The following is a 72,089-nucleotide window of genomic DNA, read 5'->3' on the forward strand; positions in this document are numbered from 1 at the left end:
CAGAGCTTTCCAAATATTTCAAGTTGGTGACACACTTTTTAGACATATTTCATTTCACAACACAGTAATTCTGTTTGTTTGTTGTTGTTGTTGTTGTGTGTGTGTGTGTGTGTGTTTTTTTAGCAAACTTCAGGTCAAACCATCTCCTTATAAGAGATATTACATAAATTGTAGTAATGAAGTGTATCCAGATACAACATATCTCATGAAAACCTTTCATTTATATATTTTTAAAAATTATAATTTTAGGATAATAACTTACAGTCCCAAGATTTTTGTCATTTTTCATTATGTTTACACGACACACCTGCATACTGTCAGGACACATAGTTTGGAAAGATCTGGCCTAGATGTTAAGGTTAGCTGGAGGAAAATCACCATAAAGAAGTGGCTTGACATAGTGACATATGTCCAGGTAGATTAACATTAGGACAGTGGCTTCTAAGCCACCACAGTGCTCAATTATCTTGCAAGAAAAGGTAGCATGTTCTCAAGTTGACAAACTTACACACTTATGCATGTGAACATTGGTCTCATGCTTTGTTTCCTGTAAAGAAGTTGAAGAACATAAGATTTTTTTTTGCAAAGTTTCACATCCACAGATAGCAGTTCATCACCTACTGTCACTCCAAAAAGTTTCTACCACAACACTGTGTGCCATTATGACACATATGAATGACACTTCGGCTCAAGGAAGTGATATACTGGGAGCTATTTTCTTGCTCCTAACCATTCCTGGGGCAATAGCCTAATAATGAGCATGCCAGCTACTGCAATTGCTACAACTTTTGAAGCAATAAGGAGGCTGTGCCAGTGTATTCATCTTCTGTAGATGCCTCCATGCAATTCAGTATTCAGCTCACTTTCCATCATTGCCTTGTTGATTTTGAAGCAAATGGCAGTAGGAAGTGCTTTGATGACTTTTGGTCTCACAGTTAAGTGTTCACCAAAGAACTGTATCAATTGCTGTACTTTTTCTGATCAGGTTGAATGCACTTCACCTCCTGTCAAGATAGTGTGAAGGAAATCTGTCAGTGAAGCAAGAATCATGCCTGAACTCTGGGGGCTGGACTGCCTGCCTGTCTTGCTCTATGATAATAGTTCATATTTGTAAAGCAACTTCAGTGAGAGTCTTTTTTGATGTTTTTAATGGCTTTCCTTTTTTTCCCCTTTTGTCTATCTGTGCGATGTAATGCCCCCTTCTCTTCACATTTCCTCACATTCAAATCTATGTGGATTCTGAAGGTTTAGGTTATCAGTTTAGAACTTCATCTCTTTTTTTTGGATGCTTGGATTTCTTTTGAAAATTGTTGTGTTCTGGGAAAGGTAAGAAAATGGGTAGACCCTCCTGAAGTCATGCACTCTGTATGCTGGTAAATATATAAAGAAAATGAGACATTAAATTCTGAAGAAAAAAAAGTTTCCTGAGGAAGACGTACCAGGTCAAGGAAGGAAGGATGACATTGAGGAAATCACATTTTCTTATCCTTACATGAAAACAACTTGAAAACCCCCTCTGAGCAAATATTGCCAAGAAAAATCCATGCTAGGGTCACCATAAATCAGAAATAGCTTGAAGGTGCATAACAACAACAAAGCCAAGCAGAAAGACCAGCAGTGTCTCACAAGACCAGCCTTGTCCTCACTTTGAACTTTTAATGTGAAAAATTGAAAAAAATTAAAGGGCAAACATGGTTTTTTTTGTAATCTTGTATGTTGGGGAGAGTTTTTTCATTCTCACATGTGAGAACAAAATAGTTGAATATATATATGTGTGTGTGTGTGTGTGTGTGTGTGTGTGTGTGTATGTATGTATATATATATATATATATATATATATATATATATATATATATATATACACTAGCTGTGCCCAGCCACGCGTTGCTGTGGCAAAGTGGTGGTGGTATTGGTTAAAAGTTGTTGTGGAATTTTTATTTGACGTTATTTGTATTTTAAAAATTAATTTTATTGTAACTTATCTTTTTTATTTATTATATTTTATTATTTTGTTGTATTATTTTTAGTTATTTTGTTATAGTATTTTATTGTATTTTTTAGTGTTTTTTATTATTTTTATTGTATTATTTGTATTTATTTTATTTTTTATTCTTTTATTAACACTGGGCTGAGTGGGTTGCTAGGAGACCAAGTGGGCGGAGCTTAGCCTGCTAAGTCGCAGCAATTGGATAAAAACAATTATTTCTCTCCCTCTAATTAGGACTTTATTTTTCTTTGCTTTTTGTTGTATCAACCTAGAGGCGTGGATGATGGGTTGTGTTGTCAAATTTCGAGGTTGGGGGGCTTGTAATTTTGTTGTTTTGTGGGTCGCCGTGATGCTATCACTCTTTTATATATATAGATATATATATGTCTAAACCAGTGCTCAGCACAAAAGTATTTCTGCTAGTAAATAAGTCTCGTCAGTGCAGTTGTCTTTTATAACTCGGTGCTTATTACATTTTATTACTCAACCATTTTTCTTCTTGTTCCCACTTTGCTTTGGTAGCTTCTAAGGATAAAGTATATGTAGTTCTGGTATGAGATTAGATATAAACATTTCTGTCCCATTTTGTTATGTATTTTTAAATGCGTATATGGCTCCATTATGGGGGAAGAAAAGTTCAACTCTCACAAATATGCATACCAGTTGCAAAACTATTATATTACTTTTATTTCTAAAATGCTTAACAAAGGTGAAAGCACTGAAAGCTTTTAAGACAGCCTATGCATAAATCTGCCATTCCCGTAACCCATTGCTACTCATTTCTTTTCTGTGTAACGGTATGGTGGTGAAATTAATGCCATTGGCTTGTCCCTGACATACATTAGTCATGTGTAATCGTTGTAACATTTTAGTCAAATTGTGACATCTAAACAATACAACAGGTCACAATGCATGCAATAACCTATAATGATAGTTGTATAAGCACTTATTTTCTGGTGCAGAGAGATCTGGCCTTTAATCATATTTTTGTTTTTTTTTCAGTACATTTACTTTAGTTTGGCTTTTTTGTAAACTACTTTCTCTGTGTTTGTGTGTGTCTGTAATGATTGTTTGGAATGTGGGAAGCTCTAAAAAGGTGCAATTATAGCTGGGAACACAGTTGTAAAATATCTGCAGATAACCTTCTCTTTCATGCTCCAAATCTCCTATCGACCAGTGATGATCCTCTGAAGAATATCAGCTGGAAAGCACTTAAGAATGAATGGTTGTAAAGGATTTACAATAGATCAGCTATAAGGAAACTTCTCATAACTGAATAGCTAGAGGTACAACACCGAACACTCATGCAAATTTTTGTTTGCTTGTTTACCCTTCAGAGTGAGAAAAGCAAATCTTGTAGGGGCAGCATTTAAAAGATAAAAAAGAACAGTAAACATGTAAAGCAAATTCTCCAAATGTCAGACAAGGAGCAGTGGTGCTCCAGCAGCCTTTTCATTTGTCTTCTGGAGAGCATTTTATTTTGTTTGTAAACTATGCTGTATATTATTTATAACATGGCTTAAAAGGCTAAGTAAAGGGTAAACAGCCAAGTACTGTGTTTCAGTGAATCTTACAAATGTGATAAATAAATGAATGAATAAAAAACAACTAAAACTAACTACAAGCACTGAAGAAAATCAGTAAACATGAAAATGGATACAAATACTGATATATGGCCATCTTGTCCACATTTCTCCTGTAGTAAAATCAAAATGATTGTACTTTTCCTGCATGACAGGAAGTTGGACCAAATGGCCCACCTGGTCTCTTCCAACTCGTATTATTCCATGATTCTGTGAAAATAATTCAAAATCCAAATCTTAACAAGATGTTTACATATCCTATCATGGTAACAGAAAAGACATATTGACTTAAGTCTAGTTGCTAATAACAACTGGGATAGATAGATCCATTGTATCTGTGAAATCTCCATAAACATTAACATACTACTAAGCAGTTGATTCAATAAGTCTACGTTTTGAATATTGTGTGGTTTCCTGGCTGTATGGCCATGTTCTAGCAACATTTTCTCCTGATGTTTCACCTGCATCCATGGCTGGCACCTTCAGAGGATCTTCATGAGTCTATGTTTGTTGGAACTACCCATTGGGGTTAGATTGTGATTGTTATGCTACATGGGCACAACATGTTCAGGTACTTATCTTGATATGTTCTTACCTGACATGTCCTTCCTCAGTGCCATACCTTCTTCTGACCAATATAACAGCAATATTGGTGCTTTGTTATTTTTCTTTTTCCGGCTTTCACCACTGGTATGATAAAGAATAACCAATGGCAAGATATCAATACACCTGCATTTCCCACAGTGCTAACAAAGCTTTAAAAGCTTCCTAGGACCAGCTGCTAGGAAGATTAAGGGCTGCTGATAGTAGAATTAGGTTATGAACATTGCTTAGTCAAATGTTCCACCACTATCCCACACGTATCGGTTACATCTACCACAATGTTCACATCACACGACAAGTGATCTGCTACTCCTCTTTGTGATCCCTGCCTTTCACTCAGGAACATTATGATTGGCTTTCTCAAAGGGTCAACCCACCTTCTAATTGTTGATAAACCTGTCATTCATCAGGACTTTCCATCTCTTCATTTTGAATGGTATTTCATATATATGTACAGGGGTAATATGTTCAATGTATGATACAATTGTATGTTACAATTGTATTGTACATTGTATTGTGCAATATTATGTACAATACAACACATTATATTATATGTATAGTGTCTAAATTCCTGAGCCATACATTGAGATTGTTGAAATTGTGGGAAATTGTAACTTTACCTTGACATTTGGAGAAATGGTTTTGTTCTTGAATACTTGCAAAAATAATTGATTCCCACTTTGGCTCTGTTAGCATTTTTTGTCCAAAATACTCATGATGAGTGGTTTTGGGAGCTTGAAGTTAATATATTTTTATTTACCCTGTTTATGTACTAATTTCTAAGAAAAAAACATGACTACTTCTCATTGATTTCCAATGAAGGGGAACACACTTCTATCATATTTTATTCTGTGCTCGTTTGAATTGCTTCAGGGCTTCATTTCTGGGCAGATTGTTAATAATGCCAGCAACTATTGGATAAGGAAGTAAGATAGCAATTTCCAGATTGTTAAATTTGGCAGTTGTTTTATCTATCTATGGATACAATGATTTTTAACCAAACTGTATATTATCTCCTAATTGTGTGCATACTAATCATTCCATCTTGACATTCAGCCATTGTAGTTATTACAGATGTATCAGTGAGCAAGGAATAATTATGCATGGCTCAATACTTCTAAAAAGATTTAAACAGTTGTATAAATTCAGAGTAGGCAATAAAATCAAATGCTGCAATGCTTCAGGCTAAGGCCATAAAATGGTTTATAATCTTCAGGCTTGCAAGAGAACCTATGTGGCTATGCATTTAGTATTTTTGACAGAACAGATTGCAAGTCTTTTAAGATAAGTTAGGAAAATCTAGAGCTACAGTGCAGTGGACATGTCTACATGCTTTAGAAGCTTTGTTCAGATATTCACTGAAAAGGTGTGCAAGGAAGACTCCATCAACTGTCTTTTGTTAAATTTCCTATTTTTCAACTTTACTTTGTCCCAATTCTCTATCATATTGCCATTTTTTCTTCAGTTTGCTCATACTTCTGATTTTGCTCTGAATCTACACAAGTGTTATAGTATTTTGTCTGATATTCCCTTTTTTGCAAGCATTTCTCACAATATAATGCTCTTTTTCATATTTTTCATCAATATATACATTGTTGTGCTTATCAGATTTTGTATGCACTTTAGTCTAAAGAGCTGTATCACAGAATTAAGAAAATTGTGAATATGAGAAGTAACTATTTTTAGTCCACACATTGATTTGGGGAGCCCAAATGATCAGGTTAGCATTGAAACATGAAATAAATCGATTTTTCAATCATTTCCAGACCCACAGTAAATGTAGCTGAGTTCCTAGAACTCAGATCTGAAAATGTCTGAAAATGTAGAACATGGATAATCAATTTCTAAAACCAGTTTGGGATCACATTTTTCTTTTCTTTTTTTTTCAGATAAAAAAGGTAGGCTTTATTGACCAAATCCCCACTGTCAGGAGAGGCCTAGACTTCAATGTGAATTTGGCGTGGGAAGGTTCACATAGCTCTTCATGGGTGGCAGGGGTCTGATCTTGCATCTTACCCACCCTCCTTTCCGATGCCACAGGCTACTGCTTGGTTGCTTTCCTAACCACTGATTCCAGCCCGCTTTTCCAAGGATTTGCTTGTTGTGGTCGATATTGGAAACTCGGCCCACTATAGCAATGCAAGTCTCCAACACCTGCATTTGAATTATCAAGAAAGGACAGAGAAAGTGATTCACTTCCAATATGATACGTGCCAGTCAGCTGATATAGCTCTGCTAGCTGGAGGAAAGCAGAAACACTGGATCATTGCAACAGAAAACATGGAAGTTGGTGACATCATCAAAATGTCAGGACACATAGGCAGGATGGCAGTCTTGGCTAAAGAAGGAAATGCATATCCTGTTGGAGCTCTGCCAACAGGGACTCTAATAAACAACTTGGAAAATCATCCTGGGAAAGGAGCACATTATATTTGAGAAACAGGGACTTATGGTATATTTTTAAGGAAAGTGAGTGGAACAGCCATCATACAGTAGCTTTCCAAGGGATCACATTTTTATGATGATCAAAGTAATGATTATTTGTTTGTGGGAAATCTGCGTGCAGCTTGCTGAACACTAAGTAGTAGTAATTGAATGTTTATATACAGTAGAAAGGTCATGATAAGTCATTTGGGGACAACTTGGTTGTCACCAAGTTAGCAACATCTAACTTACATATGATTTCTAGTTGCAAACGGAACAACAGGAAGCAAGAGGAAAATTACCCCCAGGAAGGGAAATTCACTACTATAAAAGTTGTCACAGGGAAAAGGTTTATCCACTGAAGCTATATCATCAATCCTTGTTTCCATAACAACCTAAAAGTTTCAAAATCCAATTGTCACAGGGACAGAAAGTGAGGTGAAATCATCTGAACAGGGGCACAGACAGGGAAAAAAATGTTGCAGGGGTGTTCACCCTTGCCTATGCTAACTAAAACAAATAAAAAGAATTATCTGGAGAACAAATCTACAGAGCCTATCTTGTTTGTAATGCAGGGACTGTCTGTACAACTTGGACCTGATTCCTATATCTTAGAGATGTGCATTTTTTCGTTAGACATTGTAAATCGTACCACATTCATTAAATTCATACTTACGACAAAACTTACTCAATACTTTTTTTGTCTTAATTTTGCAAATCTCGGAAGCCTCTCAAAGTCAGTTTCGTTTTCAGTGCAAGGAAGTAAAGCAAAGCCAAAAAGGCTGCCTTTCCTCTTTAAATTAATGACCTCTCACCATTAAGAGAGGGAAGCAGCAGAGAGAAAGCAGAGTTCGCTGGGAAAGAGACTGAGAAAGAACAGAATTCTGTAAAACATCATTTGGGAAGGGGATGAACCCTATGCCGTAGAATTCAAAAGGCCCTGCCCTAAACTACATTACCCAGAATTCTGCTCAGTATCAGAAGGCCCCAACCAGGATAAGGGAGAGATTTGTCCCTCCATAGCAGCAGCCAGCCAGAATTCCAATAAATTGTTGAATCTGCAAAGAGGAGGACTGATCGATACTTCTAGTAACTAAATCTCTATCCTAAATGGAAGTTCTATTGGTTAATATGAGAGACATTCAATGAGATAGCTGTTGTGGCTTCTTTTTAAAAAATGTTTTTGCCAAATCTTTAAAAGATTCCCTAAAATCAGTAGAAGTATTAATATTTCTGAAAGGTTTTTTTTTTGGGGGGGGGGGGGCTGTTATCCTGTATAGAAAATTCAAGGAGATAGTTCTTGTAGTTTCCTTTTAAAAATGTTGTTTATAAACACGTTGTAAATTCCCCAAAGATCTGTGGGTAAGTGAAACATTTTGAAACTTGACGGGTTAACAGAGGTAAATGTGTTCTACCATTGTAGCAAGTGTCTACACTTAACTTTTTTTTAAAAAAAAAAATGGAAGCATGTGAAACAAAACACACACACACACACACACACACATATCTTTTGTTGCATTTGCAATTTTTACTCCGTAATGTGCATCTTTCATGTGGAATCCCATTTTTGTGCTTAATGTAATGACAGTGTTGCGGTTGCACAGTGATTGGTATTATATAAAATATATGGCGAGATAAATTATAGCATTATGAAAATCCTATTAGCAAGCCCCTGTGTACTGCACATGCAGTCTTGACTTATTAATGTAGACTTCTGTAGATGAGGGACTGAAATCTGCTGTTCCTCCTGTGAAATAAAGTACAATGTTCCAATTAATGTGGATGTCTAACTACAAAATATAAAACTGAATGCATATACCACACAAAATACTTTCATACAATTGACTAGTTGGAAATGGATTGTCAGAAATCAATAGTATTTCAAAACAGATTATTAATCAATATATAGAGCATGTCATTTTGTGTGCTATATACATTATTATAGGCCAGGTTAGATTGGTAGTGCATAGATTTTTTTTTAAAGAAAAAACCCAAGCAGCAGTTTTTCTAAAGCATTGTCAGTAGATGGCAATGTGACTATTTTATGCAGCATTATCGTTCTTTATAGAGTATGATCACTCTAAACTTTTCCTTAAATTATACCATAATAAAATCAAACATTCCCAGAGGATCCATTATAAACTACTCTTTAAATAATTGATAGTTTCAACTGTAAACTGTAAACCAGGATCTCAAAAAGTGATCTTCAATGTTCTAATATTCCGTGGGTCAGAAAAAAAGACTTCCTTTTAAAGATGAACAATAGTAACTTATATTATTAATAACTGGAAATAGGGGAGAATATTTTATATGCCTACCATAAAGAAACACTAGACTGACAAATGCCATAGGTACTACCCTTGCTACTGCTAGAAAATAGAGACAGATTTTTGCTTAGTAGTTGCCCAATCCTAAAGTTCTTTTCTTCCCTTGAGAGAGTTGATTGCTCAGCACCCTATGTCTCAAAATCACTGCCTAATGGATTCTAATGTGAGTGAACTGATAGCTACAGCAATTACAGAACCAAGTGCATAAGGCTTTCTGGGAGAAAAAGAAGACAGTAATAGTGATAAAAGGTGGTAAGTGACCCCAGGCATTTGTTGCATGCAAAGACAGCTGCTACTATGAAAGCAGAAGTTGGCCATTTAGAATGTACTTCCCACTAGAATGTACTTCCCACTAGAGGCCAGCAATTTAGAGCTATTTTCTCAGTGACTGAATTTCAGGAATCTGAGAAGCCAAGGCAAAGGTGGATTGGAAAAATCAACTGTACCAAGGCACAAATTATTTTGCAAGCCACCCCTCTCACAGTGGTTGACCAGTCCATATTTCCTCTGATTAAATCCCCTTAAAAATGTTGGCTCTGCATGCTCTATAGCTGTGAAGAGCTACACCATATCTATCTGGCATAGCTTTCTGCTTCACTGGATTCAGCAGGATCCTGATCATTTGTTTCATCTTCACTTCGCTTTAGGTAGGCTGTAACAAAGGTTTTTTCTTCTCTGGCTTTAAACTTTATGTCCTGACTGGATTTTTAAAAAATCTGCTCTGTTTAACATTTTAAAAAATCTATATTGCCTTTGCAGCTAAAAAGTTATTAATAATTACACATAAAAGAAAAAGGAAAAGAATAGCAGTAACACCAACAACACAAAGCAGAACATATAACTCTTATATTACCAAAAGCTTTGGAGTTTAGGGACTGATCCAACAATTGGTGTGGGTTTAAAAGCTCCAGTATGTTATGTCCTCTGTAGCTTTCTTTCTCTTATTATAGTAGTTTTAAGAAATTATTTACGTGTTCTGATCTATTTTATTACATTTTTACTTTTTAATATTTTATTTGTTCAGTATGTTTTCTTTATTGGAATATAGTTATTTTGAATTATATTTCATCCTCCCGTCCCATATGAAATGTTCTTTCAGTCCTCAAATTTTTAGTATTAAGGAGAATGAGACAATGAAAATAGCTCAAACGTAGGACTCTTATATTTACTGTGTCTGCATTCCCTTGGTAACGTTCCCTGCCTTTTTTCTTTTGATGCCTCAACTGTATTTGCAAATGCTCAGCAGAAGCTTACAGTGTTAGCAATGTGGGAACTGAAATAAATGTTTACTAGGGTTGGGGGTTGTCCTCAATTTGCCCCCTCCCAAGTTTCACCCCATTCTTCATTACTGATGGCCCTATTTTGTTGGGATTCTTACAACTTGAGACCCTTATTTCAACTGAGGTGGACCTCAATTCAGGCTCAATTGCTGTTCCTCTTCAAGCTACCTGTTAGATCCCAGCCAGCCAGGGCACCAGAGCATGCAGTGTTTCAGGACTTGCACTTTGACACAGATAATGCTGAGGATTATACTGACATTTCACCCTCCACGGAGGGGTCTTTACAGCTGCAGGTGCCCGAAGATATTGGCTCTGGAGACTTACTAATTGGGGAAGATTCTTCTATTCCTCCCTCGCAGATAGAGCCAGATGTTGCTGAGAACCTGGGAACAGGGTTTTTAATTGTAGAGATTTTGTAACCAGAGAGAGAAGTGCAAAACAAGGTGTCTGCCAGAGCCAGAGACTGGCAAATAGATGGGATAATGGCTAGTGTTCTCATGGAAATGTTTTGGGAGTTTGTACTCCCTAAATTCTGAACAGTTCGGAATCTGTTAAAAGTGTTTCGCTCAGTAGATTTTCTTGCTTTGTCAGCGTTGCTTTCTTGAAGAGAGGTTTTCTTCGTCTCCAGCTCTTGTTTGTTTCCAAACCAAATTTTCCAGTTCCAGTCAGGCCGTGCTACGACTCTCGAGTAGACCTTGACTTTACTTCAGTTGTTTTCCTTGTTCCTGTTTCAAGTTTGCCTCAGTCTTGACAACCTTGCTGCCTTGATTGCTACGAAGTATTTCCAGTGGATTGAACTCTGTTTCTGCCAGCCTTGTTTCTCTGTTTCAACTCATGGACACTTTGATTTTTTTGGAGAGTTATCGAGTTCTCATTGTGGATTATAATATCGGACCTTTCCCTTTATCCATTTGGAACCACCATTGACTTTCTAAAAAGAACTATTCCTTACTCAGACTCTATACCTAACTTTCTTTGGATTTATAATTGCTTTAATAAAGATATAGTGTATTATATTGGCTCTTGTCTGGTTTTCGAGTGCTCGTGCTGCCTTGGGGTGCAACACTATCCCGCCGTCAATAAAAATGGACATTTAAAAGGAGAATAAAAAATGGTAAATGGTAAAACAACACGTTTTTCAAATATTGAGAACCTATGATAAGAGGAATCCTAAAGCCATGAGAATATTTATAGTTTGTAATTTATCTTGTATAAAATTTGCATGGGAATTGGAAATAGAATTAATTTCCAATTATAGCATTTTCTGTGCAGAAAAATCATACTATGTGCAACCCCCCCCCCCCCCGTTTTCTTCTTCCCCATCCCCAAAACCTCCACATGTGAATTCAGTTAAGAATATGTTCCAAATTATGGATATCCTTTGAAACCTGCATAATTTGCAAATAATTTCTCACAGCTGGAAGACAATTGCTGAAATTATTTGTTACTACTTTTAAAAAGAAATTTAGTGAATAATTCCATCTCTAACAAAATACAGCGGAGATTGTGGAGAGGCATTATTTCAATAATATAACAGTAGCCTTGAGATGAGACTACTTTCCAGGTCTGTTCTCATTCAAGGATTACTCACCTGGATCAGCAAGTATTTCATCCTCTCCAGATATACAACATTGTATGTGATTTCAGATGGTGCTAGATGTTGTGAAAAGAAGTTTTCATTTCAGTGCAAGGATAAATATTGATCGGGCATTGTGGCAGTAATGGCTAACAACAAGTATGCATAGACCATTTTCAAGTTTCAAGTGGATAGATCCAACTGGTAAAAATCACACTCCATTACCACTAATACATATCTGAAGAGATTGGGTGTATGTGGATCAGGCCTGACTAAAGATATCATGCATACCAAAATCACCTAAGGATAAATTTGTTTCTTTACCATGCAGATTTATTTGGGAAGATCAATCAGAATATTTGAAAATTAAGTGGCTGCTATTTGTCAATCTAGAAAAGTTTAGTTTTATATACTCTGGCAGAAAATAAGCTTACAGATAGGTTTATGGCTATTAACATTATTGCTGCTCTTGCTGTTCAAGTTAAATGAGTTAGACGATTATACAGTTTTAAGTTCTGATCATTGTTATTTTTGAAAACGTGTGTTAACTTAATTCTAAAATATTTGTTTTGTTTGCAAATAATTCATTTTATAAGGTATGTTGTGACCATTGACTGTGTTAAAATTTGACCAACTTAATAGGTGAAATCTCTGGAAATTTTCTCTTTTAATGTAATTTTCAATTCCTGTGGGATTAATATTAAAACATAACATTTACAGTGATGTTTTCCTTTTTTAGACACAGATTTCATTTCAAATATAGGCAATGCTACCTTTTTGCATTAATTTCAATAATTAATCTATCTGTCTATCTATTAACCTATTATCTATCTGAAGCAAAGTTTATTTTCTATTTGTTTCACTTTTTAGTTAAGATTTCTGTGTTTTTCTGTTTTTGAAACTGGGAGGTAGAAGAGATACAAAAAGAAGAAAAGCAAAGAAATAGATTCTGAAACCATATGCAAATCTGAATGTATTTTCTTTGATCTCACAGGGGAAAAAATCACTAGACTTCTGAAGGCTAAAAATGTCACAGATAGAATCAGCAGCCTTCTTAATGGTGAGAACGGCTTTCATCAGCTTCTTGATATACCAGTACTCTGACTTAAGGTCTTCCAGTTCTGAGTCTCAACTTTATAATTTACATATTTAGTCCAACAGATGTTTGATTCTGCCACTTCTTCAGTTCCCTTTTAGATCTTTGAATCTATCACTTAATGGGCAGAAAAGAGATATCTAACATCTAAAAAGGTTTCCGTAGAGGGGGAGTAGAAAAACATCCCTTTTTACTCACATTAGTCAGTGATATATACATGACGTAAATCTGTGCAAGTACAAACACTAACTCTGGGCTCCATATGGCTTCCATAGCACATAATGTATGCAGACAATGTCAAAATGATGAAATATATAGATCTCTATACAGTGAGCTATATATAGTGTACAGACTACAAATCTTTGGAAAATTGTAAAAATAATATCTGACAATAAATTAGTTTTCAGAGAGAGAATAATAAGAGATCTAGGCATGTACATAGAATTTTCACAGAGTTCTCTAACACATTTTTAAAATGACCTAGAATTATAGAATCATAGTGTTGGAAGAGACCTCATGGGCCTTCCAGTCCAACCCCATCAAGGAAAATCACATTTGAAGCAGCCTTAAAAACCCCAAAAGAAGGAGTCTCCACCACACTCCAGGGCAGAGAGTTCTGCTGCTGGACAGCTATCACAGTTAGGAAGTTCTTCCTAATGTTCAGGTGGAATCTCCTTTCTTGTAGTTTGGAGAGGCAAGATGTTGTTGGGTCAGGTTATAGATCAAGTCCCCTCACTTTTCTAATTGCCAGTACCCACCCAAGCAAGATGTATTGAATGGGTCCTGGGCATTCATTCTTCTTGAAGGGGTCATAGTACCATACGATGCAAGATAAAGTAAGATTTTTTGATACTTGAGGCAGAAAATTTCACAATTCTAAGATTCCCTGGTGATTTTTTAAAAACAGTAGGAAGAATACAAATATCTAGCAATATTCTGTAATTCATGAAATCCAAGACAATTTTCATAAGAAAGGACAGTATTATTGTTACTTTTGCTCATTAGAGTGCTTGAGAGGTAACTCATTACCATAACTCATTACTATGACATAAGTTGTTACATTTAATCAATTGTCTTTCTACCTATTTTCAAATTCCTTTTTATTGATAATAGAATGGCACAAAACTGAAAGATTCTGGCAAAATAACTTTCAAAAGTAAATAAAAACTGTTGCCCATTATATCAACAATACTAATACCAATAACAATTTATATCCTGTCATTTCCCCAGTTTGGTATTTATGTTGGCCTGCAATAGTTAAAAAAAACATCTTTTACACTTTGAAAAATACAGAGTTTAAAGTTATTAAAGTATAATGTTTATTAAACCGGTTAAAAACATATGCCATAAGAAACACCATGGTATAAGAAAAATAACAAATCATCTAGTTCATTCTACAGAAGCTATTCCACCTAAAATGAACACCTGTCAAAATATAAATGCCTTTGGCTGTTAATGGAAAGAGAGTAGGAAGGGTGCCACTATATCTTTTTTGGGAAGAGAGTTCCAGAGCTTGAGGGCAGCAATTGAAGAGGTCATGTCCGATGTTCCTACCAAGTGTATCTGTGAGGCTGATGGGACAGAGAGAAATTCATCCTCAGCATATCTCAAAACACATTCCTTGAAAGAGAATACAATCCTTCAAATAACCTAGACCTGTGCCAAGAAAGAATTTATAGGTCCAAAACCAGTGCTTTGAACCAGAAGCCAGTGGAGATATTAGACTGAGAGCAGGCCCGGTTCTTTATGAAGGCCCATGAAACCACCACTTCAGGTGCAGCCCTTGCTGGGCGCACTCAAAGTGGCGGTGGCGGTGGCAGTGGCGGTGACCATTAGGTTGCTTGCCGCGGAACAAGGAAGTATTTGGGATTCTCACGAGATTTTGCAAGATCTCACGAAATCTCGCGAGAATACCAAGTACTTCCTTGTTCCACGGCGAGTGACCCAATGGTCTCCACCGCCAGTAAGTTGGGGGGGGGGGGGCGGCCCTAGGTTTGCTTACATACTAAAAAAACCTAGGGCCGCTCCTGACTGAGAGAATTGCAAACTTCCTATAGCCAGCCCCAGTTAGTAATCTGCTACAGCTCTTTGGCCCAGTTGAAGCTTTAGAGCACTTTTTAAAGGCAGCCCCATGTGGAGAGCAATACTGATGCATGGGTCACCATGGCCAGATCTGACATTTCAAGGTACAAGTGCAGCTGGTGTGCAGACTTTAACTGTACAAAAATAATAAAGGAAACTTTTTGTTATCTCTTATATTATTTTTGAAATACAACTGCATTACATCCCTACTACACCCAAAAGAACTATTTACAGGTGATGATACCTTGTTCTCTCACACACATACAATTTATCTGAGTTGTATTTTAACTTTGGTATAGTATGATGATTAATCTGGACAAAATAGGGGAGGTCCAACAACTGGTAGCTGCTGTGACTCCTCCTGCCTCAGGAAGAATAATGTCTTGAACCAGAGCTGAATACAATGTTATGCTGTGCCCCCGGTGTACTGTTATCGTTTCCATTTAATTCCTGCAACCTCCTTTTCCTCCATGGGGCATTGTTGTTCAATCTAATTTTTCTCTTTTACTTGCACTCTTGTATTTTCTTTTTCCATTCACCTTCCCTTACTTGATCTTTGTCCATTTTCTTATGCATGGAATGTAAGACTAAAATTCTATCAAATAACAAACATCCACATGTTTGCAATAGAGCCTTTGTGCTAAATTAGCAGTTGATGTCAGAATGAAGGAGAAATTAGGCTTCTGAAAGAATTGTAGAGAGACACAATAGCACAATTCATACACATACATATACATTATTCCAGAATAGGCTTGTGCAATTCGGCTTGAGGCTGATCTGTTTTTGGTATCTGAATTTTGATGGGAACCCAGATCCGTTTTTGGGAGCTTCCCGAATGGAAATATCTGTTTTCAGCTAGGCAGTCGAAAGATTTGGGAAGATGCTGCCCATTGGTGGGAATGGAGAACTTACAACCTCCTGTTTTCTGGCATCCTTTCCTTTGTTCCTTTCAAGGGAGGCTGGGTTTGAGCAACGGGGTTAAGGCAGCACTCCTCCTGGTAACCTTTCCTATCTTCCATTCAAGGGAGTCTGGGTTTGAAGAATGGAGTTAAAGAAGCATCCTTCTTGGGACCCCTTTCTTTCTTCCATTCAAGGAAGTCTGTGTTTGAGCAACTGGATTAAAGAAGCAGTGTGTAAAACATGTCACATCATTCTTCTATTCTGATTGGCCCAACAGGCAGGGCTCACAGGGAAACCCAGTGCGAGCAGCACACGGCAACCACTCTATGAGCCACGTGGTGCTAAATAGGGGAGGAGGAGCTGTGATTGGCTGCCACATGGCCCTGTTCTGGACAAAAAACATGTCAGCTGAGTGCTTACCATTATGGCCATCTGAACAAGCTGAACAAGCTGGATTGGACGAAGGGAACCGACCAAACCAAATCCGTGCACAAGCCTATTCTAGGTTCCCTGTGTGTCTGTGGAAGGAAAGACTCAATAGAACTTTTTTCAATCACTCTCTCTGCTAAACCACAAATGGAAGCTTCAGTCTTGCATGCAGTCTTCAGACAAAATGTCCTGATCTGTTGGGGAGATGAGGTTCATCCAGTTTTTCTCTCATCCATCAACAACTGATTGCTGTCATCTCAGATTCTTTAATAAGCTTGTCATTGTCAGCCTCCTGGGTTGGGCTCAGGAATAGGTGTGTGTGATTCTCCTGCCAAAAGAGTAGAAATATGTATTTCATAGCACGATTCCCGACAAAATATAGGTGTATATTTTTGGGTGGGTTGGGGAGATTTAGTTCAAGATTCTGCACTGTCAGGCTTAACTATTACAATGGAGCTCTGCTGCTGTAGTTACATCTGACAAAGACACCTCCAACCCCCAACCCACACCTTTCAGATAGGTAGTGCCCCAACTACAGGCTATGGAGTGTGGCACTTGGTTGTGACATTTGCAGTACTCCCCATAACGTAGAGCATATTGAGAACAGGGAAATGCTGGACAGATCCCTCATGCTCTTGCTCCATTGCTTCTCTCAGCACATACCATGACTGGAAGAGAACTGCAGACATAAGTTTCCAGTGTTCTAAATCTGCAGTGGTTTAGAAATTGTTCAGTTAGGGTCTTTTCTGGCTGAAACAGTATGTTTTGGGGTCATGTTTGGTCATTAAGAACCATAACTGTAAATTTCAAAAGTTATGAGATTGTAAGTACGGGTTATGATCTCATAACTTCTGAAGGAGATGGTGGTCTTTATTTCTAATATCTTTGTCGAAGTGGGTGATTTCTGGAAAATAAAAAAAGATAATTCCATTTCATTCATTGCTGCATTTAACTTGTTAAATTTTCAAAGTAGTTTACCTTACTGCATAGTCTAAAGTAGTACCGCAAAGCATGAAAAGTAGCTTTAGCCGACTGAAATGCTATTGTCTTTCCTTATGAACACATGAATGTGAATTGTCATTTACTTTCATGATGGAAGTCAGAAAAATAAAAAGTATTGTAGCATAGCATGAAGCATATATTGGGAAAGTTTAAAATTGGTATTAGTGCATCAACAGTAAGTGGTTACAGAACAGTAATACATTAGTATATAAACATTCAGAGAAAATTATAAAATTGACTGCTTAATTTCTTAAATGACTAAATCAAACAAAATCCCTTAACATTTTTAAATCTTCAAGTCCCCTGGAAATTTCTTCAAAATTCTGATAAATTAAAACAATGAGAGATAATGTCCTACAAAAATAACATCATTGTTGTTTAAATTTTACATTTTTGGAAACTGGAACAAATTTGGGATGATTATTTTTAATGAATTAAAATAATATTTGCACATTGCTGGATAAGGTCATTTCACTGCAAACTTCTTGTGATATGTGTATTTGTGTATATGCTTAGAGAGTTTTGTTCCTCTTGACAAATGCATTAATGTAAATTATAATGTCAGTTTCTTAACTCTTAATTCAAACCTTTTGCAGAGTGTGTTAGACAAATGACTCTGGCTAAGAACCATATATTATTTGCAAGTGAGTATGGCATGGAAAATTTTAAAATAAGACAAAAGGTTTGGGATTAAATGTTCTATTTCAATGCTGGAAAAACAACATAAGAAGACAATATCGTTTTAATGGGTGTACTATATTCATGCAGCAATTTTAGATTTCTCTGAACATTGTGCTGAAAAACAGAAGTTATTCCTTGTGGTATCTTTAACTGCATTTTCTTGCTTTAGAAGTTTAAATCAGTCTTTTGTTGTCACTTTAATGCCTAAAAAGTTCTTTCTGTGGTAATGTATGTAGACAAAGATGTGATTTAAACTCAGTCTTGTCAACGTACCTGTTAAATGATGAGACGATACTTCGCTGTAGACCAATGTGAATGGAGAAAATATTTTATAATGGAAAGCAGAGCTGTTTTACAGGTTTCCTCTAGCCTCCACAAGTACAAAATCTTGTCAGTTCTCACCACTAATGCATTTTGTCAAGTCATAAGTGCTTTTTTATTTTTTAAAGAAACTCTGGTTATTGCTGTGAAAGACAGGCATTCTAACTTTCTGAAGAAAGCAGTAAAAATACAGATATTACCCTGGAGGAGTAAGATAGGTGTCCAAGTATCAAAGGAATCCCACGTTGAAAAAAAGAAACCATTTGAAAATATTTCAGTTTGAATATACATTTTACAAACCTTCAAGCTCTCAGCATAAAGTCATGTCAAATATTGCCTTCTCCCCTTTGCTTTCTCAGTTTTGATAAAGGGATCTTTCACCTGATCAAATGTAAGGAAATGACATGAAGTCGTTTATGTGAAAATCATATTTGCTATGTAAATTACTGTAATGCTAAAACGAAAAGCACATTTTCTGTTATGTTTGCATATACAGCGGTTACTCCTTGCATAATACTTGGAGATGGGTTTTCTGAATCTGACAGAGTATTAGGTAGAGGTAAAAGCTGCACCAATGGAATCAATATGAGAAAAAGCATGAATTTTCTTTGCGACTTTCAAAAAGACATGGAGGGAAAATCCTCAGCATTCTCTTTTGCAAGAGATTAAACTGTGTTTTAAATTACAGAAGATTCATGATGGAAAGAAGAGCACTTGGACTAAGTAGTTTGAAAAGTTTAGCCTCAGGCAATGAGCATTACTTTACCACCATCATCACAGCTCTCACAAAGCTTGAGCTTTCTAAATGCTGTGAAGGATTTTTAGTGGACTTCAAAAAACAACTGTGCATGTAGCCTAATCAACTCAAAGGTGAGTCTTACTCTCTCAATTTTCTTATGAACTTTGATGAATTTTGTGGCCTAGAAGAAGCATCTGACAGTTTAGATTTTTAATCTGTCTAAATATTCTGTTTTGCATTATTATTATATTATTGTTATATTGATACCCTGTTTTATCTCTCCTGAAGGGGGCTCAAAGTGGTTGATGGAGATTGACCTTTACAATTATGATTATTTCTTTGAAATATTTCTGTTAATTGAGAAATGTTTAGTTTCTGATCTGTTTTCATAAACCATTCGAAAACACAGAAACATTAGAGGATGTCCAATTGCAAGTATGCACAAAAGACTAGCTCAATAATGAACAATGTAAATGCATTATTAATTTTCAGGAAATACATCTGAGGAATACGTAATGAGATACACATAGTATCCATGACAGAACATTAATTAAGTATGTTAATTTTACTTCAAACACATTACCAAACATTGTATTTAATGCTGCTTGAACATAAAGTTCTCTCAGTGTTGGTCAGAAATCTAGGAGCAGGGTGGCTGATAGTTCAGTGACAGTGCAACAAAAGTATCATGGTGTCTTCTGCCCTTGGTGGTGCAGAGGGTTAAACCGCTGAGCTGCTGAACTTGCTGATCAAAAGGTCAGGGGTTTGAATCCAGGGAGTAGAGTGAGCTCCCGCTATTAGCCCCAGCTTCTGCCAACCTAGCAGTATGAAAATATGCAAATGTGAGTAGATCAATAGGTACTGCTCCGGTGGGAAGGTAACAGCACTCCATGCAGTCATGCTGGCCACATGACCTTGGAGGAGTCTACAGACAATGCCGGCTCTTCGGCTTAGAAATGGAGATGAGCACCAACCCCCAGAGTCGGACTCAACTAGACTTAATGTCAGGGGGAAACCCTTACCTTTACCTTCTGCGAAACCCAGTGGTCATTAATGGGTTAATCCTGATTTGAAAATTGAGACATAATCCTTTTTAGAAAAGAAATATGTAAATCATGTCATTTATATGCTAAATGAATTGATGGGACTAGATCAATTTTTTTCTGGCATTTTCAGTACAGTAGTTACTAGTTAGGGGTCCTCCTTTCCATAGTATCATGAACTACTTCAAGGCTGTTCAAGCAGCATTAAAGATGATAGACTAGTTAACAGTAGGGGAAGCCAAAGTGGTTATTAAAGAAGAGAAATGAATTTGCCGCAAAGAAGGAGATTGGAGGTCGACGATATCCCTTATCCCCTCCCCAATTTCCCTTACCCAATCACCCTTAGTGTTAGATATATAGAATAGAGTAGAGTAGACCTTTAGAGTAGAGCTATCCTTTCCTACTTTTCTATCCCTACAGATCCCCCCCCCCCAACTTTTTAATGTATCACTTTTGGATATATGTTTCACAGTAAAAATTTAAATTAAAAAAAAATGATGGACTTATGTATGAGATAGAGTTCCACAACACAGGTAGCTTTTTGACATTTCAACTAAACCCAGAGAGGAATTCTCAACTCAGTGACATGGAAGCTATCAGATGCCTTTTGTGCTGTATAGTCTACACAGCAGTGCTTCTAGTGTTACTTTATCCTACATAGCATATTATCCTAAATATTCTGAAGGCACCAGATCCTGTTCAATCTTGGGAGCTAAGTGTGGCAGCTCTAATTAGTATTTGGATGAGACACCACCAGGTGCTGTAGACCAGCACATAGGACACTTTTGCCCCAGTTGAGCCATGGTGCTCCATGATGCCCATTAGACGACGCAGGCTCATAACCGATGGGGCTCCATGGCTCAACCAGGGTGAAAACATCCTACATTGCTAGGCTGGCAACATGGGAGCCTCCCCGTGTTCCATTAGGAACTACAAGGCTAGTGTGGAAGGAAGCCATGAGGTGACGCTTCACCACATGTGATGGGGAAACATAGCTGTTAGGCTTGATCGATCCATGAAAAATTTGATTCTAAACTCGTTTCAAAACTAGAGGGGGCAGTTTTTCGTTTTTGTTGCTAATAACGAATTTTGCCCCCAAAATTTTCGAAATTAACGAAAATTCGTTATTTTCGAAATTAATTCGTTAATGGCGGACGCGCATGCGCGGTGGCCCAAAAACAGCCCGAAGGGGGGGGGACTTAGGGGGCTCTCCCGCCCTCATTTTTTGAGTGATCTTCTTCAAACTTGGTACAGTGGTAGAACACATTTAACACTGATAGCTCACCAAAATGTGGAACGTTTCCCTTATCCTCTGATTTTTGGCAAATTTTCATAGCTTTTATAATGAACCATTTTTTAATAATTGCAGAAATCTGTTCCTGGTTTGAAAGTCTTATTTCCTGTTAAATTGGGTTGTCTTTACTGTGAAAGTCATTGCTCTACTTTAGAAACTTTGTTTTTGTGGCTGAAACTTTGTTAAATTGGTGTAGTCCCTGCATGTGTGTGTGTGTAAAGGTATCCCTTGACGTTAAGTTCAGTCATGTCTGACTCTGGGGGTTGTGCTCACCTCCATTTCTAACCCCAAGAGCCAGTGTTGTCCATAGACACCTCCAAGGTCATGTGGTCGGCATGACTACATGGAGTGCCATTACCTTCCCGCCACAGCGGTACCTATTCATCTACTCACATTGGCATGTTTTCAAGCTGCTAGGTTGGCAGAAGCTGGAGCTAACAGCGGGCGCTCACTCTGCTCCCGGGATTTGAACCTGGGACCTTTCAGTCTGCAAGTTCAGCAGCTCAATGGTCTTTGCCTTGGCTGCCTTCCAGATCAGGCTTATAACCAGCCTATTATGGGCCACAAATTAAAGAAAATTCAATCCCATTTAAGCACAACATGAACAGTTTTGATGCCAAAACCATAAACTCTGTTTATTAAACTCTACGATCCAAACTTTAGAACAACTTGCAAACAATTGAAGGTTAGACCACAGTAATAATAACCAATTCTATTCCTTTCCAAAATTTAAACATAAAATAGTATCTTTCTTTCCAATAGCATATAAACTTTTCCTTTCTTTACAAAACAAAATTCTAGACAGTAGCCATTTAGAAGATATTTCTATATTTTCCCTGCAAAGGATAGGGCTGCATCCCTCTGGAGACACACATGATAACCCGGACATGATATAAGGCACTTATATACGTTAAATAAACATGATGTCATTGCATATATAAAAGAAGCATGATATTAGGCAATTATAGTTGCAAATAATATAATTAAACATGTAAAAATTATACATCCATACATAAAAGAAACATGTAAAGTAACTGCATATATAAAACACAATATAAAATATGATATAAGGCAATTACAGATGTCAAAGGAACGTAATATTAAAAAACATGATTATATGTATAAAAAAGCATGATACAAGGTGTCAGGATCTAGGCTGCTGGGCACCAATAACCATACACTGAGGCCAGATTCTATCTAATATTTTTATTAAAGGAATATATAAAGTCAATAAAAACAAGTGTAGAATAAAGTTCAGAAGCAGACCTTTCAAATGAGGCCAAATATAGTCCAGCAGATTATTGTCCAATATGAAATATTAGAGTCCAAAGATTATAATCCAATAACCGCAACACACGGTTTGCCAAGCAAAGCGTTGGGAAAACAGAAAAAGTCTTGAATCCAATGAAGCTTGACACAAGGCTGAAAGTTACTTGGAACGTGGCTGGATCTGTGGCTAAAGGCAAAGCAACTTGAAGCATGGAACAAGATCTGTGGTAAATCCGTGAGACGAGGACAAGGCTTGGAACTAGATTCAGGAGGCAAGGAACAGGATTCGAAGTCCACACACACATGACCTCTCTCCAGGAGCTGACGAATTGACTCCGCAAGGAATCCTTCGCGCAATTTCCCTATATTGGGTCTCGTTTCCCCAAACAACAATCACTTTCCCTAGAGAACAGGGAGCGAAGGAAACCAGCTTGCAGGTGCAAGACTCCCCGTATTTTCTCAGGGGAAATACTTCTAATCAGTGGCATATTTGGCAGCAAGGCGAGCACTACTTCTAAATTTTTCTCTCGATCCTCTATCAGTCGTGTAAGCCTGTTTTCTCCCATAAGGGGGAGAGTTCCCACCAAGGTCAGGTTAAATTGGTTCTTGGACTAGAACTTCAGGCAGCTGCCAAGGCTCTGACTCCGACCGGAAATCTGGGGAAAACTCCATATTTTCCTCCTCATCTGCCACAATACTGTCAGGAATAGGACTGCAGGGCCCATGAATCATCACACTAGGCAACTGACACATCTAAAAGAAACACAATATAATTAACCTAGGTACAACAAATGTGAAAGAAGGCAACAATATACATAAAAAAACATTTCTGGACTCACAAATGTAGTCTAAGAGAATTGGGCTTCCATTCTCCAAACCTGAAACAAAGTGGGAGGAAATGTAAAGAGTGTTAATGATGCTCGAAATCAAATGTTGTTCTTTTACAAAGTCAAACAAAAACTAAGAATAAATGCTTCGGTCTTCTCCTGATCTTCTTATCTCCTCACCTTGCGTCCAGCCGAGTTACGTCCGCACTTGCGATACAGCGACCTCTTCCCTTGGCTCAGTGGGCAGTATTTTAAAGTATGGGCCTTTTCGCCCGTGGCACCGCAGAGCGGACAGGTGTATTTGCGCAAGATGGGGCACTCCACGGTGCCGTCCATCCCCTTCAGCCGGTGGGACGAATAGACCTGCTTGGATTCCCCGTTGTGTTTGCAGAAATTGCAAATCTCCTTGTTTTGGGAAGCCTGGCCATTGGCACTACCTTTGGAGCTCTTGCTGCTGGAACTGCTTCCATTAACCCATTGTGATGCTGTTTCAAAGTTGTCCTCGTTGAGGACTAGCTGCATGTCGTACTCCATTGTGTCCCAACTCTGAGATGGAAATGGGACCTTCTTGCGTTCCGCGATGATCTCCGTAACCACTTTCGCAAGGCTCAGATAGCCCTTCCATCTGTCAAACTCCCTGAACATGGAAGGGGCATAATGTGGCACGTGCATGGCTGATCTGGAGAGCATGGTGCCAATTCTACCCTGGTGTGGACACACACTGAATGCCACATATTGGAGGCGGAGTCTTTGTTTTATATATAAGGGGAGGGGTTCCAAACCTTTCACATTGGACCCTCCCATCTATTTTTACCCTCCTTTGCCCTAGATTTAACCCCCACATGTCTAGACAATCACAGCTTTTCAAGGAAGAGTTTGGTTTTTCCAATTTTTTAACTTCGGAGGTAATGCCACAGTTTCTCCCTTGAGGCAGTGGTTCTCGACTTGTGGGTCCCCAGATGTTTTGGCCTTCAACTCCCAGAAATCCTAACAGCTGGTAAAGTGGCTGGGATTTCTGGGACTTGTAGGTAAAAACACCTGGAGATCCACAGGTTGAGAAACACTGCCTTAAGGGAACGTTAGCAGTTGTGGTTCTGTTTGTCCATCCAAGAATGAGTTGAATTTCTGCCTTGGATGAAATAGCAACATTGCACATCCAACGTTTGCCAAAGTCCTGAAGGACGGATCCAGTAATGATGAAGCCTGCAAGAGTGTTATATTGCTTTTGCATGGCAGAATAGCATTGGACTGGATGGTCTCTTCTACCTTTATGATTCTATGATGTTTGGCGCCATGACTCTCTGATTCTATCATTTTAGGATTCTAGGACTTTTGGGATGATTCTGTTACTTGGTTCTTTGAGTCTATGACTTTAGGGACCATGTTTCTATTATTCCATGACTTCTGTGACCATATTTCTATGACTTTGGTGACCATTCATGGGCCATCTGGCTAGTATTCCGGGACGGTAAATGATATATCGGTTACAGCACCAGATATTTCTGGATACTGTAGAGTCTCGCTTATCCAACATTAACGGGCCAGCAGAACGTTGGATAAGCAAATCTGTTGGATGATAAGGAGACATTAAGGAAAAGCCTTTTGAACAGCAAATTAGGTTATTTTACAAATTAAGCCCCATAAAATCTTGTTTAACAGCAAATTAGACAGAAAAGGTAGTTCAATACGCAGTAATATTACGTAGTAATGACGAATTTAGCAACAAAATATCACAATATATTGAAAACATTGACTACAAAAATAAGTTGGATAATCCAGAACATTGGATAAGCGAGTGTTGGATGACTGAGACTCTACTGTATATTGTTTTTGCATGGCAGAATGGCGTTGGACTGGATGGTCTCTTCTAGCTTTATGATTATATGATGTTTGGTGCCATGTTTCTATGATTCTATCATTATGTTGTCGAGCAATTTAGAACAGTATAGGATACCGCTAACTGTTTCTTTGAGTGGTGTTCTGTGGAAACACAACCCGCCCATCCTCCCCCGCTGATTTCATGAAAATAAAAGAAAAGAAAGAATAAGCCACATCCGGCAAGGCCCACACACTGAAATACTAGGCCGGCCATCGTTGGCCGGCAAGCTTCCCTGAGTGGAAGAAATAGAGGCCGCCGCCCCAAAGAAGGGTTCTGTGCAAGATTGCACCAAGGGGTAAAGAACGACAGCCGCGAGAGAAGACAGAGGCGGTGCATCGTGGGAAACACGTCGACCACATAGGCCGACAAGGCCCACACGTTGAAATACTAGGCGTGCCACCGTTGGCCGGCACACTTCCCTGTGAGGAAGAAAGAGGGGCCGCCGCCCCAAAGGAGGCTTCTGTGCAAAATCGCATAAAGGGGTAAAGAACGACAGCCGGCGAGAGAAGAGAGGGGCGGTGCATCGTGGGAAACCCGACCACGTAGGCCGAGAGGCAGCAAAAAGAAAAGAAAAGAAAAGAAAAGTAAGAAAAAAGCCACAGGCGACAAGGCCCATACATTAAGCCGGGCCGGCCACTGTTTGCCGGCACGCATCCCTGAGAGAGAGAGAGAGAGAGAGAAAAAACCAGAGGACACCGCCCCAAAGGAGGCTTCTGTGCAAAAGTAGCATAAAGGGCTAAAGAACGACAGCCGGCGAGAGAAGAGAGAGGCGGTATATCGGGGAAACTCGGCCACGTAGGCCGAGAGGCAGCAAAGACCAAAGAAAAGACAGAAAAAGCCACCGCCAAAAAGGCCCACACTATAAAATACTAGGCCGGCCACCGTTGGCCGGCACCCTTCCCAGACAGGAAGAAAGAGGGGCCGTCGCCCCAAAGGAGGCTTCGGTGCAAACTCGCATAAAGGGGTAAAGAACGACAGCCGAGAGAGAAGAGAGAGGCGGTGCATCGGGGGAAACTCGGCCACGTAGGCCGAGAGGCAGCAAAAAGAAAAGAAAAGAAAAGAAAAGAAAGAAAAAAGCCACAGGCGACAAGGCCCATACATTAAGCCGGGCCGGCCAATGTTTGCCGGCACGCATCCCTGAGAGAGAGAGAGAGAGAGAAAATAAACCAGAGGACACCGCCCCAAAGGAGGCTTCTGTGCAAAATAGCATAAAGGGCTAAAGAACGACAGCCGGCGAGAGAAGAGAGAGGCGGTACATCGGGGAAACTCGGCCACGTAGGCCGAGAGGCAGCAAAGACCAAAGAAAAGACAGAAAAAGCCACCGCCAAAAAGGCCCACACTTTAAAATACTAGGCCGGCCACCGTTGGCCGGCACCCTTCCCAGAGAAAGAGAGAGAAGACCAAAAAAAAGGAAATGTGGGCCCAAGCCCCTCAGACCCGGGGGGCCGGCCACCGTTGGCCGGCCCCACGCCCACACGCCGCAACCCACGGGGAAGGGCAGGCTTTCTTCACGTCTGCTTGCAAAATGTGGGCCCAAGCCCCTCAGACCCGGGGGGCCGGCCACCGTTGGCCGGCCCCACAACCACACGCCGCAACCCACGGGGAAGGGCAGGCTTTCTTCACGTCTGCTTGCAAAATGTGGGCCCAAGCCCCTCAGACCCGGGGGGCCGGCCACCGTTGGCCGGCCCCACAACCACACGCCGCAACCCACGGGGAAGGGCAGGCTTTCTTCACGTCTGCTTGCAAAATGTGGGCCCAAGCCCCTCAGACCCGGGGGGCCGGCCACCGTTGGCCGGCCCCACGCCCACACGCCGCAACCCACGGGGAAGGGCAGGCTTTCTTCACGTCTGCTTTCAAAATGTGGGCCCAAGCCCCTCAGACCCGGGGGGCCGGCCACCGTTGGCCGGCCCCACGCCCACACGCCGCAACCCACGGGGAAGGGCAGGCTTTCTTCACGTCTGCTTGCAAAATGTGGGCCCAAGCCCCTCAGACCCGGGGGGCCGGCCACCGTTGGCCGGCCCCACAACCACACGCCGCAACCCACGGGGAAGGGCAGGCTTTCTTCACGTCTGCTTGCAAAATGTGGGCCCAAGCCCCTCAGACCCGGGGGGCCGGCCACCGTTGGCCGGCCCCACGCCCACACCGCTGGACCCACAGGGGGAAGGGCATGCTTTCTTCACGTCTGCTTGCAAAATGTGGGCCCAAGCCCATCAGACCCGGGGGGCCGGCCACCGTTGGCCGGCCCCACGCCCACACACCACAACCCATGACACAAAGATACACTCCATAACAGCAAACCGTCTAGCCTCTGGAAAAATCTAGCCATTTCTGTAGTCAATGATTCCATTATATTGTGATATTTTGAAGCTAAATTCATAAAGTAAGCAATAGCAACATATCATTTCAGCATATAGAACGACTTCTTATGTCTCCTTGGTTGTATAACATGCATTTATGGTGCTTTATTTGGATAATAATAACCTGATATGATGTGTTATATGCTTTTCTTCAACAAGTCCAATCCAAGAAATCTGCTTATTTCAGCAGTGGTAGGCCCGTTTGGCTTTGATCAGTGAGACTCTTCTGTGTTCATGTTGGGTCAATAAGACATAAGATATAACTGAAGTCACAGTCAGCATACAGCATTACCAGCTTAAAAAACAGTGGTGTAAAAACACGGCTCGAGTCCGAGGACTGAAGAGGAGGTAGTTTGACAGTTAAAAAACTATACAGTGCGAAATACTATTGGCCTGTCAAGCTATTCTTAAATAGGCTACAAACGACCACACAGACCTATAATGCTTTTTGGAGGGGGAAGGTTTTAAGGCTCTGATGTTAGGCACATGTTTCCATGCAGTTCCACTGCAGGTAAGACTAGTGTGTTCTTCAGGGGTTATTAAAGTTCTCCTGCAGATGACCTGGATAGAGGGAAATGACTTCAGTTGGTTGGTATACATACAGTTTAAGTAAACTTGAGGAAGTACAATTATGAAAGATATAGTGTGTAATGTAGTAGAAAGTAATTCAAAGTAGAAACAAAGCAGAAATGTGGATTCCAAAGGAAACATGAAGGCATTATTAAGTAATTGTTTTTAATAGCAAAAGAGATTCTGAGTGGATTGATTCTCTACTTCTTACTCTGCGTAAGATTATCATCACATGCTCTCGACTACACCCGCACAAGGCAATGGTACAGTAAAAGAAGACAATTTTGAGAAGTGGAAAAGGCCAAGGTGTCCCACTTCTTTCAGTGATTCCGCGTGCGCGGCCAGAGGGCGAGGGGAACAGCAAGAAACAGTTTCCACGAGACGGAACTTGCGCCCACTCCTTGAAAGCAGCCGCAAAGGCACACGCCCTGACGGGCAATCGGCAACGTCCGTGTGCGCGGACAGTGGGCAAGGGGAACCAAAGGCGGCCGTTCTGCCGCCACATCGTTGAGTACACTTCCTTTTAAGGTGAATGGGACACTGTTCCACAGTCTGTGATCACTCCACCCTCGTTATTACCAACAGACCAGCAAGAAACAGTTTCCACGAGACGGAACTTGCGCCCACTCCTTGAAAGCAGCCGCAAAGGCACACGCCCTGACGGGCAATCGGCAACGTCCGTGTGCGCGGACAGTGGGCAAGGGGAACCAAAGGCGGCCTTTCCGCAGCAACAGCGTCAATCACAACCTCTCAGGGTGATGGGAGACTGTACCACTGTCTTTGATCATTCCACCCTCTTCTATTGTTTTACCCACAGGCCAGCAAAAAACATTTACCACTCGGCGAAACGTTCTGCCAACACCTTGAAAGCAGCCGCAAAGGCACACGCCCTGACGGGCAATCGGCAACGTCCGTGTGCGCGGACAGTGGGCAAGGGGAAGCAAAGGCGGCCGTTCCGCAGCAATAGCGTCAATCACAGCCTCTCAGGGTGATGGGAGACTTTGAATCGTTCCACCCTCTTCTATCGTTTTACCCAAAGGCCAGCAAAAGGCAGTTCCCACTCTGGGTAACCTGCGCCCACACATTGCAAGCAGCCGCAAAGGAACACGCCCTGAAGGGGGAAGGGCATATACCTCTAGAGTCTGGCGTCACTTAGTCCGAGAGGCAGCAAAAAGAAAAGAAAAGTAAGGGGAAAAAACAAAGGGCAGCAAAGACCCCACCCTGAGACAGCCGGCCACAGTTGACCGGCATGCATCCCGGAGAATTCGGCACGGCCCTCCCACAAAGTTTTTTGTTTTTGCGATTTAAGCCTCTACCCACAGCAACACTCCACCACCCCAGGGGAAGGCCATGTACCTCTTCTATCGTCCTGCCAACAAGCCAGCAAAAGGCAGTTCCCACTCTGGGTAACCTGCGCCCACACATTGCAAGCAGCCGCAAAGGAACACGCCCTGAAGGGGGAAGGGCATATACCTCTAGAGTCTGGCGTCACGTAGTCCGAGAGGCAGCAAAAAGAAAAGAAAAGTAAGGGGAAAAAACAAAGGGCAGCAAAGACCCCACCCTGAGACAGCCGGCCACAGTTGACCGGCATGCATCCCGGAGAATTCGGCACGGCCCTCCCACAAAGTTTTTTGTTTTTGTGACTTAAACCTCTACCCACAGCAACACTCCACCACCCCAGGGGAAGGCCGTGTACCTCTTCTATCGTCCTGCCAACAAGCCAGCAAAAGGCAGTTCCCACTCTGGGTAACCTGCGCCCACACATTGCAAGCAGCCGCAAAGGAACACGCCCTGAAGGGGGAAGGGCATATACCTCTAGAGTCTGGCGTCACGTAGTCCGAGAGGCAGCAAAAAGAAAAGAAAAGTAAGGGGAAAAAACAAAGGGCAGCAAAGACCCCACCCTGAGACAGCCGGCCACAGTTGACCGGCATGCATCCCGGAGAATTCGGCACGGCCCTCCCACAAAGTTTTTTGTTTTTTCGACTTAAACCTCTACCCACAGCAACACTCCACCACCCCAGGGGAAGGCCGTGTACCTCTTCTATCGTCCTGCCAACAAGCCAGCAAAAGGCAGTTCCCACTCTGGGTAACCTGCGCCCACACATTGCAAGCAGCCGCAAAGGAACACGCCCTGAAGGGGGAAGGGCATATACCTCTAGAGTCTGGCGTCACGTAGTCCGAGAGGCAGCAAAAAGAAAAGAAAAGTAAGGGGAAAAAACAAAGGGCAGCAAAGACCCCACCCTGAGACAGCCGGCCACAGTTGACCGGCATGCATCCCGGAGAATTCGGCACGGCCCTCCCACAAAGTTTTTTGTTTTTGTGACTTAAACCTCTACCCACAGCAACACTCCACCACCCCAGGGGAAGGCCGTGTACCTCTTCTATCGTCCTGCCAACAAGCCAGCAAAAGGCAGTTCCCACTCTGGGTAACCTGCGCCCACACATTGCAAGCAGCCGCAAAGGAACACGCCCTGAAGGGGGAAGGGCATATACCTCTAGAGTCTGGCGTCACGTAGTCCGAGAGGCAGCAAAAAGAAAAGAAAAGTAAGGGGAAAAAACAAAGGGCAGCAAAGACCCCACCCTGAGACAGCCGGCCACAGTTGACCGGCATGCATCCCGGAGAATTCGGCACGGCCCTCCCACAAAGTTTTTTGTTTTTGTGACTTAAACCTCTACCCACAGCAACACTCCACCACCCCAGGGGAAGGCCGTGTACCTCTTCTATCGTCCTGCCAACAAGCCAGCAAAAGGCAGTTCCCACTCTGGGTAACCTGCGCCCACACATTGCAAGCAGCCGCAAAGGAACACGCCCTGAAGGGGGAAGGGCATATACCTCTAGAGTCTGGCGTCACGTAGTCCGAGAGGCAGCAAAAAGAAAAGAAAAGTAAGGGGAAAAAACAAAGGGCAGCAAAGACCCCACCGTGAGCCAGCCGGCCACAGTTGGCCGGCATGCATCCCGGAGAATTCGGCACGGCCCTCCCACAAAGTTTTTTGTTTTTGCGATTTAAGCCTCTACCCACAGCAACACCCCACCACCCAAGGGGAAGGCCGTGTACCTCTTCTATCGTTTTCCCAACAAGCCAGCAAAAGGCAATTCCCACTCGGCGTAACCTGCGCCCAAACATCTAAAGCAGCCGCAAGGCACACGTCCTGAAGGGGGAACGGCACCCTCTGCGTGCCAGGTCAAAGGGGGAGGGGACCCAAAAGCGGCCGTTTAACGACCACAGCGTAGACCACGGCATATAAAGGAGAAGGGACACTAGACAACCATTTGGAGAAATGCTGGCAAAGGCGGAGGAGTACCACTGTCTTTGATGATTCCCCCCTCCGAGTTATAAAGGCACCCTCCGCGTAAGCGGGCAGAGGGCTAGGGGACCCAAAGGCGGCCGTCCCATGACCACTGCGGCAACCACACCCGCTCTAGACAATGGGACACTGAAAGATGACAATTTAGAGAAGTTCTGTCCCAAGTCGAGGTGTATTAATTCCAGTGGATAAAGACATCCTCAAAGGTTCAGATGGACAGATAGTATACCTCTGTAAAGTGAGAGTCTGGCGTATTCCTACACCTGAAATGATTATCTGAAGTATCCACATCAAATATAACAGTGCTCTTTCTGTACAGGAGCTGCGAGGATCTGTAGAAGACCAAACTGTCATGGCTCGTGATGGTAATATTTCCCCCCCCCCCCAAATAAAAAGGGAATTGAATGAAATCCGAACAGAACACAAAGAGGAAGCATTATCTCTACCTTGGCTTTTATGGTCTAATTTTCCACAGAATATCCTTCAACCTCTACAGAGCCAGTATTACATGAGAGAAAACGTTTTGTAACTTCCGAATACAGAGATGGGCCAAAAGTATATTAAGTTCAACAGGGACAAATGAAAGATAGTACTTCTCTCCGCGATGGTTGTTCGGGAGTGGAACTGTCTCCCCCGGACTGTGTTGTAGGCCCCTTCTTTAGAAGCTTTTAAGCATAGGCTCGATGGCCATCTGTCGGGGATGCTTTGAATGATACTTCCTGCGTCTTTCTTGGGGGAGAACTCGATGGCCCATGAGTTCTATTCCAACTCTACTTTTCTATGATTCCATGATTACATGATTCGTGAAACGGCCCCTTGAGATGGATGAACCCAAAAACGTCAGTGGGGCAACGTCGACTGATGAAAAAGAGGAGAAAGGAAGGGAAAAGAGAGAGGAAAGCATTGTAGGATAGAGGAGAGAGTTGTTGGACAGAGTCCAAAGGGGCCACCCCCCCGCCCGGACGCCCAAAAAAAATGGCCAAAGTTACTCTGAAGCAGAGTTGGTTAAAGGAGGAAAACTGTTGCTCTAGGAGCAGTCGGTCTCAAAATCCAAATCTGGGAAATTCAACACAGGAAGGTTGGCCTTCAGGAAAACAAGTTTCTCAACTGTTTGAGGGTCAAGCAAGCTGCGGTGGGGCGTGACTACATCTCCCGCTATGCTGAAGACCCTTTCGCTCTGGACGCTGGTGGGAGGACAGCTGAGGAACTGGCGGGCTACGTGCGACAGATCCGGCCACATGTGTTCGCGTGAAGCCCAATAGGACAATGGATCACAAGAAATTATCTCCGGAGGCTCCTCAAAGTACCTGTTGACCGAGCATTCGGCCGAGTCTACCTTTTGAGCAGAAGCCAGCAAAGAGGATTCTTCAGAGCAGGCAAGTATGGCCACCGTCTCTGCAAAGAAAACGTTTCCTGTTCGCGGCTGGAGATCCGTATCCCTACGGCAACCCCCTACCGGCTCCGCGGGACTTTCCGTCTCGCCACTAGCGCTAGTGCTTGGGGTGACAGGCAGTTCTGGAAGAGGGGCCGCTGTGCCCGTTTCCTCCACCCTGGCAGCAAAGACCTCCCTCACAAGGTCAACAAGTTGGGCCTTCCACATGGTAAAGTCTTTTGGGCAGACGTTGTACTTTAGCCGTGGATCACACAAGGCCGCAAGCATATGGACCTTGCTGGAAAGAAGTGGCTCTAGCCGTTTCCGTACAGCAAAGGACAACCTCCTCACCACCTCCTGGGCCGGCGGTGTCAGCGGTCCAGCCAGGGAGTCCATTGTTCGACCGGCCCCAAGCCTTTCTAGGTGCCTCCTTAGCCTCAAGACCATGGGCACTGCCTGGCTCAGAAGAGCTTTTGATTCCGAAAGTGTCTCAGTGGCATGTTTGAATGGCTTTAGTACGTCTACTAGCTGGGAGATGGTGTCCCACTCTTGCTTAGTTGGAACAAGCTTGCTAACAGGCGCAACCAAAGTGAGGGAGATGCCGTGTACCGCCTTCTGCTGCTCGACCATGCGTTCGAGCATTTTTAAGGTTGAATTCCACCGAGTCGAGACGTCCTGGAGCAGCTTGTGCTGCGGGAGGCCTTCAAGGCTCTGCCTGTCTCTCAGCTGCCGGGCTGCCTTGATGCTCCGGTGGAAGTAGCCCGCGATCTTTCTACAGCGCTCGATCAGCAGGGAGATGTTTGTGTTGCTGCCCGACTGCTCTTCCTGGCTCTTTAAACCTTCCTTGACGGTATTGTGAAGCAAGTGGGCCATGCAGGACACATTCTGAAACCCGGCACTTTCAACCGCTTTGATCATATTTTTCCCTGCGTCCGTCACCATAAAGCCCCTCCTCATTTCTTCCGGCCTACACTGCATCCATTCCCCCATCATGTTTTCCAGATAGTTGCAGATGGTCTCTGCCTTGTGATCACGATCAACTACCTCCAATGCGAGGAGTGCCCAACGATGGGATGTATCCATAGTGCCTTCCTTCTCCCACCAATGTGCCGTGAGAGAGAGGTAGGAGTGGCCTCCTCCCAAGCTTGACCAAATATCAGAGGTAAAATGGATGTGTCCTCCCATGGCGCTACGCAACATCTGGATAATGCGTTCCTTACAGCCCTCGTACAAGCCGGGGATTACTTTTCTGGAAAAGGTGTGACGGGAGGGGATTTTGTAGCGGGGGCACAGTCGTTTCATAAGGCGTACAAAGCCTTCTTGTTCTACCAGGCGGAAGGGATGGTGATCTAGGGCAATCATCTCTCCCACAGTTTGGGTTATCTGCTGGGGTGTGAGCAATGTTTCCCCCGTTTTCTTTCTGGGTAATGGAATGGCCCAATCCTCCATGGTGGACTGTGTCCGCCTTCCACTATCTTCACCTGGTGAACTTTGCGTGCTAAGGCTGCCACTGGAAGGGCTTGCAGTTCCCCCTCCCAGCGAAATGGAGGGATGGTGTCGCTTCATGTGAGAGCTCAACCCCGAGGTCGCAAGATGTCTCGTGTCTCTGCCTCTGCTGATATTTGCCCCACAGTGTCTACAAACTGCCAAAGTAGAACTCTGAGAGTGGACATGGAAATGGTCCCAAATAAATGACCTTGGCCTCCCCACAGCCACTGTGGCGACGCCCTCAGAGATGGGAGTCGTGGGCACCCTTTCAGCAGCATGAGGAAGTCTACGTTTTGATGGTAGTACCTCCTCTACCTCCTCCTCACTGTCAGTAGCGGGTGGAGGGGTGGGGTTATCTATATCCTCACTATCCACCACCTGTAGTTCCAGGACGGCAACACCTGTATGTTCCAATGATCGTCCAGTTGTCTCAGCTCCATGCGACAGCCGGCTCCGGGTGGATGCCTGTGATCTGTCTGCATTAGAACAGCCTGGTTCTTCATCAAGTCCACCCACTCCCATAGTTCGGCGTTCCAGACGTATGGGACCCACCTTAACTTTTTTGGCCCCCCACAGTGTCCTGGCCGTGGCTTGACCACTACTAGGACTTGCTCCCCCAGACCCGCGTACAGCTGAGCGCTTCATGTCAAGGGGAGTGTTTTCAGGTAACAGAAGGGATGATGGTTAGGTGTTGTGTTACTGGTGGGAAATATTTGTTGAATCTTGATTGGCAACGTGTTATATTCTGGCCAATTTACTGTTGCAAAAGCGTAGTCTATAACATTTAGTTAGTTTTATTTATTTACAAGGGGATACCTGTACTTTCCAGTTCTACAGGAAAGTATGGGATATGCAACTCTTTCCCAAAGTTGTCTTGGGAAAATCAGGAAGCGTCCCTGGCAGACACACACACAAGGCAAGGCAGAAAGGCAAGCTTTTCTGTCCCCAAAAGGAGTTGTATTTTGCAGAGGATGGGATATGCAACTCTTTTTCAAAGCGTCCCTGCAGACACACACACAATGAAGGCAAGCCAGAAAGGCAGGCTTTTCTTTCCCCAAAAGGAGTTGTATTTTGCAGAGGATGGGATATGCAACTCTTTTTCAAAGCGTCCCTGCAGACACACACACAATGAAGGCAAGCCAGAAAGGCAGGCTTTTCTTTCCCCAAAAGGAGTTGTATTTTGCAGAGGATGGGATATGCAACTCTTTTTCAAAGCGTCCCTGCAGACACACACACAATGAAGGCAAGCCAGAAAGGCAGGCTTTTCTTTCCCCAAAAGGAGTTGTATTTTGCAGAGGATGGGATATGCAACTCTTTTTCAAAGCGTCCCTGCAGACACACACACAATGAAGGCAAGCCAGAAAGGCAGGCTTTTCTTTCCCCAAAAGGAGTTGTATTTTGCAGAGGATGGGATATGCAACTCTTTTTCAAAGCGTCCCTGCAGACACACACACAATGAAGGCAAGCCACAAAGGCAGGCTTTTCTTTCCCCAAAAGGAGTTGTATTTTGCAGAGGATGGGATATGCAACTCTTTTTCAAAGCGTCCCTGCAGACACACACACAATGAAGGCAAGCCAGAAAGGCAGGCTTTTCTTTCCCAAAAGGAGTTGTATTTTGCAGAGGATGGGATATGCAACTCTTTTTCAAAGCGTCCCTGCAGACACACACACAATGAAGGCAAGCCACAAAGGCAGGCTTTTCTTTCCCCAAAAGGAGTTGTATTTTGCAGAGGATGGGATATGCAACTCTTTTTCAAAGCGTCCCTGCAGACACACACACAATGAAGGCAAGCCACAAAGGCAGGCTTTTCTTTCCCCAAAAGGAGTTGTATTTTGCAGAGGATGGGATATGCAACTCTTTTTCAAAGCGTCCCTGCAGACACACACACAATGAAGGCAAGCCAGAAAGGCAGGCTTTTCTTTCCCCAAAAGGAGTTGTATTTTGCAGAGGATGGGATATGCAACTCTTTTTCAAAGCGTCCCTGCAGACACACACACAATGAAGGCAAGCCACAAAGGCAGGCTTTTCTTTCCCCAAAAGGAGTTGTATTTTGCAGAGGATGGGATATGCAACTCTTTTTCAAAGCGTCCCTGCAGACACACACACAATGAAGGCAAGCCACAAAGGCAGGCTTTTCTTTCCCCAAAAGGAGTTGTATTTTGCAGAGGATGGGATATGCAACTCTTTTTCAAAGCGTCCCTGCAGACACACACACAAGGCAAGCCACAAAGGCAGGCTTTTCTTTCCCCAAAAGGAGTTGTATTTTGCAGAGGATGGGATATGCAACTCTTTTTCAAAGCGTCCCTGCAGACACACACACAATGAAGGCAAGCCAGAAAGGCAGGCTTTTCTTTCCCCAAAAGGAGTTGTATTTTGCAGAGGATGGGATATGCAACTCTTTTTCAAAGCGTCCCTGCAGACACACACACAATGAAGGCAAGCCACAAAGGCAGGCTTTTCTTTCCCCAAAAGGAGTTGTATTTTGCAGAGGATGGGATATGCAACTCTTTTTCAAAGCGTCCCTGCAGACACACACACAATGAAGGCAAGCCACAAAGGCAGGCTTTTCTTTCCCCAAAAGGAGTTGTATTTTGCAGAGGATGGGATATGCAACTCTTTTTCAAAGCGTCCCTGCAGACACACACACAATGAAGGCAAGCCACAAAGGCAGGCTTTTCTTTCCCCAAAAGGAGTTGTATTTTGCAGAGGATGGGATATGCAACTCTTTTTCAAAGCGTCCCTGCAGACACACACACAATGAAGGCAAGCCACAAAGGCAGGCTTTTCTTTCCCCAAAAGGAGTTGTATTTTGCAGAGGATGGGATATGCAACTCTTTTTCAAAGCGTCCCTGCAGACACACACACAATGAAGGCAAGCCACAAAGGCAGGCTTTTCTTTCCCCAAAAGGAGTTGTATTTTGCAGAGGATGGGATATGCAACTCTTTTTCAAAGCGTCCCTGCAGACACACACACAATGAAGGCAAGCCAGAAAGGCAGGCTTTTCTTTCCCCAAAAGGAGTTGTATTTTGCGGAGGATGGGATATGCAACTCTTTTTCAAAGCGTCCCTGCAGACACACACACAATGAAGGCAAGCCACAAAGGCAGGCTTTTCTTTCCCCAAAAGGAGTTGTATTTTGCAGAGGATGGGATATGCAACTCTTTTTCAAAGCGTCCCTGCAGACACACACACAATGAAGGCAAGCCAGAAAGGCAGGCTTTTCTTTCCCCAAAAGGAGTTGTATTTTGCAGAGGATGGGATATGCAACTCTTTTTCAAAGCGTCCCTGCAGACACACACACAATGAAGGCAAGCCACAAAGGCAGGCTTTTCTTTCCCCAAAAGGAGTTGTATTTTGCAGAGGATGGGATATGCAACTCTTTTTCAAAGCGTCCCTGCAGACACACACACAATGAAGGCAAGCCAGAAAGGCAGGCTTTTCTTTCCCCAAAAGGAGTTGTATTTTGCAGAGGATGGGATATGCAACTCTTTTTCAAAGCGTCCCTGCAGACACACACACAATGAAGGCAAGCCAGAAAGGCAGGCTTTTCTTTCCCCAAAAGGAGTTGTATTTTGCAGAGGATGGGATATGCAACTCTTTTTCAAAGCGTCCCTGCAGACACACACACAATGAAGGCAAGCCACAAAGGCAGGCTTTTCTTTCCCCAAAAGGAGTTGTATTTTGCAGAGGATGGGATATGCAACTCTTTTTCAAAGCGTCCCTGCAGACACACACACAAGGCAAGCCAGAAAGGCAGGCTTTTCTTTCCCCAAAAGGAGTTGTATTTTGCAGAGGATGGGATATGCAACTCTTTTTCAAAGCGTCCCTGCAGACACACACACAATGAAGGCAAGCCAGAAAGGCAGGCTTTTCTTTCCCCAAAAGGAGTTGTATTTTGCAGAGGATGGGATATGCAACTCTTTTTCAAAGCGTCCCTGCAGACACACACACAATGAAGGCAAGCCAGAAAGGCAGGCTTTTCTTTCCCCAAAAGGAGTTGTATTTTGCAGAGGATGGGATATGCAACTCTTTTTCAAAGCGTCCCTGCAGACACACACACAATGAAGGCAAGCCACAAAGGCAGGCTTTTCTTTCCCCAAAAGGAGTTGTATTTTGCAGAGGATGGGATATGCAACTCTTTTTCAAAGCGTCCCTGCAGACACACACACAATGAAGGCAAGCCACAAAGGCAGGCTTTTCTTTCCCCAAAAGGAGTTGTATTTTGCAGAGGATGGGATATGCAACTCTTTTTCAAAGCGTCCCTGCAGACACACACACAATGAAGGCAAGCCACAAAGGCAGGCTTTTCTTTCCCCAAAAGGAGTTGTATTTTGCAGAGGATGGGATATGCAACTCTTTTTCAAAGCGTCCCTGCAGACACACACACAATGAAGGCAAGCCACAAAGGCAGGCTTTTCTTTCCCCAAAAGGAGTTGTATTTTGCAGAGGATGGGATATGCAACTCTTTTTCAAAGCGTCCCTGCAGACACACACACAATGAAGGCAAGCCACAAAGGCAGGCTTTTCTTTCCCCAAAAGGAGTTGTATTTTGCAGAGGATGGGATATGCAACTCTTTTTCAAAGCGTCCCTGCAGACACACACACAATGAAGGCAAGCCACAAAGGCAGGCTTTTCTTTCCCCAAAAGGAGTTGTATTTTGAAGAGGATGGGATATGCAACTCTTTTTCAAAGCGTCCCTGCAGACACACACACAAGGCAAGCCACAAAGGCAAGCTTTTCTTTCCCCAAAAGGAGTTGTATTTTGAACAGGATGGGATAATGCAACTCTTTTTCAAAGCGTCCCTGGCAGACACACACACAATGAAGGCAAGGCACAAAGGCAGGCTTTTCTTTCCCCAAAAGGAGTTGTATTTTGAACAGGAAAAACACCCACAGGACAGCCCTTTGCAAGTTTGCAACAACAAAACAAAGAGAAAGACCTAAGACCCACACCACCAAACTCAGACACAGACCACCCCACCTTTTCTCCTGTCCTGGTCTTCACACAGCCATGCTGTGACGCAGCAATGTTTCCTGCCTGCCTACACCAATGAATCTACCCTTCCACCCTCTCCCAAAGTCCCAGTGCGACTGAGCCACGAGGCGTGTGCACGCTGTTTTCATTAAGCACGTCCTACCAGCCCCTCCCCCTGGTTAAACGTGCTCTCCGATTGGCTACAAGGGGCAAACAACACACTAGATTGCCCCAGTGGACTTAAAAAAGTTTGGATGATTTGACAAAGCATTTTTTAAAAACGAAAAAAAAGGCGCCATTACGGAAAACGGCCAATCGCGGTTCGAAACCGCGATATCCAGGCGTGTGGACAGCCAAGATTCAATATTGCTTCAAAAAATCCGAAAAAAACGAATCAATAACGGTAAACGGGGAAAACGAATTATTTGAGCAAGCCTAATAGCTGTTGGCAAGGCAAGGCACCGGAATTACTCTGCTGACTTGCTGATTTACCACAGAGGCTGTGATGTTTACAAAATGTTTATTGTTGTCAATTTTTTGTGCCTGCACACTGAGTTAAGGGGGCTCCATTTGGAATTGGGATGCACAGATTAAGATGCCCTGTTGTAGACTATATTTTAGAGAAAGGCAATGATGTTGTTTAATACTGTTTTGATGTTTAATACAGTTTTAATATTTGTATATTTGTATTTTTAAGTTGTATTGTAATGCTTTTAATTGTGAGCTGCTTTGAGTCTCGGTATGGTGAGAAAAAGTGGGATATAAATAAACATAATACATAAACATAATAAATAAATAAATGGCAAACTACCTCTAAGTATTAGTTTACCTGAGAAAACCCTATGGAATTCAAGGGTTCACCGTAGGCTGATAGGTGACTTTAGGCACATACATACATACATGTATAACAGAGTAATATCTACAAATACAATGGCCAAGATTCTGCATTATCAGGCATAATTAGGATGATGAAGTTCTGTCATTGTAACTATTCCAGAACCACCTTTTTAGGAATGCAGCGATACAAAATCACATTTTCAAGTAGGCAGTGATACAATCAATCTGCACTGCAGCGCAGAGCACTGAGCAATGTTGTCAGCAGCACTCACCAGGCTGTAGAATGCGTTGGTAACAGGCACCTTGAGACTCCTCTTGGGGTCTGGTTCCAACTACCTTTCTCAAAATGTACCATGATCAGGGAAGCACTGCAGACTTTATTTTATATTGCAATAATCTGCAGTGCCTCAGAATCCCACTGGATGGGATGTTTGACTTGAAAAGGCAGGTTTTGGGATCACATTTGGCTGTTAATGACCATAAAGTGTACCACAAAGAGTCACAAGATTAAAATTTATTTATGTATTTATTATACCCAGATCCTGCCTTTCTTCCACCAAGGTACTCAATAATAGTAGCATAAACTATAGTCTCTTAACATGTCAGATAATTTTGAAAATGTAACACCTCTGAAGAACCACTTTAATGCTATTTATATAATTGCTATAATTTAACATTAACAGGGTTTTTTTTTGCAAATTACATCAATTTATCATCACTTGGCAATTTAAAATAATCCTGCATCTTTTTTCTCTTTCTACCCTAAGTCTCTCTGCAAACTTATTATCTCTTCTTTTACTCTCAATACCCTGAAATTGGTTACTTGAAAAAAAAAAGTCAGATACTGAAGTACTTGCTCCAGTTAATGAAGTATATCACTTTCCTAGAAGGAGATCACCTACTACAAAATCTGAAATACACATTTTGGTGATACCTTTCTTAAGTCAACCAAAAGGTGCAAAATGCTATTACCCTAATGTGTATTTTGGATTTTATTATATTTTGCTGCCTGGGCAACACAGGTCTATCTGGATATATATACAACTTATACTACTACACTTCACTACTTTGGACCTACCTGTGGACACACGGTGTTTGTATTGGAATTTTTATTCATTGATAAGCAGAATGCTAGCATCATTATCTTCCATTTTTGGGTTCTTCTACATATTTAAGATTTGATCAAAGTTCTAATTGGTCTCCTGAGTTGTTCAAAAGTGTCATTTCAACAGTATACGGTGTGTTAATATGCTGTACAAGAGCACTGATTGCAATAGAATTTAAAGCATGGAGATTTTAGTATGCCAGGAAAATTTTAGCCCACAGTTGCTTGTCATACTAATTTCTTTATGCTTCCCTAGGAATGCATACTTTAGTTTCCATGTAACGGCCTTAGAGAAAATTTCCCAATTAATTACAAGCCCCAATTTATTGTGCAGAGATCTATGGTTTATTAAAAATAGAAAGTGTGTGTTTATGTGTCTAACTGTCACAGACAGAACGCCACCAAATAAGGTTCAACACAGTTTATTAAAGTTACAGAACCAAAAATGCCCGTAAAAAACAAAGGGCTAGGCAAACACTTGCTTTCAATGTGAAAAGATACTAAAAAACGGTTCAAAAGATAAACCGGATTAAACAGGAGTTTAATCCGGGTTAAATCAAAAATGCTTACTTCAGCCTGGCACTTTAAACAAACAAAAGTTGGTAAACAAAGATTCAATGAAACACAAATAACTGGCTGCAGATTCCTCTCTGCTACTCAAAAGCTACGATTGAGTAACTAAGTTGTTACTCCTCCGTGCAACGAACGAACTCCGGGTCCAAACACATCAATCAGGGTAGCAGCGGTCAGCAGGGTCCCAATCCGGTCCAAGGTCGAAAGCCAGGTACAGACGTCTTTAGTTCACCAGTTCCACCGATAGCCACAGAAGGGATAGTCCGAGGTCGTAGTCAGTCAGTCAGTCCAGCGTCAATCCAGAGTAGGCAATTAATGTCCGTCAAAAAGACGACGGAGGTCCAAGCTATCAAGATTAAACACAAGTTGCACAGAAAAAACCCACACAGTTCCTCCCGCCGTCTATGCCCAGTGTCCTTGGTAACTTACGTATTCAGCAAACGAATCACACCCGTCTTCAGGAAGTTCCCAACAAGAGCCCAAGCGTTCGTCCAGATTACCTTGCCCAACGCAATTAGCCCTGGATTCTAAACCCCATTTTATGCCAGTTCACAACTCCTCATCGCTATCAGCTGTTACCCTAATTCCAGGTGCCTCATCATCATCATCCTCATCAGAGCTAAAACACCTTTGACTACGCCCCACAGCATCCCCAGCTGTGGATCCCGTTCCATCCCTCCAGCTCGTCCACGGGTCCGATCCTGCAACCCGCCAGTCGCCTCCCACACTATCATTGCCGGTGACACCCAAATCCTCCCTCACACGAGTCCATTCCATGTCATCCTCCTCAGAACTAACCATCTCTTCCTCCATTCCCTCGGTAAAACCCTCAAAGGAGTCTTCGTCTGTTGGTTCTGCAAATAAGTCCCGCAGCCGTTTCCTTTCTCGCTCCTCAAGAGAGTCTGACTCCCGAGGAGTCTTACGACCACGTCTCCCAGTATCGGAGCCATAAGGCTCAACCATAACACAATACTACAGTAGTATTGTGTAAGGGTACTGATAATATTATAACCAGGAGCGTGACCTTTTCCTGAGTCTGTATTGCTTTTTCTATCCTGAAACTTTCAGACAAGATGGATGACAATATAAATAGAGCAGGAATCCGTGTATAACTCTGTCTATCTTAGCTTGAAAATCAGTGTTTTTTCCTGATATAATCACAACAATGTCATGTACAATTGCTGTTGCCAATTTTTCACCAATGGCCATCCTAGTTGTGACAAACCTCCATATTTATCTAGGCTGGCCCTTGGAATGCATACAGTTTGTATCTGAGACTGTACTCAAATACCTACCAATGTAGTGAAATCTGCCACAGTTGAAAACCCAAGATAAGGAACCGGTATAGAACTCTGTAGATGATATCTTACTGTGCTATTGTCATTATTTGGTCCCTGGATCTTGACTGTAGTCCTTCTGCATTCATGTTTAATAGTTGTGTGAGACCCCTAAGAAAGTGGAAAAATTATGAGGAACAAGAAATACATACAGAAGCATTATCTCAAGGAATATCTAGGCCAGTAGTTCTCAACCTGTGGGTCCCCAGATGTTTTGGCCTTCAAATCCCAGAAATCCTAACAGCTGGTAAACTGGCTAGGATTTCTGGGAGTTGAAGGCCAAAACACCTGGGGACCCACAGGTTGAGAACTACTGATCTAGGCCCTCCAGCACAACTCACTGATTAACTTCTAGTGGAAGTTGATCATAGAGTCACACCAAAGGACTTAGAGATGCCTAAAGAGAACATAATCAAATCCACGAAAGTTACACTTGCCAATGTGGATAGCTGACTGCACTTTGATACACGTATCTGCTTACTGTAGTACACATATGTGTAATCCTTGAAAGCATAAATGCATGTGTTATGATTCTTCAAGTCTTCTGATTGTTTTTCATATACGAGGGTTGAATGAAAAGTAATGCCTCCACCTTCGTAATTCCTCAGCAGATGGCAGTACTGGTATAAGGCAGGTACTGGCTTGTTCTGTAGACTCTCCTCTACAGTTCCATTTGGCAGGAAGCCTTAGCATTGAATGGTTGTGTTGTTAAAGTGCAAAGTATGGAATCCTGCGCAGACGGTTAGTCAATGCGACTTAAGCAACATGCAGTCATTGAATACTTGACAGCAGAAGGCGTCACCCCAAAGGAGATTAATCAGAGAATGCAAGCTGTTTATGGTGATTGTGTTGATGTGAGTACTGTGTGTCGTTGGGTAAGTTTAAAGATGTTGAGGTGGGAACATCTGACTTGCGTGACAAACAAAGAGTTGGATGTCCTGTGACAGCAACCACCGAGTTTCACAAGCAAAAGGTTGACAGATTGATTCAGGACGATCGTCATATCACTCAGAGAGAAATTTCAAGCATAATCAGCATTTCACAAGAACATATGGGTCACATTATTGCTTTGCTTGGCTATCGGAAAATCTGTGCATAATGGGTACTGTGAGACGCTGGTTGCAGAAACAGAGTGTCGACTTCTTCCGTGACAGCTTCAGAAAACTTGTTCATCGTTGGCAGAAATGTATCCAATTGTCTGGTGATTATGTGGAAAAGTGAATAGTGGTAGTTGAGGAGCATATTCTAAGGATTATTTCTGCATTTGAGTTATTAAAATATTCCTATCCTAACCCAAGTAACGAAGGTGGAGGCATTACTTTTCATTCAACCCTTGTATTTCTCTCTATCATCTTTTCCTTTGTTTCTTTTTTTCACTTTCAGTTGCCACTAAATTGTTTTCTAACAATAGTGTTAATAGATGTGCATGTACTTTAAACACACATACAGTATGTAAAGTGGTATGTCACAGACATATGAGACTACCTTATACTGAATCATACATTGGTATATTTTGTCTGATACTGTCTTAACTGACTGACAACAATCCTTTAAGGTGTCAGGCATGGGAAGGGAAATGTAACTCAGTGTCATATCCCACAATTAATGTTAGGTGGGTATAGTGGCATGCCTACCAAGTGGTGATGATTAGTATACAGAATGCTTGGCAGTGTGGTGATGGATAAATAGGTCATGTCTAGCAGGGTTGTGATGCTTCAGAAGGGATGGAAGGGTTAAATTTCCTCCTGGTTCTAAATGGCAGAGTAATCTGTATATAAGAACTTACAGGCAGCAGTGGTTAAGGACAGAAGCCTGCAGAGGTAGAATGCAGCTAGAGACCTTTGGGTGGGGGAGGGGGTGATGGTGGGTTTTTCCCCAGGCTGTGTGGATTGTGGTATCCTGATCGGTCTTGTGAACTCTTGGAACCTTGAAGAACCTTGAACCCTAGTGAGCATCTTGTTGGTGAACCCTGTTGCTCTTGTATCTTGTTTTGAACTTTGATGCACTGGATCAGCCTTGAATTCTGGACTCTCTGGCTTGACCAATGCTTTGACTATGCTTTGGTCTCTTGAATCTTGGACATTAATCAGTGAATCCTTAGCATGTGACTCTCAAATTGCAACCTTGACTATGATGTACTCTTGCTCTTGAACTGGTGTTTGTAGTATGCTCCTTTTTATAAGCCTTTGCTTTGTATCTGCGGCTGTGTGCTAGCTCTATGTTTTTAACTAGAACCTTGAAACAGCCAATTGAGTGAATGCTGCTTTAAGTAAAATAGTTGACACAAGCAGGGTGTTTCTCTTGGTTAATCTCTGCCTACATACCGGCAGAGCCCTGGATCCTGACACTCTGCTGAATGGCAATGCAAATAGAGGCAGTCCCCAAGTTTCGAATAAGATAGGTTCTGTAAGTTTGTTTTTAAGTTGAATTTGTTTGTAAATTGGAACAGGTATATTTGGCTAAGTGAACTAACCCAAAGGGTCTCACCAATACATCTTCTTCATCCTAGAAAGAAGTGACAAGTGGAGTACCACAGGGTTCTGTCCTGGGAGGAGGGAGCAAGCTTGTTTTTTTGCTGCCGTGGAGACTAGAACACAGAACAATGGCTTTAAACTACAGGAAAAGGGATTCCACTCAAACATTAGGAAGAACTTCCTCACTGTGAGAGCTGTTCGGCAGTGGAACTCTGCCATAGAATGTAGTGGAGGCTCCTTCTTTGGAGGTTTTTAAGCAGAGGCTGTTTTAAGCATCTGTTGGTGTCAAGAGTCAGACGCCAGTTAACAAACAAAACAGAGTTTATTCAGAAGATAAGCCAAAAGTAACATAAACACAGAGGGTGTTTATAAACATAGAGTCCGAAGAGGGTGCAGTCATCCAAACCAGGTCCACGAAAAGGCACAAAGAGCCAAGCAACGATGGTATCAGCAGTTAGAAATAGTAATCAGTAGGCTTGCTCAAATAATTCGTTTCCCCCGTTAACCGTTATTAATTCGTTATTTTCGTTTGTTTTGAAGCAATTTTGAAGCATTGGTTGTCCACACGTCTGGATATCGCGGTTTCGAATAGCGAGAGGCCGTTTTTCGTTATGTCGTCGTTTTTTTCGTTAGGAAAAAAAAGCTTTTTCAAATCACCCAAACTCCCACCATTCAGGCCCTTTCCTTTTGCCCCGCAGCAAAAGGGGCATCACGGGCTCAGCCAATGGGAGGGGGCGAGGGGGAAGGAGGCCGAGGAGGAGGAGGAAGACGGAGGGGGGAAATGGCCGCCGCCGCCTCGCCTCAGCTCAGGCCTGATACTCAGAGGTTTTGACGTCTGTGCGAAGCTAGGCAAGTGGGGTTTATATATCTGTGGAAGGTCCAGGGTGGGAGAAAGAACTCTTGTCTGTGGGAGGCAAGTGTGAATGTTGCAATTGGTCACCTTGATTAGCATTGAATAGCCTTGCAGCTTCAAAGCCTGGCTGCTTCCTACCTGGGGGAATCCTTTGTTGGGAGGTATTAGCTGGCCCTGATTGTTTCCTGTCTGGAATTCCCATTTTCTGGGTGTTGTTCTTTTACTGTCCTGATTTTAGCTTTTCTGTAGCTAAAAATGCATATAAAATTGATTCTATAGGGAGGATAAATGATTGGATTTCAACTCCTACAGCTTAGCTTTCTCTGCCAATAATGGTACCATATCAAACTAAACCTCCCAAGATTCTGTAGCAGTGAGCCATCTTGGATATTGTAAGGGATTTTATTATTATTATTATTATTATTATTATTATTATTATTATTATTATTAGACCTTGCTCCCAGGAAGGTGCCTTCGCTGTGGCTCCCAACTTATCTATCTACCTTTCCACATATTCTCCACATTGTGTGTATGTGTATGTATATTATATATACATGAGCCCCGATGGCGAAGTGTGTTAAAGCACTGAGCTGCTGAACTTGCAGACCGAAAGGTCCCAGGTTCAAATCCCGGGAGCAGAGTGAGTGCCCGCTGTTAGCTCCAGCTTCTGCCAACCTAGCAGCTTGAAAACATGCCAATGTGAGTAGATCAATAGGTACCGCTGTGGCGGGAAGGTAATGGCACTCCATGTAGTCATGCCGGCCACATGACCTTGGAGGTGTCTATGGACAACACTGGCTCTTGGGCTTAGAAATGGAGATGAGCACCAACCCCCAGAGTCAGACATGACTGAACTTAACGTCAAGGGATACCTTTACCTTTACCTATACACACACACACACACACACACACATTATGCAGGGACTATATATATATTATATATATACACAGTATATATCACACACACACCAATTTAACAAAGTTTCAGCTACAAAAACAAAGTTTCTGAAGTAGAACAATGACTTTCACAGTAAAGACAACCCAATTTAACAGGAAATAAGACTTTCAAACCAGGAACAGATTTCTGCAATTATTAAAAAATGGTTTATTATAAAAGCTATGAAAATTCGCCAAAAATCAGAGGATAAGGGAAACGTTCCAAATTTTGGTGAGCTATCAGTGTTAAATGTGTTCTACCACTGTACCAAGTTGGAAGAAGATCACTCAAAAAATGAGGGTGGGAGAGTCCTGTAAAGTCCTCTCCCTCTGTGCTGTTTTTGGCCACTGCGCATGCGCGTCCGCCATTAACGAATTAATTTAGAAAATAACGAATTTTTGTTAATTTCGAATTTTTTGGGGGGCCAAATTCGGAAATACCATCAGAAACGAAAAGCTGCCCCCCTCTAGTTTTGAAACGAGTTTAGAATCAAATTTTTCGTGGATCGATCAAGCCTAGTAATCAGAGTGCAGTCCAGGGAAACCCACACATTCCATCCCTCCGCTGCCGAGCACTCCCAGATAACTTACATCCGAATCACAGTCCAAGTCCAGTCTTCACGAAAGCACAGAGATCCCAATGGCACCTCAGCAACACCTTGCCACACGCAAAGTGCAGTGGCCAAACATTCCCATTTTATTCCCCTTCCTCTTGGGTGACCAAACACTCACACCCAAACACCAGGTGTCCCAAATCTACTCAGAGTCCGAACTCCACACAGCTAGGGCTCATGGATCAGGAGTGCCTAACAGTTTGTCGGAGTCCCAATCATCCTGCCCACACTTAGCTCCATGAACACTTAAAGAACCATCCTCCCTTCTCCAAGCATCCCAAGTGGGATCTGCTCCTGCAGAAACCCCAGGTTCAGCAGTATCCATAGGCCCCAAATCCCCAGACATCTCCGGTGGCTGTGCCCATTCAGTGCCCACTTCCCCAGCCACCACCTGTTCCTCAGCATCCATTTCCCCAAACTCCCCATCTGAATCTTCCTCAGAAGATCCCCCATTAAGCTCTCTAAGTCGCTTCCTGCGCAACTCCTCCAGTGAACCCTCATCACGAGGGTTTTTTCTTCCTCTTCGAATCCCATCACCATCAACCATAATCCCCGAAGGCGCAGTCACAACAGTTGGGGATGCTTTGGATGTGATTTCCTGCTTCTTGGCAGGGGGTTGGACTGGATGGCCCATGAGGTCTCTTCCAACTCTAAGATTATATTATTTGTAAGTGTAACTCCAGCGAGATATATATAATCTTTTAGCATATGGAAGGATGATGTTTGTTTTGCTGTTTGTGTCACTGTTCAGAAGATTTCAGTTCACTTTCTCTTCCTGTGATAATTTGATTTTGAAAAATATGGCTTCTTGTGGAAAAAAGGATTGCTGATAAAGCTTCAGTTGAGACACCTTTTCTTTTTATAACTCTTTCAGGAGTGAATCTCCCTTCCTAGGGTTAGATTTCTCTCACTTCCTGTTGTCTCACCCTCATTCTATAAGCCATTTGTAAGTCAGATGTTTGTAACTCAAGGTCTGCCTGTACATGGCTTTGTACTACCATAAGCATGCTTACCGACTTGTGTTTACCTATCAGACTGTCAGACATGGCTCATTTGGGATTTCAGGGAGAACAGAGGAATTTCTTGGATTTGGCCGAGTCTGCATTTTGTTTGGGAGTTCTCCAGCCATGCGTACTTTTGAAAATATCCTTTGGTTCTTTGTTTCACCATTTATGGTGCATCATGCCGTTCAATAAAAATGTGAACACCTGCTCTTCATCAGGCATGGTGTGTTCATAAAATTTGCGGCACACAGCCTTGGGCATGACAGTGATTGCCATATGTGAAGTCTTCTCCAGGAATATGAAACTGCTGAATGCTGAGCTCCAAATGTCTCATACAACTGAAGTACATTTATCTTACCTGGAATCATTTTCCTTACTTCCTCAAATTTGGCCATGGTCTTCAATTAAGAATAATTCTCACAATATTGATAATTTCCCATTGTGGGCTATCCCAAGACTATGCTTCCTTTCCTTTTTATGTCTGCATTTATTAACCAAGCATAATTTCCTGAGGCATGTATTGCAGGTGGCAATCATCTTGTTTTATCAGATTTGATAGCAATGGCTGAATTCAAATAAGAAGATAGAGTAATCTACAGTTTTTTCCAAATAAGCTCCCCAAACGATGTGGGATTTTATGGCTATTCAATATCTCCAATTTATTTCAGTTGCTCATTAATCTTTCTTTAACTACCTAATCAGGAATATCATGGGTCTTTGAGGCAACAGATGTTGAAGTTTCTCTTTTCTCTTTTGACTCCTCACGATTTCTGTTCTGGAAAGTTATTTTTCATTTTGGAGCTTTAAAAACCATGAATAATCTATTCCTCCATCCAGATCACATTCTGATTATCCTCATTCTTCTAATGTTTGTTTAGATTATGGCGCAACACAGCTACCATGAGTAAGACTGGAAAAACATTCTTTGTAGTGCACAGTATCTTTGTATCTTTATGTTGGAAAACAGCTGGCCACAGGATGTCTACAAGAGTACTATGGTTTTAGTTGTTTATTTACTCAATGTATAAAAAGCTCAATAGAAGAGATTTTTGGAGTCATGTATAAAATTTTGTGGGGGTTTTGTGTCTTCAAGGTAACTCTGACTTATTGGGTCATTATAATAAGGTTTTCTTGGCATGATTTATTCAGAGGGGATTTTCCACTATCTTTATCTTGATTCAAATGCTGCCCTTTGAGAATTCTTGACCAATAGTCAAACCATTGAACCATTCTGGCTCTATTTTAAAGCAAGAAAACCCCAAAAGTATCAAAAACCACCAACAGGTAACAAAATGGCACTGTGTATAATTGAAAAGTGCCATATTGGCAAATTGCTCTAAAGCTTAGTACATTAAGTGAAAAATGCCGCTATATTTTAATCAATAGAAAGTTCTCCAAGGCTGAGCCCTCACAACCATCACAACATGCATAAGAAACCCTGGCAGCTTGCTGCCCCAAGTCCAACCTATACTGTATTTCCATATCTGCTGTTTTCCTTTCCCCTCCTTTCCATTCTTATCTATGTTCCCCAAAATGCAACTGAACACTCCCTAAAAGGCAGGATTCATAATGAGATTAAATTACAGCTCATGTCTGGGACAGATGAGAATGGTACCCTTCTCCAATGTGGAATGTAATCCCAAAATGTTGATGCAGGCTAATTGCTTTGGTGTTCTGCTCTGGGATTCTTGTGTTCTATCTCTCCAAGGTTGTGAGTGTCAGTTTTATATCATTTCTTAAGTGAAAATGGGTAAGTGATTGTAAGGATCATGACCAATCACTGTATGGCCAGAAACAATCAAGGCACCTGCTAGAGATGGAGTACTACTAATAGAGACTAAGTACATTATGTTACTCAAGGTTGAAGGTTGAGGTTGGAAGTTGGAACCTGAGGTTGGAGGTTTGAGGCTTGAGGTTGGCGAGAGTTTGAATGCTGAGCTGGAGTTGCTGGAGCTGATTTGTCCAAGTTGGGGTTGCTGGAGGTGTATTGTTGCTGCAATGTCTGAAGAACAAGACTGTGGCATCTTGCTGAAGATAAGGACTTTATTGTTTACTAGTCATCGTGTGAAAGCAGCTGAAAGATCCAAGGACTCTGCTGTATTTGTAAATACCTTTATATAAAGCTTTTATCTGTAAAAGAGACAGTTTGTTTTGGGTATTCTCCTTAACTAGAGGGCAAAGCTTCCGTAGAAAGGGGTTTGCATATTTAGAACCCTAACTGATGGGCGCAACAGTGAGGGTGCTCTTCATGGTTTTTACTCCATTCTATCTCTTCTCTTTGTCTTTCTCAAAACCCCTAGGCTCCATTATCACCTTCTTTCTCATTGTTCTGGAACCAACCAGAGTTATCTGAGAATGCTTCACATGCTGAATCCTTCAGCAGCCAAATCATTGTGCTGATGCTGACATCCCACTGCTAACTCTTGCAGAAATCACCTGTCTTGATGGGAAGGCTCTTTTGTACTATGAGGCCTGATTTGAACCAAAGCAAAATAATAACATAAAAATTAATAAAGTAGCTTTAAAGAAAGAAGGGCATTCAAAGGCAAAAGGAGAATATATGGAGATAACGAAATATGAACACTAAAGTCACTGAGCCTTTACAATTCATTATCTATTGAGTTTTCCTCCTCAACCTATTTAAAGATGAAATATTTTATTGAGCTTAGATTTTAGGCATTGTGTTGTCTCTTTATAGGAACAGTTAAATTTTAAACAGGCAATATTTTGTATACAAAGCCACTTCCCTGAATGAAAGATGCCTTTTTAATGAAAGGAGATGAATTTGTTCTAAATGCCATAACAATAAGTAATTACTTAAGTATGCTTCAAATCATGCTATTCATCCTCCAAAGTATCATCTAAAATGACGGGATGATGCTGAGAGAATAGATGGACTTTCTCTGATTGTGGCCTTTATGTGACAAAGGATATAAACATTGTGTTGTCGAAGGCTTTCATGGCCGGGATCACAGGGTTGTTGTATGTCTTTCGGGCTGTGTGGCCATGTTCCAGAAGCATTCTCTCCTGACGTTTCGCCCACATCTATGGCAGGCATCCTCAGAGGTTGTGAGGTATGGAGAAAAGGTATGGAGAAAAAAAGAGGTATGGTTTTCTCCATACCTCACAACCTCTGAGGATGCCTGCCATAGATGTGGGCAAAACGTCAGGAGAGAATGCTTCTGGAACATGGCCACACAGCCCGAAAGACATACAACAACCCTGATATAAACATTGTTGTCATTTCTATTTTTACTTTAGCAAATGATACAGATGTGAATGTCTGAAAAGGATCACTTCCATTAGGACAGTGGTTCTCAACCTGGGGTCCCCAGATGTTTTTGGCCTTCAACTCCCAGAAATCCTAACAGCCGGTAAACTGGCTGGGATTTCTGGGAGTTATAGGCCAAAAGCATCTGGGGACCCCTGGTTGAGAACCACTGCATTGTGTGTTTAAGAATAACAACTCTCCCCTCTCTGACCTGGAGCTTTTCCATCCAACCCTTCGTACTAAAATCAGTTGTTCTGAAAAAGAACCTTGGATGTAATTTATATAAACTAAGGTTTATATTAGTTTATATAAATCTTAGGAAATCCAGAGTCAGGAAAACTTACTTTTTGGAACCAAACTCTGCATTGGATCTCACTCTGGGAGAAAGGCAGCATATAGATTTAATAATCAATCAATCAAATAAATAAAATCTATTAACTGCAATAAAAAAACAATTCAAAATTTTATTCCTGGTGTTCCTTATGCATGCTCTGGCCATCTGTAGAAGGCCTTGATTTTTTTGAATATTTTATCCACATAATTCTGTCTAGTCACACTAAGGACCTTATCACATTGATGAAGTCCTCCGGAGCAATTTGCCAGCTTCTGTGGTGAATTGGCAGGGCAGCAAGCTGGCCGTGGTGCCTCGCGCCCCACCTCACCAGAAGTGACACTTCTCCATCACATCTGGGGAAGGATGTGACACAAGGAGTTACTATATATTTCTTTATGTGTACATACAACCAGCATATGTTACCAAGAGTTTCCAGTCATTGACTATTAACTCCAATTTATTTATTTATTTATTTATTTACTGCATTTATTTACCGCTTTTCTCACCCCTGGGGGGACTCAAAGCGGTTTACAACATAATGGCAAAATTCAATGCCAACCATACATGTGAAAACATAAACAGATCAAATCATAAACAATAAAATCAACAACATCAGGTGTACTTATAGAACAAATCAAAAATAACAAAAATAGAAATTTAAATATATAAATTAAACGTTTAGGACATGTTTACTAATAGATTTAATATTAGTAAACAGTTAAAACATTAAACATAAAAAGGCAGTTTGTGGCAAGCTAACAGGGCAGATGTAATATCAGAGTGTTTAAAGTGCTGGCTGAATTAGAATGTTTATATTGTACAATTCCACAAGTTTAAAAGGACCAAGTTAAAAAGGTTTGGTTACCATTCCCCTCCCCTACATGATTCCCAATTCCCTCTCCATAATTCTAGCCCCAGTCTTTATGCCCTCCCAAAGATTCCCAGATCATCACAAATAAGGACACCCCTAGATACTGTTCAGGCCCAGTCCAGGTCTTCATGGGGGGGGGGGGTAAACTGTGATATGAGGTCCTTGAGGAAGTAGATGGGGGTGTTTTGTCTCATGATGGTGAGGTGTCTCTATCCATGTTGGTAAAAGTCCTAGAGTGCCAAGATCTTATTGACTGGCTTAACATAGGTGGATTGCACATGAACCCAGAGTCTCAAGCTTGTCTAGTCCACAGGTCTTGCCCAACCCACCCCAACCTAGACCCAAACTCAAATAGCCCAACTCACCCTGAACCCAAAAAGACCCTCCAAGATGCAACCCCGCCCAAAAAAAAAACCCCTTGCAAAGGTGATGGTAAAACTCCCTGAACCCAAAAACAAAGGCGATTGTTAGTCTCTAAAGAAAAATTGCACATCTGCAAGACAAAGTGCGACAAAGGGCCAGTGAAGGCGTTTTTATCTGCTGCTGGCTTCAGGTGAGACTGCACAGCTGTGGGGGCCACACCCTGTATGTTTGGTGAGGCTGGACCCAGGCAGACGTTCTGAAAAAGAGCTCTCACCCTCTGGCTGCCTTTGTTGCTCAGCAAGCCAATACATTGAGAATGGCAAGAAGGAGACTTAGGCTATGTCCTCACTGCAGAATGATAGTAGCTTGACACTACATTGATGGCCGTAACTCAGTAATATGGAATTCTAGGATGTATAGGATTTACAGATTACAAATTATAAGTCCCAGGATTCTATTAGATGGAACCATAGCAGTTAAAGTTGTGCCAAATTGCTATAATTATGCACTGTGAGTGGTCAATTGGTCTTTAGGATACACTTTGGGTGTAGAATCACTTTTGGAAATGTTGATCCTGAACCCTGTTAATTTGGATTTTTCAACAAGGCTGTGTTAATGACATCATCAATTTTGTGACTTTTGTTCACTAAACTCTTAGGGTGACAAGAGAGCAAGGAATTGGAGTTCACTTAAGCATCAGGGCCTTTTTTAAGAGGAAGTGTTGAGAAAGTTCAATCCCGTTGCTTGTTGACTGCAACTGTACAACTGAGTCCACAATCCATCTTTACATGCACGTAGAAAAATGCCTCTGATGAGTGCTAGCAAGACTTACAATTACAAAGTATATGTAAATCTATTCTGTAATCATGCATTCCACTTACACTCCTTACTATTTTCTCTCCTTTGACATGGTCTCAAGATGGAGGGTTCAGAAGTGATTGTCATATGGCCTATTCTATACTTTCTGTTAGGGAGACAGTGAGATTATGTTATTTTGTCTCGGGGCCATGTTATGAAGTCAGTGATATAGTCAAATAGCTTAGAACAAAATCCAATCTGTCAGAGCAGACGGAAACTTAAGGCAGGCTCTATAGAGACATGTTATTCTTTTTCAACTACAAATGAAATTCAAATATTTTTGTCTTTTAATTTATTCTGCCTGTTTTTATTTATTCAGACCCAACTGTTCAAAACCTCTTAAGAGACTGTATTTTGCCATAAAGAAAATAATTCAAAAGTTGCCTGCTGGACGCCCAAAAGTATTCCATGCTATGATGCAAGGCTGTAGCATTGAATCTCAGTGTGTCTGATAAAGCCTCAGAAGAATAATTTTTGAAGCTTTGACTTCTGGGAAGCAAAGCTATATATAGCATGCAACTGGAAAAAATCCATTTAAAGAAATTTCTTTTTTTGCCCTATTTACATTAACACCAAGCCATCTGAGTAGCTGCATGAATTATTTAGTTCTTGAACACTATATCAAGTATTGGACATCGAGTAATACCTAGGTAAAGGTAAGGCTTTTCCCTTGACATTAAGTCTAGTTGTGTCTGATTCTGGGGATTGGTGCTCATCTCCATTTCTAAGCCGAAGAGCTGGCGTTGTCCATAGACTCTTCCAAGGTCATGTAGCTGGCATGACTGCATGGAGTGCCATTACCTTTCTGCTGGAATGGTATCTATTGATCTACTCACATTTGCATGTTTTCAAACTGCTAGGTTGGCAGAAGCTGGGGCTAACATTGGAAGGTCATCCTGCTCCCTGGATTCAAAGCACCGACCTTTCTGTCAGCAAGTTCAGCAGCTCAGTGGTTTAACCCATTGCACCACCGGGGGCTCCTAATATGGACCTAATCATGCAATATTGCATTTCTTGGTAAGTGGTTTGGAACTATTCTAACTAATGTTTATTTTTATCTGTATTTCTTTATATTTAGCGAGAGATCTGTGTACTGTTAGCATGCCATTTTATTTATGACTTATGCTGTCCTGTTATCATCTGACATAACATGAAGAAAATAGCTTCAATTTATTACAGTACAGTTATAGGGTAATGATATACACACATCAAAAGTGAAAGAAATAATAATATCTGGCCAAAGCTTTGCCTTGTCAATGTTTATGATAATAGTGGCATAGACTTTTTGTAGACTCTGGCTTGCTTGCTCCCTCACTGCATTTTTAACTCACAAACTGAGATTTGGATGCAAAGCAGAGACATTGAAATTGGTGAAACCCTTGAGCTCCACTAATTTTAATGACTCTTTTTAAAGTAAGACTGTGGTGTCTGGCATTCTATGCAATTATGACATTGTGCTTCCATGTTAACTAACTGCTATGTAACATCATAGGGAATTCTGTAAAAATTATAAACGCTCTACACTAAACAGAAAATCCCAAGATTCAATAAGATGTAGCCAATACAGTTAAAGTGATATCATAGTGTCATCATTGTGTAGAGCAGTGGTTCTCATCCTGGGCCCCCCAGTGTTTTTGGCCTACAACTTCCAGAAATCCCAGCCAGTTTACCAGCTGTTAGGATTTCTGGGAGTTGAAGGCCAAAAACATCTGGGGACCCCAGGTTGAGAACCACTGGTGTAGAGTAAAGAGCCCCGAATCTGGATCCATGGCCCTTAATGTTTAAAATACAATTGACTTAGAAGGTTTGCTTATATGACTTGCCTTGGTTTCAAAGAGACTCTTCATGAACCATCTTGACTTGTTAGACTAGTGGTTCTCAATCTGTGGGTCCCCAGGTGTTTTGGTCTACAATTCACAGAAATCCTAGCCAGTTTACCAGCTATTAGGATTTCTGGGAATTGAAGGCCAAAACATCTGGGGACCAACAGATTGAGAACCACTGTGTTAGACATTTTAATCATGACTTCAGTTTTAAGCAATTTTAATTGACATTCATTTATTAATTATTCACTTGCATATCATTACCCTAGTAATTCCCAAAGTCCATGCCACAAGAAAACTTCTGCTGGGCTGTGAGAAACAAATGAAATAAAGATTCCTGTGAGTTTCTGAAGTAACCAACCATAGAGAGTTGGTCTTCTGGTATGGTTTTTGTCTTTAGCCAATTACTTTTTATTGTGATTACATAACTGCGCTGCAGTGTTGCACTAGGTTTTACAGGATAATTTCTAACATGCTTCTAATTAATTCCATGAAGGTAGTTGACAGAAAAAATGACTGTCAAAGAAAGCTGCCCACCAAAACACAAAATTGAATTCCTCTGGTGCATGCAATTTTTAATTTTTAATTCCTAATTATCTATACTATGAGAATTAGGTATAAAGTACTCCAAATTTCTGGAGCCCCCAGTGGTGCATCAGGTTAAACTGCTGAGCTGCTGAACTTGCTGACCAAAATGTCAGCGGTTTGAATCTGGGGAGTGGGGTGAGCTCCCACTGTTAGCCCCAGCTTCTGCCAACCTAGCAGCCTGCATGTTTGAAAACATGTACATGTGAGTAGATCAGGCAGGAAGGTAATGGCGCTCCATGCCGGCCACATGACATTGGAGGTGTCTATGGACAACGCCAGCACTTTAGCTTAGAAATCGAGATGAGCACCAACCCCCAGAGTCAGACACAACTAGACTTAATGTCAGGGGAAACTTTTACCTTTTACCTACTTCAAATTTAATTTAGAATAAAAGTGTGCCTTACCAAAGTTGAAATAAGTATCCATACCTCAAAGTTGCACAACCATATATCTCTTGCAATGGGGAGAGAAGGGTTATTGGAGGTGGGGGCCTACCTTCCCAGCAGAGAATAGGAAATACCTAAAATTCATCTGGATCACTGGTCAGGTCTGTTGTCTCCACTCAGTGATTAGAGAAAATAAGGTATTTAAATTTTAAATACCCTGCATAGTTTTGAGCTGAGCTGAGTTTTATAGCAGGAACATTAATATGGATAAGTGAACTGTGTGCTTTGTATGCATGGAAGCTGTTGTATGGATTTGAACTCAGCTTTGCAATCCAGGGAAATGTTGCAAGCTGCTGTTCTTTGCAACCAGGTGAGCTTTTGGATTTGGACCTACTCCTAATTCAGCATCTGGTTAGTGATATGCATACATGTAAGTGTCGTTGACAAAAGACTTATTTTTTCACAGGTACCTTTTTATCCTTTTGTGACCTATCTAAAACAGCTCCTCAAAGGTTACTGTTTATGCCAAGGAGCTGAGGCTTACTAAGGAGGATTGGGGAAAGATAATTCAAAGGAGGAAGATATTTCTTGTGTTAGCTGTAAGAAAGAAAGATGGAGTGAATCCTCCTTCCCCTTCCCATTGAAGACAAAACCAACTGTTATCCTACTTTTTTTGAATTGCTTCCTTCCTTCCTCTTCTCCCCACTGCCAAGCAACAAGAAATGACCGTGCAGGGGAAAGCATCAACTGCATGAGAAGAGCATTATTATCCATCTGTTCAGTTGTAAGAATAAGTGTAAAGTATTGTGCTTTTTGGATTTCTGGTACCCTTTGTTAACTTTAGATATATTCTGAAGATTTTTTGTTTCCTTTTGTCCCATATAGCCATATACCTCTAAATGTTTGCTGACCATTGAGAGTGGCAGAAATAACTTTCCAAGAGGAATTGGTAGAGTTCAGGACATAACTATAGATGTAACACTAATGAGGTTCTGGCAGTCACCTTGCAGTCTTTACAGTAACCACCTTTCTAGAACAGATCATTGTTCTGCCAGTCACATGTCATCCCCATCCAAGCAAAATGAGTTCAAATGATTTCCATCTGGTAGATCCTTTTCTAAAATTGCTGATCATAAACCCTTTTAGAACTGCTTCTGGAAAGACATTGACCATAGTTACTGAGAAATCAAATATCATTCTTCAATCCTACTAAAAGAAAGCTTCTTGGTTGTATTAGAAGTGACTCATAGAAATATGTGAATGGGTAATAGTGGGAGGAGTCCTATTTATGCAAGTCTTTTAGCAAAATGTGTGAAACAGAGGAGTAAAGGCATTTTCACTCAGCATGAAATATTCATGCTGATAACGTACATAAAACAAAAGATGGAGTATTTTCTGCAGGGAAATTACCTTCTATGATGAGCTCCATTTATGCATGATGGAGTTTTAAATTTTTGAAAACCTCTTTGGTGTTCGTCCCCTCAGCCCCATTGCAATTCTGGTGGTTTTAATTTCAAGCATATAAACAGAGAACTGTAAACTTCTTTGCTAAAAGGGTATGGCCATGTTTAAAGTCGTATTTATTTCATTCACTGAAAATAAAATTGCTTTTTACAATGGCAGTGATTACGAAATCAATATTTAGGACTGCAGGTTCATGGAGTTTGTTGCTGTGTGTGATGGGAGTGCTTCAGTTTCAGAGTACCCTTGGTTGAAATGTGTCTTCATTTACTCCCCTTTTCATGTGTTGCTATTGTGTCTTTGATGGACAAACTTCTATATTAACTGCAATACCCCTTTCATTTCAGGGTGGCGAATTATGTTACATTGGAAAAAAAGATCTGAATCAATATTTTTTTTCTGAATTTATCCAAAAGATTCAGAGGCTTGTGTTTTGATTCATAAATGCTTCATAGGAACCCTTCCAGCTTAATAATAATAATAATAATAATAATAATAATAATAACAACAACAACAACAACAACAACTTTTTGTACCCCACCTCAATCTCCCCGAAGGGATTCAGAGTGGTTTACATATGGCACAAGGTGCCTAAAACAACACATAAAATAAACACACAGTACAATACAAAATAAAACCATAAGTAAGTATATAAAACAATAATTTGAACTCAGAACAGTGCCAATAACCTATTTTGTCATCTTTCGTAAAAACATGGCCAACTGTAAACAAGAAGAAAGGAAAGGGATAGTGTAGCTAAGGAACAAGAGAATGGGATAAAAGTGCTGTGCTTAGAATTTTGGCGGCTTGTATCTTTGAATTGCCAAAATTTTCCAAAATCTGAAATGACGCCCAGAATTTCTCACACCTCTACCTTTCACAGCAAAGCATCTTTGGCAGTTTTATTATTTAAAGGAAAACCACCACTTCAGTCAGTTTTAAACTATGAATTTTAAAGTCACATTTGGTTAGTATTAATAATTTTAATGTGTTTAATTTTGTGAATTCTAATATATGTGTTTTAATAGTTTCATGTTTTATATATTTATCTAGGTATTTTAATTATTTTATTTCATTATGTAGTAGTTGCATATTTTACCCCTATTTAATGACTTTTATGATGTAAAAACATAATTTTACTTATGGCAGATGATCTGCATACATTGTAGCCAATGGAAGTAGGCAACTTCACTAAAAACAGTCTAGTTGGAATGAGGGAGACTCCTGGCTTCCCACTCCTAGTGTCTTGCTGCATTGTATAAACAATGACTTTACCCAGTTGCTCATGCCCTTTCAGCTGTGGCCCTTCACTTGCCTGCTTTTGGAGTCAGCTGAATGAAGGTAGCTTAAAAGGGGGTGGGTGGGTGCATGAGGGAATGAAGCTTCTCTTGCCTGCACACCTGCCCCCTTTCATCCACAGTGCTTCACTTACTCGCTCTCAGATTCAGACAAGTGAAGCACCACAGATGAAAGGGGAGTAGGTCTATGGGTGAGTGAAGCTTCACTTACCCACCCCCTTTCAGTTTTACTTGGCTGAGTCCAAAAGCACTGGGTTGAAGAGAGAGACAATACCTGTTCTCTTCAACCCAGTGCTAGAGGCATGTGAAATGGCAGAAATCCATTTCACAATGGATTTCTGAAACAGTGGGGGAATTCTCCAGGCAATGTGGTGAATCCACAGGGCAGCAACCACATTCTGAAAAAGTTTGAAGACATGGTTGTTTCAATGTGCTGTTAAGTAATCAGCTGCACTTTTGCCATATAGTCCAAAATCGTCCTGCCGGCTCCTAGCACTTTACCCTACTCTGGTTCCACTATCCATGTTTGCACAAGCCTGCCCCTCTCATGCAACCTAAATAGCCCCACTCCTTGTCCAACTGATATGTTGTGTGTTTATTTTAAAGTTTTAAAGTCATTCGGTTTTGCTATGTATCTTAATCTTGTAACTTGTATTGTTTCATGTATATGTCAACTGTTATTTTAGGGCTTTGTCCCCATGGAAGTCGCCCCGAGTCCCCTTGGGGAAATTATTATATTATATTACGTGGGAGGCTGGGCAGAATCTTAGGATGCTGGCAGGAGACTTCTTTTATGGAGCCCCTCTGGAAGTAGCCTTGAGTCATATGATGGGCTCTGTCAGGCTCTGTTGAGGAAATGTCCTGGAAACATCCTAGGATACTTTCCAAAGATAATGTGATGAGGGCCTTAGTGTCCTATATATTTATAAAATGGCACCCTCTGGAATTATTACCTGTTTGCCAATGTCATGCCTTTTAGTGAAAAACACAACTGAAACATACCTGCTTCTTTCTTAGGGCTTGTTTACATTGGCCAGAAAACGCAGACTCACTGCAAATTTACCGTTGTCTGTTCTCATGATGTATGAGTATCCTAGGGTTGGGGTTAATATGACTTTGCTTCAATTTAGATAAGGTTGGGATACTCCAGATTTTGCAGGTAACTCCAAAGTATTATGGAGTGTTGGGGAAGTTTGGACAGCTGCATGGGATCTGTTTCAGACTGGTCCTTTGCTTAGATAGACTAATTGTTGCAGGAGAAGGGGATGGCTCAGCCCCATGTTGCTGTTGACATTGCTCCTAGCCAACAGAGCTCCGTTGAGCACTTGGCAATCACAGTTGTGTCTACTGATGTCAGAACAGGGCAGAAAACCCTCCACAAAAGACCTTAAGCATGATGGTTGGAATGGACACCATTGATCTTCCCACAAGGACACCAGGGTGCCTTTATTTAGATTTGGCTGTATGATGTTATGGAGTGAGAATACAGATCTGAAGAAACAATAAAGAACAATACAACTGCTAGCAGAAGCACATTAACAGGCTAGGAAAAAAGTGACTTTCATTTTCATGAATGTTTTGTATCACTATAAATCACCTCATTTAGATCCAAGTCACTTCCACAAATAATGGCTGAGTTTGAGAAGTAGGGTCATGTGTTAGAGCAGCTTAGCCTTTTTATTTACCCCAGTTCCTTGGTGGGTTGGTGAAGATGTCTTGCATTTTACAGGTAACATTTGAATCTGGTGGACTCTTTTCAAAAGGTAGATTTAGAAGCCGAGTCACATATACTGTATAAGCACTCTGTATGGAGACTTTGGTTTGAGATTCATATCACCTTGAATATTTAGGATTCATGTAGTGTGCATTGCAAATTCCCTTCTTCATTCCATCCCCCCTATAACAACACTACAGTTGGAGTTTATTTTTCTAATGCAAAGAAGAAAAAACTTTGAATCATTAGCATAAAGAAACTGCCACTTTGCAGAGCGGAAGACATTTTGTAGTAGTTGTTTAGCCTTGAGGCTGTTCATTATTTACACACAGGTATATGAATTATGGGCTCCAGGCAGTTTCTATCATTACTAATGAATGAATAAGTGCACCCTTTTCTTTTAAAACATGTTTCATCAAAAGGACATGTTACACTACTCTTATCAATAATTATGTGCAAGCAAAATACAAGCCTCTGGGATTATATTGTGTGTTTTGTGTATGTTTTTAAAGAATATATGTAATCACATTTTATTAAAGGAAAATGCATACAGAGATGATGAATGGCGGTTGCACGTTTTAAGTAATTAAATGATAAAATGCAACATTTTGAGTCCTGCTAACAATGAGATGTTGAAAAATACTCTACAGCTCCTAAACAGATAACATCCCATTAAAATGAATAGCATGCACAAAATAGGGTAGGGTAATAAAAATAGATTGACAGCCTTTTAATAATAAGGCAAATAAGAATAAAATAATTACTTTCTCTCTCTCCTTCTCTCAAAAATGTAGAGCATTTACAATATTAGAAAAGTGCAATTGAAGAAGAATGAGAGAGAAATAAATCTGGCACTCCACCACTGTGTCCGGGACAGTGTAGACTTCTTTAAATGAGTGGAAGCCCTTTCTTTTTTGATGGTTAATCGTGGCAGGAAAGCCAGAAAGAAGATACATAGCCGTAGCCAGTCATGGTAATTTAATTTGACAAAATGAGGTCAAATGGGTGCTTGCCAAGAGGGGCAACCGATGAGTTCTACTTGTGAGATCCTTGAAGAGAACATGATCTTTGTGAATTCTTTTATGAAATAACTTGATATGCACCTCTTGGAGCAATATACAGCTAAGAAATTCCATGAATGCTTTGAATCTTCTCTCACCAGTTTATTATACCAAGATATGCATTTAAACATGTCAGAATTGAGATCTATAACAATTATATGTCTAAATACATTTTAGGGGATTAAAATGGGGAGCTGAAATATAGCAAGGAACTAGAATGTAACAAAAATATGTTTAAACTCCTGAAAATAAAACTGACTGCAAACAGAAACACTGATTTCTTACAGGTGTGTTTATTCAAAGGCACACTGAGTTGCCGAGTGGTCAGGAGCCTCCCCCTGCATACCAGGTTGGAGAAGTTCTTTGACCACTTGGAACAACTCTGCTGGTCTCATAAGACTGAAATCAGTTTTATCAGTATCTGTGCAATACAGCAGAACCAAGGGGTTTGTAAAGATGGATTTCAGTGTGAACATATACTCAGAAGTAAAACCCACAAATTCAGCAGGGCTCACCTCTAGCTCAATGTGTACAGGATTGCAACCTTGAAGTACTTACAGAGAATAGGGAAATGGGAAAACCTTTAAACATAAAATTTTGGAATGCTGCTATTTAGGCATGTTATTGCTTCCTGTCACTACTTATATAAATGTCTCACATGAGTATGAGTAATTAGCTGATACCATATATTGAACTAGTACTATTTCTGTTCTCATTGTAGTAATGCATGGTAATGAGGGAAATAAAATATCATCATCATTTAATTACTTATTAATCGCCCTCCATCCACGATGCTCTAGGCGATTTACAAGATAAAATATGTCATGCTTATGGACTAAACAAACATTGAAGTAAAATATTTTTAAAAATACACTGACTCATTATCCTTGGGGCCAATATGGCATGGCATACATTGGATTGGCACCCAGGATGGTGCACACAGTCACCCCCACAGCTCCTGTGGAGGCAGGAGGAATCTCAACTGCTTGATAGTATTGAACCTGGTTTGGCATTGCCAGATGGCCACCCGTACTATTTTCAGTGTCAGGGCAGTCTCTGGATGTGATATGGGTTCTGCTTGGTTGGCTGTTATCTATGGTGACATTGGCCAAGGCAATGGCGGAGGGGGGAAAGGGAATCGCTCCCTCCTTTTTCACTTTCCTTCCTCAATCATCCTTTCAGCCCATCTGAAATCACTGTGAATTTCAGCCAACCAGTAGGATCCATGTTGCACATGAAGACTGCCATGACAGGGAGACACTGAGCCCAGAAAACACAGATGACAGTGAAAACAGCTGTGAATGGTTAAGTCTCAAAACTGTGTTAGCATTTGGACTCTTCCCTGACTTTGGTTAACACAGGGCAAAACTATGTTAAGGTGGCCTTGCCCCATATTACTCTGGGTCAGCTCTTTGTGGTGTTTCGACATCATGGGGCTAATCTAGAACCCTTCAAAAATTCTGAATTAAGTAGTTAGTATAGAAGTGCCCCTGGGTGCAAATTCTATATGGAACTAAAATATTCCCAAAAGGATCCATGTAAGCAAGGGAAGATGGGTTACTATTAAAGAACTTGTCTGACATAATATAAGGCATGTTTTATAAGGATTTTTAAATCTCCTTTTGGTTCCTGATTCTGATTGAATGGTTCTTCCAAAGGATTCTTACCAATCATGATTTTTTTAAATTAGTCTAGACTAAGACACAGATTATGGAGCCTAAACAGAGAATTTGAGTACAGTTAAAAATTGAAGTTGCATTTCTTGGGTAATGAAATGAAAACTTTGTAAATATTTATATATAGTGCATTATGTATTATTAACATGACTCTAAATGCAAACTTTTCAGGAAATACTTTTCGAGTCAAAGATCTACTAACCTCTTACTATTCCCAAAGAGTTCATTAACCTACATGCAAAATGCAAACATGTCTGATTCATATGCAACAAAGAAAAAATTAATGCTGCAAGCATGAATTGTTTAAGAGCAAATTAACCTGATTTGAATGGCAAAACCCCTTGAGTTGTTATTTAGGATCTGTACCGAAAGCTGTTCATAGGCTATTCATCAACTTCCTTTAAAAAAAATCTGTGCCTGATTTGTCATTCACTTATTGCAGTCTCTACTGTAGCAATGGACTCCAACTGTGCTGAATCTGCTGTGCTTAATCACTAACAAGAATTGCTGCCTTTGAAAGGGACAAGTCAGCACAATACTGGAGATGTTATATTCTTGCAGACCAAAGCATGCTGCAGATAGTTTGTTTCCAGGTTCAATACCCTAATAAATAAGATGACCCAAGTCCTACAGTCACATAACAGTTTTCATTGGTTTTATATTAGATCTGTAGTTCTGTTGTAAGTGAAAGAGGAAGCACAGCTGCCTCACAGAAGGCTTCCATCCTAACTAACTTGACCAGAAGGCTGTATGCTCCACAGGCTAAGCTGGTTTACATGCAGTGCAATTGGACCACATGGGTAGAACTAAAGGCAGACTTGAAAAGCAACTGTTTTCACAGCAGTCAATCTAAATTTGAATGATAATTGAAAAATGTAATGATCACAGGAGCTGAAAATAGAAATCCAAAGAATGGCTGTGTCTAGGTTTTGTGAAAAGAGAAAAATCCAATACCACTAATAAAAAACAGAGGGAACTTGGCAAACGTTTGTAGTAGAAAGTATGCAAATGATAACACAAATAATGAAAAGAGAACTGTGAAAATAAGGAGGAATGAATAATCAGCTAGAAAAATCATATCATCAGCATGATCCTTTTTTCGGCTTATTTCTCTGAAATTCTACAAAGAGGCTTGCAGCGTTATAGTGGCAACAACTTTTGTTTAGTGCAACACAATATGCTCTATTATTATTCCACCAGGTTTTTGTTCAGCTTTCTTCATTCGATCATGGTGTCTAAACCAACTTACAATAATTGAAAACATATGCATAATAATGAACAGAAACAAATTTGAATATCATACATTCTGGCATATTTACAAGTAGATCATCCACATTAGGATTGCTGTGAAACTGAACTCTGGGTTTGATTCTGATTCAATTGGTTCACTTAAGTAAAACCATTAGTCATCCATTGTTTTGGGGTTAAAGTATATAATTCTTTTTTACCCAGTGTAATCAGTATAAGAAATTATCCACAGCAGACAATGCTAGTTTATGTAGATTTCATAAGTTTTTTTTTAAATGTCGTCTGCAATATATATAGAAATCTTTTATTTATTTATTTCCCATACTTATACCCCATCCTACTCACCCCAAAGGGGACTCAGGGCATCCTCACAACAAGCAGCAATTTGATGCCAACATACAATACAAAAATAACAATTACAATTAAAATCAAATCTTAAAACATAAATTACTAAAAAAGCAATTAAAATTACACAAGTTCAAAATTGTAGTCCAGAGTCAGTCCATTAGTCAATCACTTTAAATTATTCTCATTATTGTACTGTTACAATTAGTAAAAAAGATCAACCCCCAAAAATGGGTCGACATCCATGTGAATATTGTGCCTTAACTCTAATCAGGAAAAGGAACCATTTTGTTCTCGTAGTAGAGTGGAAAAAAGCAAGAGCTTAGTATATCCCAGGAGAACCTTAAAGAAACACTGACCCTCTCTACTCTGTCTACCATGGTGCTGCTTCTGACCTGTTTAAATTCCTGGGTGGAGAAATTGTAGCACTGGCCAGGGTTGAATGTCCCACTAAAGAGACATTGGTGCTTTCCCTTCTCCAGAGAATGATCCTTGACTTATCCATGGGTCATATCATAATTTTATCCCCCAAAATGTAATCTCAACATATTTTAGGTTGACATATACACTATATATTGTGTACTTTTTGTTGTTCTCATAATAGAGAGATTTCAGAAAACAAGATGGGTTGTGAGTGTCAAGATGGAAACTTATCTATGGCTGGCAAAGATAACTGTATTGCAGTTACAGATTTGTAACTGCTCCAAATTCACTAGTACTGTGTTCCTGATTGGACATTATTGCCACAATTGTAAGTGCCCTCATCCCAAATCTATCTTAACAGCAAACACCCACACTGAGCGATAAAGGACTGTTCTGATAGTGATAAAAAAAATGCATAGGAGCTGAAAATGGAAATCCAGAGATTGACTTTGTCTAGATTTTGTGGGGAAGAAATCCAATAATGCAATAGGTGAGACTGCAAATGAGGAGTTGTGCCAAAGTCTTGCTTCTAATTGTCGCAGGTTTGCTCACTGGTGGGAGGGGGCTGGAAACTTCATGTTATTGTGCCTGAATCATCAGCAGACAGACCTCAATTATTTAGTACAGCTTTTGGTTGTTAAGGTAAACGTGGAAACTCAGGCAAGAATACATTATTTAATTACTATTTATAACTAAGAATGCTAGTTAGGATCTCATCCAAGATTCAAAATCTACTTTAAAATAGCCTGATGGTTGTACGAAAGTAAGAGTGGGAAACCTTAGGTTATGGGACCTAATCCTGCCTTCCTGGGGACTTTTCTTGCTCATGGAAGTTCCCCAAGAGTCCATGCCTATGATGCCATTGTTTAGAGGTTTCCCTATCTTTTTGCCCACTTTAGCCATTTGAAGAATCAGCAACAGCTGTAATAAGACTTAGGGTGCATCTAGTCTGCAGAACTAATGCAGTCTTACACAACTCATGGTTAAATGCTATGGAATCAGGGAAGTTGTAGTTTGGTGAGGCACCAGCAGTATTTGACAGAGAGTGCTAAAGATCTTTTAAACCCACAGCTTTTATGATTCCATAACATTGAGCCATGACAGTTAAAATGCTGTCAACCTGCAATCTAAGAACACAGCAGTTTTATCCCCCCCCCCCCCCCCCGAACTGCTTCTCCTCCAGGCTGGAAAGCTGCTGCCAAAGGTTACCACATTGATCAAAGGAATGGAAGAACCTACCTAAGAGGAAAGAGTTACAATAGCTGTGGCATTTATTTATTTATCACACTGTTATGCTGACTTTCTCCAAGAGTGGAATCCAAGGCAGTTCTCAAAGAAAGTAAGCCAATTAAAAACAAAACAGAGTACCTTAAGGATAAAAATTAATCATTTTTCAAATCCACACATTTATTGTTATAAAATAGAATTCCTACAAGAGTTAAATCAATTAAAAATTAAATTAATAAAACATACATCCCAGTAAAGAGCTTCCCTCCTTACACATGAAAAGCTTGCTTAAAGAAAAAGACATTTGGCTTCTGGTGAAAGGAAAGCAGGGAGAGGACCAGCCTAACCTCCTATGGAAGAGAGTTCCAGACTATGGGAGAAGGCTCTCTCTCTCATGCCCTCACCTTGTCAGTCTGTGATAGTGGCAGGTCCAAAAGAAAGCATTTCCCTTAGATCTTAAAACTCTGGCAGGTTTGTATGGTGAGATACAGTTTTTGAGATAGCTCACAAAGCTTTTAACCTTCAAAGAAAGGCAAATGGGTCGTTGTGCATTTTTTGGGCTCAGAGGTGCTTGCCACAGATGTAGGCAAAATGTCAGGAGAGAATGCTACTGGAACATGACCATTCATCCCAAAAACTCAGAGCAACCCAGTGATTCCGGCCATGAAAATCTCTGACAACACAAAGAAATGCAAGTTGTGATTATATGATTTGAGGACAAACAATTCTGCTTGGTGTTGTGAAAGTGAAGAGGGAGGCGTTTTCTCTCACTGTCATGGTATTAGAACTTGGGTTGGAAACATTTAAAGAAACTAGAAGAACCAGGACAGAAACATGCTCCCTCAGTGCAAATAGTAAAATATGGGACTCACTTCATTTAGATTGAACAATGGGCACCGACTTGGGTGCCTTTATTCTCTCTGATTTTCAGCTCCAATCTTTCCATTCCTTGTTTTATTTTAGAAAGAAAGATAGTGTCACTTTGACCTTGAATAAATAGCTATAGAAAGAATTAATTCCCAGGAAATTCTGAACATTTCTTTATATGCAGGTAGGGTTATACAGTTAGCCAGCAGAACTCTCTCCAGGCTGAATAAGTAGTGTACAATTTAGACTATGAGAATATTTTCCTTATATGTACTTTGATTTCAAGAGGTATTTAAACAAATTTCATGGAATGGTATATCCAAAGATTTCTTCTTCAGCATATCAATAAGGGACTTGGCCAAAAGGAATGCTGCTAATGTTTGAAAAAATAGAACAACACTTCTAATTTGATTTTGTCTTTGTGTTGCATTGAAAGAGACCAGGTCTATATTATAAATTTTGTCAAAAAATATTCAATTGAATTTCATTGCTTTGGTCTGAATGTGTAATCAGAGCTATCCGCTAAGTAAATAAATCATGCACAGCACTCTGTAGGAGTTCAGGGAAATTTATGTTGGTAGTTGAGAAACCTGCTGGAAAGTTGTACTCAGGGCTCTACATAATGTAATTGGGAATGTCAAGATACATCATTGAAACACATAATGGATGCACATATTTATGTTACACCAAGAGGCACACTTAAGCATGTGACAGTCATAAGAGGGTCACTGAAGTCATTACAGTGGTTCAAGGAAATGGGGGAATGAATCATACGTGTTTTGCTATTTCACATATCATCAAATATCTGAAATGAATGAGAAAGCCTGGTAGTCTCAGACTCCAGACCAACACTTTAGGGCACAAACTAAAACTTAAAATCAATCACAAGAAAGGACTGATGATATAGATATTTCAATTTCCATTTTGGCTGTTTCTTTTTGTCTCCATATTGTCTAGAAATGGAGGATGACAAGATTGGCCATCTGGTTCATTTTGGGAGTATGGTTTCTCATGATGATGCAGTGCATAGCTTATGTGACTGTAAAAATATACATAGTTCAGGTTACATTTTAGAAGGTTATGTTTGTAGCACCAAAATCAGTGAAGAGCCTTGTGGTATGTGGATGGAAGCTTTTGTTGAGATCGACCTTTCCAAGTTTCCAACCCCAATAAGGCATGCTATACGGACACCATGTTTTTCTCAGAAGAACAGTTCTGATTCACATGAGCCCAGCAAACTGGAATTGCAGCAGGATATCTATGCCTACTGCCAATATCCAGAGCTGGCCCTAGGTATTTTTCAAGTGTAGGCGAACAGAATTTTGCCACCCCCCCCCCAAAAAAAAATCACTGAAAAATAAAAGCGTTGGATAAGCGAAAATGTTGGATAATAAGGAGGGATTAAGGAAAAGCCTATTAAACATCAAATTACATTAAGATTTTACAAATTAAGCACCAAAACGTCATGTTTTACAACAAATCAACAGAAAAAGCAGTCTCGACTGCGCCCCCATATGTTTGGCACCCGAAGCGACTGCTTAATTCGCCTCATTGTTGGACCGGCTCTGCCAAGAGCCATCACATGATGCCATGTGCATCCAGCTAACAGTTTGCCATCCACCTGTGACTGTAGTGCTCTCTTTTATGGGTGAAACCCATTAGTGCCTCCCAATCCTGCTGCCTTACCAGTACATACCTCAGTGAAATATGTCCCTTCTGCTTCTGTGCCAACATGCAACAAGTCACGTAATGTCACTGGGTGCTGTTCTTCTCTTCTTCCAACCTATTCCCAGGCTGGCAATTTCACTTTTCTATTTCTTTTCTGATCTTTCCTTAATGGCTGTAATTGCAATAAAATTAAAATAATTATAAAAATCTCAAGAATTACTGGGTAGGGCATACAGCAGAGGAAAGGGCTATGGAGTCTGTGTGGAAGAATGATTGTGGAATCACAGTTTCTCAAAGCAGACAATGCAGAGAGATGTAATACTGAACACCCCTAACATGATTGTGATGGGACAACAAGAGGTGTGATCAAGCCCGCATTCCTCTAATTCAGCAACAAGCTATCACCCCCATTGCATCACTTTAAAGGGATACAAGTTTGGCACCTTCTCTTATTTCCATTGCAGTACTTAACTTGTGAACATATATATTTTTGTGAAAAATATAAAATAATATTTTTGGAACACAATAATTTTGATTTTTGTTTTTTAAAAAAACAATTAAAATTAATAAATATGGATAAAAATGGCAAGTCCATGAATCACCCTGCAAAACTGACAAATTAAAATAACATGAAATACCAATAGTGACTCAAACCATGACTGTTGTTACCATTTAACAATTTATATAAAGGCTTTTAAAATCATCGCTGAAACATTTAACAAATTAGGAACAGCAAATTCATCTTTAATGAATTATTTCCACGCTCTAGAAATCCCTGCCCTGTAATTATACCGCTGTTCTTGGATTCACCTGGCTTTCACTAAACAAAGTGAGATATCTCTCATAGCAACAGTCCTTAATGTTTGAAATGCGTCTGTAGCTGGGATGTTTTACTATTCATTTAGTAGCAGGCATTGCTGTATTCTTTTAAATTGAGGCTGTGTCTTTTATTTTTGTAATGTGTTGTTAATTGATATTGTTATTGTTTAATATGCTGATGTAATTTTACCTGTATTTTATGTGTATTATGGCACTATTGTGTACTATTCTGTAAGACACCCCGAGTCCTTGTGGGAGATGGTGGCAGGATACAAATAAAGTTGTTGTTGTTGTTGTTGTTGTTATTATTATTATTACAATAACATTATTATTATGACACAGCAAACAAGATAGATATGCTGGATTTCATATCACAAAATCACAAGTCGAACACTTCCCAAGTGTCTAGGACTGTGTGATGTATTTTCAGATGATGCACACAGATCCCAGCAGGGTGGCCTTTTGGAGCTGGCAGATCATACTTTTGTCAGTGTCTATTGTTTCCAAATGCCGGCTGAGATCTTTTGGCACGGCACCCAATGTGCCCATCACCACCGGGACCACCTGTATTGGTTTCTGCCAGAGTCTTTGAAGTTCAATCTTGAGGTCCTGATAGCGGCTGAGTTTTTCCTGTTGTTTTTCA

At 41.0% G+C, this 72,089-nt stretch overlaps 1 protein-coding gene and 1 long non-coding RNA gene across 2 annotated transcripts; both read right to left on the bottom strand.

The window, feature by feature from the left end:
* Nucleotides 1–14,798: 14,798 nt before the first annotated feature.
* LOC134299782 (uncharacterized) lies at nucleotides 14,799–43,465 on the bottom strand. The gene is made up of 3 exons (XR_010007040.1): nucleotides 43,223–43,465; nucleotides 18,592–18,672; nucleotides 14,799–16,615 (listed from the first exon to the last, which is right to left on the bottom strand). It is a non-coding gene; the product is annotated as an uncharacterized LOC134299782 (long non-coding RNA).
* LOC134299781 (nanos homolog 2-like) lies at nucleotides 22,554–24,718 on the bottom strand. The gene is made up of 3 exons (XM_062983662.1): nucleotides 23,644–24,718; nucleotides 23,476–23,514; nucleotides 22,554–23,389 (listed from the first exon to the last, which is right to left on the bottom strand). The coding sequence occupies exons 1-2, from the start codon at nucleotides 24,265–24,267 to the stop codon at nucleotides 23,485–23,487; spliced, it is 654 nt and encodes a 217-aa protein (XP_062839732.1). The 5' UTR covers nucleotides 24,268–24,718; the 3' UTR covers nucleotides 22,554–23,389; nucleotides 23,476–23,484.
* Nucleotides 43,466–72,089: the final 28,624 nt, after the last annotated feature.

The sequence above is a fragment of the Anolis carolinensis genome, chromosome 5 (genome assembly GCF_035594765.1).
Source record: "Anolis carolinensis isolate JA03-04 chromosome 5, rAnoCar3.1.pri, whole genome shotgun sequence".
Taxonomy (NCBI): Eukaryota; Metazoa; Chordata; class Lepidosauria; order Squamata; family Dactyloidae; genus Anolis; species Anolis carolinensis.

Bases quoted from the DNA above. Each gene is read 5' to 3' on its own strand.
- LOC134299781 (XM_062983662.1), bottom strand. From the start codon at position 24,267: ATGGGAGGGTCCAATGTGAAAGGTTTGGAACCCCTCCCCTTATATATA. The intron at 23,515-23,643 runs GTGAGGAGATAA...ACTTTGTTTCAG, and splicing joins GTAACTCGGCTGGACGCAAG to GTTTGGAGAATGGAAGCCCA.